The sequence below is a fragment of the Plecotus auritus genome (genome assembly GCF_963455305.1).
Source record: "Plecotus auritus genome assembly, chromosome: 8".
In the NCBI taxonomy this organism is placed as follows: domain Eukaryota; kingdom Metazoa; phylum Chordata; class Mammalia; order Chiroptera; family Vespertilionidae; genus Plecotus; species Plecotus auritus.
This window is the reverse complement of record NC_137782.1, coordinates 66,061,571-66,122,518: the sequence shown is the minus strand read 5'-3', so window position 1 is coordinate 66,122,518 and position 60,948 is coordinate 66,061,571. Positions and strand designations below refer to the sequence as shown.

Sequence of the window (60,948 nt, the reverse complement as noted above, 5' to 3'; positions counted from 1 at the left end):
AATCTGCATTCCCACCAGCAGTGAACTAGGGTTCCTATTTCTCCACATCCTCATCAGTATTTGTTTGTTGATTTACTGATGCGTAGCAGTTCTGATAGGTGAGAGGTGATACCTCATTGTTGTTTTAATTTGCATTTTTCTGAAGATTACTGCCATTAATCATTTTTTCCTATGTCCATTAGTCATCTGTATGTCCTCTTTAAAGAAGTGTCTGTGCAGGACCTTTGCTCAAATTTTTATTTGGGTTGTCTTCCTGGTGTTGTGTAAGTTCTTTATATATTTTGGAAATTAACCCCTTTTCAGATGTATCATTGAAGAATATGCTCTCCCATACAATGGGTTCCCTTTTCACTTTAATGGTTTATTTCGCTGTGCAGAAGCTTTTTAATTTGATACAGTCCCATTCATATATTTTTTCTTTGTTTCCCTAACCGAGGAGATGTATCAGCAAAAATACTGCTATGTGAGAGGTCTGAGATTTTGTGGCCTCTGTTCTTTTTTAGGATTTTTCTGCTTGTGTGGCTTACATTTAAATATTTTATTCATTTTCAGTTTATTCTTGTGTATGATATAATTTGATGTTCTAGTTTCTTTTCTTTTTTTTTTTTTGCACGTACCATCCAATTTTCCCAAAACCATTTATTGAAGAGACTGTCTCTACTCCCTGTATGCTCTTGCCTCATTAGTCAAATTAACTATATGGTGTGGTTATTTTCTGAGGTGTCTGTTCTTTTCCATTACTGTATATGCCTGTTCTTGTGCCAGTACCAGGCTTTTTTTATGACAATGGCTTTGTAGTATAGTTTGATATCCCATGTGGTGATCCCTCTAACTGTGTTCTATTTTCTCAAGATAGCTAAGGCTATATGGAGTCTTTTTTGGTTCCATATGAATTTTTGGAATTTGTTCCAGATCTATGAATGATGCCGTTTGTATGATACGTATTGTGTTGAATCTAGAGATTACTTTTGGGTAGTATGGACATTTTAATGATGTTAACTCCTAAAATCCATGAAACGGTATATGCTTCCACTTGTTTGTATCTTCCGCTATTTTTCAATGTCCTATAGTTTTCCAAATAGAGGCTTTTTAACTCCTTGGTTAAGATTATTCCTAGGTGCCGAAACCGGTTTGGCTCAGTGGATAGAGCGTCGGCCTGCGGACTGAAGGGTCCCGGGTTCGATTCCGGTCAAGGGCATGTACCTTGGTTGCGGGCACATCCCCAGTAGGGGGTGTGCAGGAGGCAGCTGATCGATGTTTCTCTCTCATCGATGTTTCTAACTCTCTATCCCTCTCCCTTCCTCTCTGTAAAATATCAATAAAATATATTAAAAAAAAAAAAAAGATTATTCCTAGGTACTTTTTTTTTTTGCAATGGTAAATGGGATTTTTTTTTTTTTTTTTTTTTTTTTTTTTTTAGTTTCTCTTTCTGAGAGTTCTTTATTGTTGTATAAAATGCCACATGCCTGTGGACCTGGACAAAACCCAGAAGGGATGGATATGGGCACCTGTGAAGCAGACAGTGGGTCCTCCACTTCCCTTCTTGCTTCTTTTTTTTTTTTTAAATATATTTTATTGATATTTTACAGAGAGGAAGGGAGAGGGAGAAAGAGATAGAAACATCGATGAGAGAGAAACATCGATCAGCTGCCTCCTGCACACCTCCTACTGGGGATGTGCCCGCAACCAAGGTACATGCCCTTGACCGGAATCGAACCCAGGACCCTTCAGTCTGCAGGCCAACGCTCTATCCACTGAGCCAAACCGGTTTCAGCCCCTTCTTGCTTCTTATTTTTAGCTTTGGCTTTCCTAGGCATGCACAAAATACTTAACTTTTATGGCTTGTATTATTTTATTCTGTTCAAGCTAATAGTGTATTTAAAATGTTTTAATATTTTCTTATCGATTTCAGAGAGAAAGGAAGAGGGAGAGAGAGATAGAAACATCAATGATGAGAGAGAATCATTGACTGGCTGCCTTCTGCACACCCCACACTGGGGATCAAGCCCGTAACCTGGGCATGTGCCCAGACCAGGAATCAAACTGTGAACTTTTGGGTTCATAGGTCCATGCTCAACCATTGAGCCATGCCAGTGTGGCACTAATAGTATATTTTAAAGCATAACATACAATTTCATGTATACACAGAGGGTTTTTTGAGACTATGGTATTTGAAACTATTTTGTATTTAACTACGTAAAAGAAATAGAAATATGAATACTACTACTAAAAATAAACACCTCTTCTGCCTGTTGATAGCCTTTCAAAAAGTGACATCAGATCTCCCATAATAGGAAAAGGAAATTGACCAAAAATAAGCCAGACTCCAGTGGACCACCTCTTCCTGGCACTGACCCCACAATCATGAATTCAACCATTTAGTCATTTGCTCTAGAGGGTAAGTTCCTGGACGGCAAGCACCATGAATGCTTCATTGCTTTTATAATGACCAGCTGAATAGAAAAAATTGATTTATCTGTCATTTGCATTGCTAGACCCCCTCAGAATTCCTCACCTTTATACCAGAAAAAGGAGCAACAACCATCTAGCTAAGATACTGTTCCTATGAATGTGTTCAGCCCTGTGCTTTGGGCTGTACAGAATAAAAATGGTGGAACAACTCCCCAGGTAGTAAGTTCTCAACACAAAACTGTAGGGAGTGGCTATAGGGTTAAGCCTTGGGCTGACCTGTTGGCAAAGTCACAAACAAGTCCCAGCTTAAAGGGCACAGCCCTCTTAGCATAATTAAGCTTGACCTTATGACACTCCCTAGATCCTATCTGGGTAGCTAATGGGCTGTGGGAGGTGCAGCAAGTGCTGCCAAAACAAGTGAAACTCACAAGAACATTGTAACTATGGTGATTATTACTTTGTTTACCTCTGGCTATAAAATAAAGGCTCAGCTTGCCGTCTGGATCTCTCTCTGTGGCCTCAGCCAGGCACAGGAGATCCACAGACCCAGCTTATTCTCTTTGTCTGTCTTTTCTCCAATCCTTCGCCAACTGCCCTCAGGCTTACCAAACCCTTGGCTGAGCTGGCCCAGCACACAAAACATGAGTATGATGCTGCGTACAGTAAGTATATAGCTATGTCAGGAAGTACAGAACAGTATCCAATATCTGTACTTTATGTGATATTTGTGTTGTTCTTTTGAGCCAACATATGCACATAAACTCTCATATTAACCAGCACATGCAAGATCCAGTACAGGACGCTGGGTTTTTACTATAAGCTCTGCCCAGCTAGAAATCCTGGCCGAAGGTGATGGACTGGAGGATACTCAATGGACATATGGTGCAAACAGACACACTTATGGCCATGCCGTGAACATACATAATAAGTTTGCACCCAAAATCATGAAGAAAATATTTCAAATCAAAAGCTACTGTGGTTTCTGGAATGCCTAGAAAGAATGATCAACAGCCCAGCTAGTATGGTTCAGTTGGTTGAGCATCATCCCATGCACCAAGAAGTCACAGGTTCGATACCTGGTCAGGGAGCATGCCCAGGTTGTGGGCTCGATTCCCAGTGTAGGCCGTGCAGGAGGCAGCTGATCAATGTGTCTCTTTCATTTCTGTTTCTGTCTCTCTATCCCTCTCCCTCTCTAAAAATCAATAAGACCACATACTTTTTTAAAAGCACGATCAACGGTTGGCTATATTCAGATGAATTTGTCTGGGTTCCACTGCAGTAAAGGAGATGATAATGATGTAACAGTAAATAAAAATTCTTTAGGATTCTAACAAATATTGAAACCAGGAAGATCATTCCCATTTTCAAATACACATATGCTACTCTGATGTTTTCCAGTATTCAGTATTCACATTCAGAAAGAAAGGCTTCATCATGAAATTATGAGTTGTGAGCTCTCTTTTTCATAAAACATACGAGAGGCCCAGTGCACGAATTTGTGCACGGGTGGGGTCTCTTGGCCTGGCCGGCGATTGGGGCTGATAGGGGCTGAGGAAGGTTGGCTGGGATCAGGGCTGTTGGGGCCGGCCAGTTTGGAGGAGGAACCGTGGGAGGTTGGGAGCACACTGACCACCAGGGGCCAGCTCCTGCATTGAGCATCTGCCCTTGGTGGTCAGTGCGTGTCATAGTGACCAGTTGTTCAGTCATTCGGTAGTTCAGTTGTTCAGTCATTTGGTCGCTTAGGCTTTTATATATATAGATAATCCAAAATTTTCAACACATTCTGATGCTTCTCACACCATTATATAAATTCTAAACTACTGATCAATACCTACAATGATTAGCAAGAATGATATGGGATGGGGAGAATAGTGAGATGGTACAGCCATAGCACTTCAAAGGACAATGGCTCTGAGGTCCATGTAGCTGAGAATAAAAAGAAATAAAGGTACTGGAAATAATTAAGAAATGAAAGAAATGCAATTTATCTTAATAATTTTAGAGCCAGTTTTGTAGCCTGGAAACAGGTATCCCCTCCACATGTTTAATTCATATTAATTTTTCATCCTGAATATTCTTACATCTACTTAAAACTACATCACTCCTATTGGAATATTTTCCTCCTAATTATGGAGTTATCTATTACACACCAAGTAGTGTCCTAAGTGCTTATTCCCTTCATATAGCTATATAAACAATACCATGATTTGGGACATTACCAAGTTTTCAACTAAACAAACTGGCAGAAAAGAGTGAATAACTTTGGTGACATCAATAAGTAAAAACAACTAAAGAAATGTTCACTTACATAGTTTCTCTTTAATAGAAAGAATGAAATAAAGTGTATTAAACAAACTACTAACTTCATATGCTCATTAATCCAATTATTACCATTTTTAGGATATTTCTGTACATCACTGAATTCAATGAAAGCCATTCTTAAAATCTCCAAGCATGACCTATAAGCAACATTTCATCCACTATGGAATAAGAAAAACATATGTTAGATCTTACATGAGACACAGAAATGTAAACAAACAGAACTGTAGTGGGAGATTCTCAGACCAAGAATCATCAGATTTGTGAGAAAGAAATTCACTGTAATGTATAGAAGATGATTCACATTATAAATCTGTAAGATTTCTAGCTTGCTAGTAAATCAACAAATATTTTTAAATTACTAATTTTGATCCTTTTTTCTAAAGATATGTGTACACACATATACACCCACTTCTTCCTCATTAATCCTCTTACTCCTAAATTACATCTTTGTTACTATACTTACATATTACATGCGGTGCATATCAAAACCATGCAAATCTGTTATATAGGCTCAGAAAAAGGAAGTGAAGAAAATATATAGAGGCTAAAATGTAATCATAATGCAGAATTCCAAAAATAGGGCTTCTAATCATACTTTTTTAGATTTTTTAAATTAGCATTTGTTAAGCAAAGCTCACTGGTACTGAATGGTAACCAGCAGTAACTCAGAGACCACAAGGTAAATTGGCAAAAACCAGTTTATAACTCATAGGGCTGGAGGAAATACACAATACACCTTCAGGGGCTACACAGGGAGGCCAAGACAGGATGCAGGCAGAGAGTGGCAGGACCCAGAGTGCATGCCTTTGTTAGGAACACCATGTGGAGTGCCCTGGGGTTCTCAACTGAGGTCCAGATTGTTCTATTCAAAGGAAAATCAGCAAGGTTTTGGTAAACTCTTCAGCAATCTTATATATGCAACATACAAAATAAAGACCCTGAGGTACACAAAACTCTATAGTGCTCAAGGGCTTCTTGAGAAGTTATATCGAAAACTTACACATTTACTTGTGACACTGTAAGTTGGTGTCTAGTGTGTGCACTAGAGGGAAAAGGGAGTCAAGTCAAGGCTCCTTAGCTACACAAGACAAATGCCAATGCAGAAACATCATAAAGTATTTTAGCTAAACTCTTACAAATACTCCCACTAGATCTTTACTGCAACTATCATAATGTCCCTGTAGGTACAAAAGAAAGAAGAAAACATAAATTCTGGGGAAACTCTACACATTATTTAAGGTTAAAGGTCCCTGGATAAAGGACTTCTAGTAATATCATTCCAGTGCATTACAAATTGTTACCCACAACAGTGAATGAGGTGGGAAACATTAACATTCAAGGCATGTTAACACCTCATTCATTACACATCACTGTTAATACACTTATGTTCATTCATTTTATCAATGAGAATATATTAAGTCCACACATAGTCTAAACAGAGCATTACAAACCCACTATATTACACTGGTCAAAATACATATGACAATCATTCATAGAATCATGAAATGAATTGAAATTTTAAACCAATTAATACTTTTGTTTCAAAAAATCACAAATACTGTCATAATAAAAAAAAAAAAGGATACAGTGTAAGCAATTACATTTATTCAAACATCCATACCCTTGGTATTTTGATTCCTACTAAAAAGCCACATAACTTTATTTACAGGGTTCTCTAAAATTAGTATTCGGATTTACTCATATTTGAAAAGTATTGACACTACTTTCAACTGTGAATTTTCTTATATTTTAGATTTAATTTTGATTAGCTACTTTCTTAGATTTTCTAAATCTTTAAAGTCACTTTAAAAGGTAAATTCTGTGGGGTTTTCTGAAGTGTGTATTTTGGATAAAAATCTTCTTCATTTATAACAAATATAGAATTTATCTTCAGTATGCATTCTCTGATATTGAGAAAGGCTGTAGGTCCTGCAAAAGGTTTTGCCATATTCTTCAAATTTTTAAGTTTCTCTCCAGTATGAATTCTCATTTATCAATTAAGATATAAATGCTAAATACAGGCATTGCTGCATTTTTTACATTTGCATGATTTCTCTCCACTATGAACTCTTTTAAGTTCAGTGAGGTTTGTTTAATGGTTAAAGATTTTGCCACATTCTTTATATTTGTATTGTTTCAGTCTAGCATGAATTATGTGATATAGACTAAGGTTCCAACACTGGGGGAAAGGCTTTTCCACATTCTCTACACTTCCCTCTGGTGTGAATTCTATATACTTAGTGAGATTTGGGCAATAGCTAAAGGTTTTTCCACAATATTTACATTTGCATTGCTTCTATCCAGTTTGGATTCCCCAAACTGAGTAAAGCTATAGCAGAGGTTAAAGGCTTTGTCACACCCTTTACATTTGTAAAGCTTTTCTCGGGTATGCATTCTCATATGTTTGGTAAGGTTAAAGCAGAGGATAAAGGATCTGCCACATTCTCAACATTTATAAGGTTTCTCTCTAGTAAGAGACCCCTGATATCTGGTAAGATTTGAACAGTGCTTAAAGGGTTTACTACATTCTCTACATTTATAAGGCCTTCCTCCAATGTGAATTCTCTGAAGTTAAGTAAGTTCTGAGCACTGGGTAAAGGCCTTGCCATATTTTCTACATTTATAAAACTTCTTTCCAGATGAATTCTCTGATGTTGAGTAAAGCTTGAATACCAGTTAAAGGCTTTGCCACATTCTCCACATTTATAAGGCTTCTCTCCAGTATGAATTCTATAATGATTGGTTAGGTCTGAACACCGGTAAAAAGCTTTGTCACATTCTCTACATTTATAAGGCTTCTCGCCCGTATGAGTTCTCTGATGTCGAGTCAGGCTTGAATACCAGTTAAAGGATTTGCCACATTCTTCACATTTATAAGCCTTATCTCTAGTATGGTTTCGCTCATGTTTCATAAGGCTTGAACAATCATTAAAAGTTCTGCCACATTCTCCACACTTATAAGGCCTCCCTACAGAATGAATTCTCTGATGTTCAGTAAGTTTTGAGCACCGGGTAAAGGCTTTGCCACATTCTCTACATTTATAAGGCTTCTCTCCAGTATGAATTCTCTGATGAAGGGTAAGGCTTGAACTCCGGATAAAGGCTTTGTCACATTCTCCACATTTATAAGGCTTCTCTCCAGTATGAAGTCTCTGATGAGTAGTAAGGTCTGAACACCGGTTAAAGGCTTTACCACATTCTCTGCATTCATAAGGTTTCTCTCCAGTATGAATTTTCTGATGTCGAGTAAGGCTTGAATACCAGTTAAAGGCTTTGCCACATTCTCTACATTTATAAGGCTTATCTCCAGTATGAATACTCTGATGTCGAATCAAGCTTGAAAACACGTTAAAGGTTTTGCCACATACTCTACATTTATAAGGCTTCTCTCCAGAATGAGTTCTCTGATGACTGGTAAGGCTCGAATACCACTTGTAGGCTTTGCCACATTCTCTGCATTTATAAGGCTTCTCTCCAGGATGAAGCCTCTGATATTCATTAAGTTTTAAGCACTTGTTAAAGGTTTTGCCACAATCTCTACATTTATAAAGCTTCTCTCCAGTATGAAGTGTCTGTTGTTCAATAACATGAGAATGCAACTTAAAAACCTTATCACATTCTTTACATTTGTAAGGCTTCTCTCTAGCACGGATTTTCTTATGTATATATACATTGGATAATTGACTAAGGACTCTCACACACTGATTACACCTGAAAGGCGCCTCCCCAATATCAGTATTTTTAAGTTCAGTAAGATTTAATGACTGATCGAAAGAGTTGGCATATTCACTACATTTGTCTGCCTTCTCTAAACTATGAATATTCTGAGGTATGACAATATTTGAGCTTTTATCAAAGACATTCAGACACTTATCATTTCTCTGTGGAAGCTGAGTTGTCTGATGGTTATCAGAATTTGACTCTTGTTTAATGTTTTCCCAAGATTCATTGCACTGGAGACTTCTCTCTTCATTATGTGTACTCTGGTAATCATTGAAGGATAGAAAGGCCTTTAGTGATGGCATTTATTATTGCAAATGTAAAGCTGTTTCCAATGACCTATTCTGCTATCTACTGAACCATGATGGTTGAATATAAACCCTAACACACTTATAAAAATTAAAGACTCTGGAATAAGAAAGAATATGTATCTGTGAAAGAATAATGCAAACTTGGTTAAGGGATTTACAGATACATAGTTATAATTTCTATCTTCATTTTTTCAATATCTGATTTTTTAGAAATATTTTACTTAATCAAATCCTACATTAAATCATCCAATGAATTATCTGCACAATGGACTAGTTTACTTCTCTGATATTGCAGATTTAACTTCAGAGAATATGTACTTTTTAAAAAATATCTTTGGACTTTATGTTCAGAAACACATTGTTGTGCCAATATAAGTGACTTAAAGTAGAAAATTTTAACATGTTTTATATTTAAAAAGTCTTTTGCCAACAAGATTTTTATATGGGTAATTGCTTCATTTGCTTACATCCCTCATAACATTCTTTTTTCTCTTCATATTCCCCTGCCCATTACAAAACTTTCATTAAGTGTAAATTCTCAAAGCCACACCTTCAGTATCTTACCTGGAACATTTTGTGGAATGAATCTTCTATGCCTGACTTTGGCAACAAGTCCTGGGTGACTTGAGAAGATATAGCTGAAATATACCAAATTAATTATCAAACACTACACTCAGGTAAATATTCTTTAAATTCTAATGTACAGAAAAGATTTCAGATAGAAGAATAGGAAGCACCAAAACATTCTTCCTCTATGGAAATTTTAAGTTACCAATAATTACTGAACCAATTACCTTCTAGAGTACTTAGGAAGCCAGCTCAAGACCACTACAACCCCCAGAAAGTACAAAATAAAAATATCATATCAAAGAGAGAAGAAAAGTTGCTTACATTTGCTCACCCTCCCTGGCACACTACAAAATGACTGTGGGATAACTCCCAATTCTCACTTTCTTCTCAGAAGAGAAATGAGTGTACTGTGAGTCTCATGGTCTTGTTTTTTTGCGACCGCCTGAAGAACTTGTTTCTATTTTGAATGATACAGATTACTAACGAAGTCCTGCTGCACAAGGTGACTCCTGCACAGCTAATCCTCCACAATGGTCACAGCAAATTTTTTCAACTGAGGAGCCTTGGTCTAAATCCCTCCCACTGAAATTCCAACAGCAATCAAGGCTCAACTACAACAGGAGGGTATACATAGCCCCTACGGTGGGGTGCACCTAGAATGCTCAGCTCAGGTAAACAGGAGGCTATGCCACTGGATGCTACAAGACATCTACTACATTAGGCCACTCTTCCAAGCCTGAAAGATGTAGCAGCTCGACCTAATACATGAAAACAAACACAGATATCTTTCCAAAATGAGGAGACAAAACATGTCCAAAATGAAAGAACAGAACTGCAGAAAAAAATTAAAACCAAAACAAGCAATCTACTAGATGCAGAGTTCAAAACTTATAGAGGAATGCTCAATGAACTTAGGGGAAGCGTAGATGAACATAGAACTTCCAAAGCTTAAAAAAAAGGTACATGAAAACCCAGAAAAAAAAAACAAAAAACACTCATAAAATGAAGAATAATTTACAAGGAAATTAATAGTACAGTAGATGAAACCAATAATCAAAACAGCGATTTGGAATATAAGGAAGCAAAAAACATCCAATCAAAACAGCATAAAGAAAAAATCATCGAAAAAAAATTATGACAGTGTAAGGTACCTCTGGGACACCTTCAAGCATATCAACATTCACATCATCTGGATGCCAAATTAATGAGAAAGCAGAACAGAAAGAGACTCATATATACTAATAACATTGTGATGGTTGAAAGTAGGGAAGCTGGTTTGGGGTTGGATTATAAAACTAAAGGAATTAAGAAGTACAAATTGGCCCTAACTGGTTTGGCTCAGTGGATAGAGCATCGGCCTGCGGACTGAAGGGTCCCAGGTTCGATTCCAGTCAAGGGCATGTACCTTGGTTGCAGGCACATCCCAGCAGGGGGTGTGCAGGAGGCAGCTGGTCAATGTTTCTCTCTCATCGATGTTTCTAACTCTCTATCCCTCTCCCTTCCTCTCTGTAAAAAATCAATAAAATATATTAAAAAAAAAAAAGAAGTACAAATTGGAAGTAACAGAACAGTCATGGGGATATAAAGTGCAGCACAGGGAATATAGTCAATAATATTCTAATAATTATGCATGGGTATGACATTTATTAGGATGATCACTTAAGTTTTATAAACACTAGAGTGAACACTTGAAACTAATATACTGTATGCCACCTGTATTTGAAAAAATCACACACACACACACACACACTGATTATCCTTTTCAGAATAGGTTTAACAGGCCATTAAAAATCTACCACAGCCCTAGCTGGTTTGGCTTAATGGTTAGAGTGTTGGCCTGCAGACTGAAGGGTCCCAGGTTCGATTTCAGTCAAGGGCACATGCCCAGGTTGCCGGCTCGATCCCCAGTAGGGGGCGTGCAGGGAGCAGCTGATCAATGATTCTCTCTCATCATTGATGTTGATCCCTTCCTCTCTCTGAAATCAATAAAAATATTTTTTAAAAATTTACCACAACTCATTGTTCTTTGTGTTCTCCTATACAAAGGAAGTTCATAAAGAAATGGATGGCATCTGCTTCTCATGACCTTAAATAGGAACAAAAGATCACAAGGCATACAAAGAAACAGAAAAACATAGTCCAACCAGAGGAACAAAGTAAGTCTCCATAAATTAGCCCTATGTTAATGAAGATCTATTAATTACCTGACAAAGAATTCAAAATAACCATCTTAAAGGGGCTCAATTGAAAAATAGCGAAAGAAAACATAGAAAACTAAGTATTACCACCAAAACTGTGCATGATAAAACTAAGAATGCATCTAAAAATATAAAAGAGACCCAAACAGACATTGGGAAATGAAGAATACAGTACCTGAATTTAAATAGAAACATCAGCAACAGACTTGATCAAGAAGAAGGAAGAATAAGATAACTTGGACACCTATCCCCCAGTGTTCCTGGGATGTGGGAACCAAATTCTAGTATCTCAACCACTTCCCTCACAAACTACCTACATGAGGCAGAAAACAGATATAAAAAATGGTTTAACATAGAATTCCTCAGCAAGATTCACAAAGTTTCCCAGGTTCCCCAACAAAACGCAAGAGCAGTCAGGTCATACCACCAGTCAGGTCACTTACTGAAATGAAGAATAATTTACAAGGAAATTATTCTGTTTGAAGAGGACTTTGGCTCTCATTGCAAATGTGATGGAAAACCAAAGAGCAGAAGGAGAATCCTTAGATGATGTCATCTAAGTGTTGGAGAGGATCTGTCCCTCTAACACAGAAACAGAAATAAACCACATCCTCTAAAAAATCATTTCCATTAAAACAGATCTTTCCAGACCATAGTTTAAGGTCTGATTTCCTCTGACTTTTGGCCTCCCGCCTGGGTCAGCTGCTTCCTTCATTCCCACCTACCTGGCTGGATGGATACAGTCTTTTCTTCCTTCAACTCCCAGGGCTCCTCCATTTGTTCCAAAAAAGTGAGGTCTGGCTTAGACACAGTAAGGCCTGTTTATGAGGAAAAAAGGAACATGAGTTTTAATGGAGATTCTCCAATTTCCAATCTGGTCCCTGTGCTCAAGTGACAGGATAGGACATTGTAGAATACCAGAATATCCTAGAAAATTATCCCCCAAATATTATTTTTTGACAGCACCTTTACCATATTAGAGACTATATTTAAAGTTTTCCGATCCTGATTTCCATTTTGCAAGTGCAACAACAAAACACCAATCTCTTTCTTTGAGAACACGGATCTGAAATTCTATCACAAAAAGCAGAAGCTACAAGCAGACAATGTGCTAATGAAGAAAATAAAACCCTGTGGGTGGAGTAGAAATTCTGGAAGGAAGTGGTCCTCACCCAGGAATACTAGGTTACTGTAGTTCTGCAACATCACATCCATGTACAGTTTCCGCTGAGCTGGGTCCAGGAACGCCCACTCCTCCTGAGAGAATTCTATGGCCACATCACTGAAGGTCAACTGTCCCTGAAATTAAAGAAAAAAAAAATTACTCAAGTGGCCATGAGTAGAGTTCATCATATGACCCAATATGAAAACAGAGTTAATGCAACCAGTTTTGACCTAAAAGTATTTTGACACTAACATGCTCTAACGCATTTTGAGAAAGGAGGATGACATATGATCCACAAAACCACTGTAGAAGCTTTACTTTTCTGGAAGATAAATTTTAAAAATAAAAACATCAACATAGGCATATCCACTATATTTAAATCCTAGAGGATAAGTATATATAATTCTTAGGTTGAAAATTCATTATGAGTGAAAACTAAATAGTACTTCTAAAATTTTAATATGTACAACAATAAAGTGGAGATGGAAACAAATGCGGATTCTTATTCAGAAGTTCTAGGGAGGGGCCTGAGTTTCCACAAGTTTAACCAGCTCACTTTTAACTATAGACGCCCATGTGTCTGAACCATGAACCGAGTAAGCAAACACAGGAAAAAAATTCGTACACAGGATTTTGACTGAAGAATTTTATGGAATTTACAGGTCTCATAAATTAGTAAGCCAACCAACCACAGTTCTTCTTTAAATTTTACTATGTACTAGATATTATTCTAACAGTTTTCTATATATTAATTAATAAAACTCATTAAGTCATCAGAGAACAATGATATTCTTCTTCCTTTTTCATGAGACTGTTTTGTAAAACATCCAGCAAATGAGAGAGGCTGGGTATTACTCCAAACTTTATCTAGTATGTGTCTATGATGCCTGTGGAATATAATAAAAGTTTACAGGTCTGAGGCCTGACTGATAAAAGCCTCCAACTGCGAAGCTTCTATCACCGGGTAAACAAAAATGAGAGCGTTTATTTTGCAATGCAACCTACAAGCAAAGAGAGGCTAAAAAGAAAAAAGAGTTTCCAGATGAAATGATTGTTTATGAACATTTTTCAAGATTTCTGCGAGGCCTGGCCAGTGTGGTTCATTGGTTGAACGTCTATCTATGAACCAGGAGGTCACAGTTCGATTCACGGTCGATTGCCGGGGTTGCGGGCTTGATCCCCATAAATCTTACAAATTTATGAGACCTGGGGGGCATGCAGGAGGCAGCCAATCAATGATTCTCTCTCATCATTGACGTTTCTATCGCTCTCTCTCCCTCTTCCTACCTCTCTGAAATCAATAAAAATATATTTTTAAAAAATATTTCTGTGAGACCCTTATTGGGATAAAGAAAAAATATTAACTCTATAATTCAAGAACCTGGCAGAAAACATCTGCATCAAGTGAAAGTCGGGTATAAAGGAAGTGACATCATGTAACTGAAGCACATGGAAGGACACATCATCACCAACATTAGTTTTATACAAATTTCAATCCACATATGCCTTCTATATTTTATAAATCTAACAGTACATTTAAAAAGTAAGACTTTCGCCCTAACCGGTTTGGCTCAGTGGATAGAGCGTCGGCCTGCGGACTGAAGGGTCCCAGGTTCAATTCCGGTCAAGGGCATGTACCTTGGTTGCGGGCACATCCCCAGTAGGGGGTGTGCAGGAGGCAGCTGATCGATGTCTCTCTCTCATCAATGTTTCTAGCTCTCTATCCCTCTCCCTTCCTCTCTGTAAAAAATCAATAAAATATATTAAAAAAAAAAAAAGTAAGACTTTCTTGCCAATGTAGTGAGCAAGTCTCTTCTAATTATTTTTCTTTTTCAGAACTTTCGGATCTACTCTGAGCCACTAAGGCCATCCTGATTAAATGTAGATTTTCTCAATCCTGTTCTACAGAGCTGATGTTGTAGCCATACGAAATCTAAAACATACATTTACCATCTTCACACCCCATCTCAATAGAAGTCTTGGATATCAATGCCTTCCCATGTCACAAAAAAAAAAATATTTTCAAAAGTTGAAAGTGTAGGGAGAAAAAAGTGGACATCTGTAATATTTTCAACAATCAAGATAAATTTTTTTTTAAGTTGAAGGTGTAGGGGTTCAGAACAAAGCACCCTAAATTATGCTTCAATGGTGTGTGGATTATTTTGACCTAAAGGCACCAAGACCCTGTGGGTTCAAAAGAAACTTCTGCTCTCCCCTTTAACTACCTAGAAGAATTTTAATTAGGAGCCTGGCCCGTGATACATGTTAAAACCAAAAATGACTATTTTCCTATCTAGGTGGTGATCTCCGGTCAAAGATCTTCTGAAGTCCCAAAGTGCATTACCTCACCCCAGGCTCAGAATGTCTCATATACCAAATTTCCCTTTCAGTCTCTGAACCTGTGAATGTAAGGTCTCCAACTCTCTCATGTATGTGGAGCTCCCATACATATTTTACGTGTTAAACTTCGATATTTTCCCTTGCAATCTGTTTCATGTCTATCTGATTAGACCAATCAAAAGAACCTTGAAGGTAGAAGTATCTTCCTCCCCCATAACGGTCATTAATTTATGGCAAGAGTTCATCATGCCCTATAGGGGACATGAATGGAGACAATGGACAGAAAACTGTGCGACAAAAGAAAAAAATATTGCCGAGCCGGTGTGGCTCAATAGTTGAACTTCAGCCTATGAGCCAGGAGGTCATAGTTCGATTCCCAGTCAGGGCATATGCCCGGGTTGTGGGCTCAATCCTCAGTGTGGGGCATGCAGGAGGCAGCCAATCAATGATTCTCACTCATCATTGATGTTTTTCTCTCTTCCTCTCTGAAATCAATAAAAATATTTTTTTTTTAAAGAGAAAAATAGCTCTGGCTGGTTTGGCTCAGTGGATAGAGTGTCCGCCTGTGGACTGAAGGGTCCCGGGTTCAATTCCAGTCAAGGGCACATGCCCTGGTTGCAGGCTCGATCCCCAGCAGGGGGCGTGCAGGAGACAGTCGATCAATTATTCTCTCATCATTGATGTTTCTATCTCTCTCTCTCTCCCCCTCTCCCGTCCTCTCTGAAATCAATAAAAATATATTTTTAAAAATAAAAATAAAATTTTAAATAAATAAGTAAAATAAAAAAGAGAAAAATATTCTTGAGACAGTATAGGAATGTCACCACCCCTCAAAAACCCAGAGGAAGCGGACAATATCTCCCTCCTAAAGGCCTGCTTTCTTACAGATGTTGAAACTGCTGATGCACATGAGCAGTTGATGAAGGCTTGACTGCTACATGACCTTCCTGGGGTGGCTCCAGTGGACTACACCATCATTATTTCCCCCACAGTGCAGGCACTAACAACTAGGCAACCCAGTTGGAAAAGGAAATCACCCCACCCTGAAATGGGAATTTCCACCAACAGGCCTTTTTCAAAAGGCACACTTTGTCCCAAGCTTATTAAAGCAGCCAATCAGAGCCATTCTTGAGTTGGTTCAGAGGATCTTCCTTTCTTCTGTGTGTTCTCCTTTATGCTCAGCATAAGCCTAATAAAATTTACCCAGAAGTTTCTCTGAAGGTTCCTCTTGATTTATATCTTGGGAAACTGAAAAATTTCAAATGCCAGTAGCATTTTAAAGAGGTAACTTAGACAATCATAAGAAAAACAAAGTAAGTAGTTGAAAACCACCTCACTAGGAAGGATCATCAAAGCAGAGAAGTAAAGGTTTGCGGCTTCTAAACCCACGAACTTTAGAAAGAAATGCCAACACAGAACTAACCTAAGACAGAGCGTTTACCTGAGAAGCAGCCATATTGTCCTCTTCCTCCTCCTGCTCTGGGCTGTTTTCTCAGGCGACTTTATGTTGAGGAATCACATCTGTATCTTGAGGATATGCTTTCAAAGGCCTAAGCACAGCCTCTTCCTCTGCTTCCACCACACTCACAGGCAGAAGGAACTTGAAATGATGAAAAATGTCACACTCCCTTGTCCTTTTGTCACAGGAGAGATTCAGAAACAATGAGATCCTACATGAAGACCAAACTGAGTTTTTTCTCTACTTTTTTCCTGTGCTCTACCCTTCAACACATGCACAGATTCTGACACTGCAATGACAATGTGGACTGTTCTCCTCCTCCCAAACCAAACAGAGCACCCTGTTGCCTCCCCTGAACCAAAGCCAGCTCTCCACAAATGCACTGGGGCAGAGGGCCCTTCTGCTAAACACTGGCCCCAATTTTGAATCACCTAGAGCACAACATTAAAACAATGATGTTCAGCCAGACTCCCGGCCACCTCTCCCCAGAATCCACAAGTCTGCACCTCCAACTGCACTTCAGCCACGGATATATTCAAATAGTTGGGACTCACAACACAGTGAACAAGATTTTTCACACTGTGGCTTTTGAATGTGTTTACAAACCAAAGCTTCACTCTGGAGAAGGGCCTGAGAGCTCCCAGGGAGAATGTCACAATGATTACTGATTGTGCCAGTGTGACTGAAGGAGTCAGTTGGAGCCGAAATGCCTTGCTGAACGGGGACACCAAGAATTATTATGATTGGGATTCTGGCTACACATGCCATCAGCTAAGAAGTGGGGCCATTGTGGTTCAGCTGGCACAGCCGTACGTGATTGGGTCAGTACGGTTATTATTTTGGCACTGTGACGATGGAAGCTACGGTTACACCAGACAGCAACAGTGGACCATGGTGGCCGACAGAACTAAAGTATCCTGCAAGTCCTGGCAGACGGTAACTTTTGAAAGACAGCCTGCCTCCTTCATCCGAATGGTTGGAACACACAACACAGCAAATGAGGTGTTCCACTGTGTCCACTTCAAGTGTCCGGAGCAGCAGAGCAGCCTGAAGGAGGAAAACAGCGAGGAGCCGGGGACAGGGGACACCAGCCCAGCCAGTTAGCCGCTTGAGCCCCAGGCCCTGCAGGCCCCCACGGCAGCTCACTGCCCTCCAGCCGGGACTCCAACTCTCGCTCATTCAGCCCGCAGCACCCATAAAGGGGCTCTGATGGGCAGTGACTTGGGGGCCCTGTGCGGCAGGACCATGTCCCCAGCAGGGCTTTGTCACTGCCCCGCCCCTTCCTGCGGGGAGCAGGTTTGCTCCCAAGGACAGGAAGGGGCCGCTTTTGCTCTCCTCAATTTGTTCCGATCAGGCTGGTCTCCAGCGGGAGAAAATGGTCTTCAGTCTTCATCAGCCCAGCGTTCACACCCTACCTCTCTCATCTAACCCAGGCCCAGAGCAGGCGCGCGTGGGCGGGCAGAGGAGACAGACAGGCCTCTCGGACCTGGGGCGCCCTTTGGGAAATGGGTTTCCTTCGTGTCTACTCATGAACACGTCACCCTGGCAACTGATTGGTTTTTCATTTCTTTTAGTTACTCCCCGTTTGCTGAATCCTAGGTGCTCGTGTTTTAACCTCTTTGACACTCATTGTCCTTCCTTAGTTTTGAACGGTTACGCGTGGGGTGGAACGAGAAGCATGCCGTCTCCCCAGGGCTGACAAGGACACTCCTCCGAGGAATTTCAGCAAAACACAGGCGCAGAGCAGCCTGGCACTGAGCAGCAGGCACTCAGTTGCTGGGTCTTGGACCGGTCCTTCTGGTGAATCCGCCTCGGGAGGTGACAGGAAGCATCCACTATGCGCCTGAGGATGTGGTCAGATGCCTGTGTGGAACCTGCACACCTCCCTTGGGCTGGGCCGCAAGCAGGAATGCAGGCCTGGGCGCGGCCCTGGTCATCCTCCATCCTCCAGTTCTGAGACGCTTCCTCCTCCTCACTGCGCCGTCGGTCTCGCGGCCTGCTCTCGCGGCCTGCTCGGCCCGCGCTGTTGTGTCTCAGTCATCTCCATTTGGATTCCCCTGTAACTCCATCAGATTCTTGTCGCTGTTTCCTCTCTGCAGCTCTCCCTTGGCTGGCTGGCTGGCTGCTCCCCGCGAAGCTCCCCCAGACGCAGAGTCTGCACACCCTGTGACAGCTAGGGGGCGCACTCAGGGGTCCTTTCTTTGGCGTCTTAAAGACGCGGTGGTTTGGGTGTACAAAGAGAGAGGCCGCTCACTGCTTTCTCCCTTAGCCGAGTCCCGAGTGACTAAGGGGACAGTGGGTTAGCGTCGGATAAGGGACTGTGGGAGCACGACGGGAGGAGCCGGGCTCCCAGTCTCCCTGCCCCTCGCGCTCCAATCTGCCCTCCTCCCCTGCGTGGGATGAGCGCGGTGCTGCTGTCCGCATCCAGCCCCAGGCCCCTGTGAGCGCAGTTCCTGCCCACCCCGCCAGCCACACACTCAGTGGGCAGCCGGAGGAGTCAGCAGGCGAGTGCAGATGCTTTCAAAGGCTCACCTGTCCAAGGGCCTTTTAGTAAACTCTGAAGTCACCTGTCCAGAGAAGAAGCCCACAGCATGGACCCGGGACATGGGGTGGGCCAGAAGGATCTGTTGGCCCCAATGCCCACACAGCACACCCGCGGCCAGGCCAGGGCTGCATGCCTGCATGCCGGGGTCGCTCAGCTTCCCCCCTGAAGGGGCACAGACTGTGTCAGAGCATTGGACGCAGCGGTCCCTTCCCACCAGGCTCCCCTCCTCCCTGCTATCTCCTGGAGACCCCTTTAGAGTGTGCACCTTCCAGACTTCTGCCCTAGGTCTGTCTTGAGAGAACAGAATCTGCACCCCCTCCCACCCTTACCCTCCCTCTCTGGCTCTTCAGCGGCTCCTACTATCGGAGGGAAAACGAGGCAGTCTGAAGGGGAAAACGAGGCAGTTTGACGACATGGTGGCAGGGAGGCAGCTGGCCTCGGCCACACCTATCTGGAGGCCTCACGGGCATGGATGCTGCTCTGCACCCTGATGAGCGCAGCAAATCCTGCACAGCTGCCCCCTGGGGCCAGGCAGGGGCTCTGCCCTCCTGATGGCCTCCTGACTGGGGAGCAGGGGGCTGCAGACCCCACTGAAGGCCTATTACAGCAGACAGGCCCAGACTGAGGCCTGCACCTCCAGGGAGTGAGGGGTGAGTCCCCAGACAACTGCCCGACTGCTGTTCTCCAGCGCAGGCTGGGCCTGCGGAGGACTTCTCCCCTGCGGCCACCTGGACCAAAACAGCTCTCAAACAGGAAGAGACCAAGGGAGCCTATTGGGGTGCAGGTGCAAGCTGGGCTGGCACTCAGCTGGAAGGGTTCCCAGACACCCGGTTAGAGGAAGGAGCCTGGGCCGGGCCATGGCAGGGCAAGGCTGGTGTGGGACCCTGCTCCCTAGATTCTATGAGGACATTGCCTGGGTGGTTGTCCGGGTTGAGGAAAGGTCAGGTGAGGCTAGACCCTCAGTGGAGGTGGACAGGGGTATTTGTGACCTCTGGCCCATTACTGTGACCCTTGTCAATTCCAAACTAAAACAATAGCTTTGTAACCACCCCCTGCCCTCCACCCCCACCCCCTGCTCAATTAGCGGCCCTGTGGGATTGAAAGGCCACTTTCACCAGGGCTGAGGGGGCTGTGCCTGGTGGGGCCCGTACCTGGTCAAGGTGCTATTCAAGCTGCTGACTTGAAGCAGGTGCAATAGTATAATACACAGCCATCTACACACATACACTTGTTTTCTGTATTCTCAGTGCTTTTTCTGTTCTGTTTCTGATATGAGCCCATGATGGATGCGGGACTCTTTTCAATTGCTCTTTAAATTGTCACTTTTAAAATCTTATTTAGCCCTAACCGGTTTGGCTCAGTGGATAGAGCATTGGCCTGTGGACTGAAGGGTCCCAGGTTTGATTCTGGTCAAGATCATGTACCTTGGTTGCTGGCACATCCCCAGTAGGAGGTGTGCAGGAGGCAGCTGATCGATGTTTCTCTCTCATTGATGTTTCTAACTCTCTATCCCTCTCTGTAAAAAATCAATAAATATATATTTTTAAAATCTTATTTAATGACAAATACATTAAAAGTGTTTTATTCCTAAAAAAACACACAAAAAACAATGATGTTCCACCCAAACCAGTTGTCCAATTCTGTGGGGGAGGGCACAGTAATGCTATTTCTTACAACTCATCAAGTGATCTAATGGAAGAAAACCATGTAGCTAAGCATTTTTTCTGAAGCTTTAATTCACATGCAGAACCCTTAGGAATCAGGGCCCTATCCGAAAAGTTTTGATTCTGTAGGTCTCCAGTGAGGCCCATGGAATGGCATCTCTAGTTCCCTGGTGGAGCTGACCTGCTTTAGGTAACAGTGGGCTACAGATACTAGACTCAAAACACCTGAGACCTGTGAGTTTTGTGAGAGACTGGACTAGGAATTTCTAGAAGGGCAGGATCCTCGTGCGGGGGATGTTCTGGAATGGCATGGCCAGGACCGTAGGTACTGTGTAGGTACAAGGGGGGCGGGGGAAATCACATGGTGGCAACAGAGTTGTGTGAGAGGCCTGCCCTCAGATTCCCTCCCAAACTACCTTGAGTACTCAGGTTTTCACTTCCTTCTGTCCCATGGGCCACATGGTTTACAGGACAATCCACTGCCCGATCCCCTGTCCAAAGGTAAGTGGAGTCTCAATCCTTAAAATATGAGGAGCAAAAAATGTTTACATCACAGCTTTATTAGAAAATGAACCAAAGAAGCATACTCCAGAAGCCTGTCAAAAGATGAGATTGTTCATACCCCATTCATTTTCACCTTCTGCAACTGACCCCCAAATGTATTTTTGTTGTTCCCATTATTGTTTAACTATAGTAAGAACACTTCACATGAGATCTAGCCATATTTTCATTAAAATTTTAAGTGCACAATACAAGAGTGTTAACAGGCACAATGATTTACAGTAGATCTCTGAAACTTATTAATCTTTGATAAATCAATATTTGTATCCGTGAATAGCAACTCCCATTTCCAGTCTCTCCAGCCTCGGGCAACACTAAACATTGTTCTAATCTTTATTCCTGTGAGTTTGACTATATTGTGGGAAATCTCAACCTGGATTTATACAGGGTTTATACATTAAAATTACTTACTATGACACATTAAGTTTAAAAATGTATATAGTCATATTATTATATTTAAAGGGAAGAAATATGATTAAATGAATACAGGTAAGTTCCCAAATTTGATAGAGTCTAAGAAACATAATTATTAGGAAAGAAATAGAAATTCCTGAAACATGGCAGAGTCACTATACTAAAACCTTAGAGCAGCCCTAAATCTTCATGGGGAAATTTATGCTTTTAACTGCAGATAAGCAGGTCAATAAGCCCCCAAGTCATTATTTCTATTGACATTGTTCTGGGGAATAAAAAATTAGTACCTTTTCCCTCTATGCACATCTCTGTATCCAGATTCCCCTGTTAAGAAGGACAACATTCATATCTGAGGAGGGCCCACTATTAATGTCCTTATTTTAAGTTGATTATCTCTTTAAGGATCCTATCTTTAAACAGGGTAATATTTCAAGATACTGGTTAAGATTTCCACTTGTGAATTTTGAGGGACACAATTGAACCCTTAAAGTGTATGTGTCTGTGTGTGTGTCTATAAAAGTGTTATCGCACATGTAGCTTTCTATAAATCAGGACCAAGTCAGGATCCTTAACTTGACTCTTTCTAACAACTCCCATCCCTAACCCAGGACAGCCATTAATCTGTTTACTATACTGATGGGATTGGATTTTAATTTTAATAACTTTATCATTTTCAAACAATCATTAATTTACAAATTTTATTTAACCCAATGTCTTTAAATAAATATATTTTTACACTAAACAGTTCTATTTCAAAAATAGTCAATATTTAAAGACAATTATTTGGTAAGCTTTTTCACATCCATTTACCCTTACTAAGTTCTGAAGCTTCCGGTGGGTATTTTCCACTGACAGCACATCTCAAGTGAGACTGGCCACAGCTCACAAGCGCAATGGCCACATGAGGAGACTGGCTTACTGGATGGGTCAGTATTCAAGTATCAACATGAAATTATTTTACTGCAACATGAGGGGAGACTATGCCCTGTGAAAATGCAACTTTTTTTCAGTGTATTAATACTTTCTTTGTGGCTAAGCATAACATCAGTTTTGTAAGTGAACATGTTCTTAGGAAAAGATTACTTTTTTGGTAGGATTGGAGTTGAATCTGTGTGTATATACACTCTTAACTTCATATCATGGTGTTATTGAGATTCTTTTTGTTTCTGCTGTATTTGTCTAAAGAGCTTTCAAGTTCTGAGAGGGGAATTTTAAAAAACTCTCTGGTATGTTTCTCACTTTCTCCACACATTTCCAATCATTATTCATTGTTAGCTTTATTTGTCATTTGTACTTACATTTATGACTACTCATTTACTCATCCAAGTTTTACTAACCATCTCCTTGGTGCCTGGCATTAAAGATAGAAAATAGCCTGGCAGTGTGGCTCACCAGGAGATCACCATTGGATACCCTGTCAGGGCACATACCTGGGTGGCAGGCTCCATCCCCAGTAGGGAGCATGCAGAAAGCAGGCAATCTATGATTATCTCTCATCGTTGATGCTTCTATCTCTCTCTCCCTCTCCCTTCCTCTTTCTGAAATCAATAAAAACTTTTTTTAAGACAAAAAATAAGACCAAGGCCTTACACATGTGGGGTAGACACCCTAATCAGGAGACAGACAATAAATAATGTCAACAAATAAATAAACAGAAAACTATCTGGGTCCAAGAAGCCCAATGCAGACAAGTTACAACAGCGTGGAAAACTCACTGAAAGTTGGGAACAAGGGAACAGCCATGGCAAAGGCCCTTAGGCAGAAACCTGCCTATGTGTTTAAGGAACAGTGAGGAGGCCCCTGTGCCTGCAGCTGATGCAGGGAGTGGGAGAGAGCAGGAGATGGAGTGTAGAAGGAGCAAAGGGGCCAGATGTTGTAGGGCCCTATGGGCCATCTTAGCTTCACAGACTACATGTTTTATTGTTTTACTATATATCCAGTCATTCATTAGAATACTCCATTTATTTAAATTAAGCTATTATAATATTATTTAATGAGCACTAAGTAGTAGGTTCTGGCAATGAATTACATAGATAAGGGTCCAGTCACCCATATGGATCTCATAAATAGAGAAAAAATAAATAAATAATTTGATAGAAAAGCAATAGAAACATATTTGTCTAATTACAAAATAAAATGCATACTTCCAATGTGCCAGACACTGTCCCAAGCTCTTTCTGTGCATGTGTTCATTTAATTCTTATGGCAATACTAGAGGCCCGATGCACGAGATTCGTGCACGGAGGGGTCCCTCAGCCCGGCCTGCGCCCTCTCGCAGTCTGGGACCCCTCACTCCTTACTGCCCACCTGCAGCGGCAGCGGGAGAGGCTCCTGCCACCACCTCTGCACTCACCAGCTGTGAGCCCAGCTTCTGGCTGAGCGGCATTCCCCCTGTGGGAGCACACTGACCACCAGGGGGCAGTTCCTGCATTGAGCATCTGCCCCCTGGTTGTCAGTGCGCATCATAGCGACCGGTTGTTTCGCTGTTCGGTTGATTTGCATAGTAGGCTTTTATTATACAGGATTACAAAGTAGATATAATGATTGTCCCCATTTGACAGATGAGAGCCAACAGCACTCCCAAGATCACAACCAGGACCAGGCCAGTCTTTCTTTCCTTCCCTGTCCCAGTACTACTTCCCAGTCAACACACTCCTCTTCTCCCTCCAACTCCTTCACACTACAGTGTTGCCCCAAAGACTCCCAGGGCCTGGGGAAAACAGTTTTTACAGCCCCTCGGGCCCCTCTGTTGCTGGTACCTGCTGGTGCCTGTACTGGTGAAGGGGCCACAAGCACCTAACCCTGCCTTACACCATGTCCCTTACCTCTAGTCCCTAGAACCTTCCGCTCCTGTGGTTTCTGGAGCACTGACTCATATTGGTGAGTTCTTCACTAAACTGAGGCCCATGGTCTTTGTTGAGCAGACAGATGGCATGAGAGGGGTGTAAGCAGAGGAGGGGTGGGTCAGTTCTGGGTGCAGGAAGGCCCCTCTGGGGCCATGAGAGGCGGACAGACTGGAGGCCAAATTGTGGCTCAATGAGGGCCTAGGGCAGAGGACAGAAGCTGAGCCAGCTGAGAACCATGGGGATGGAAAGGAGAGGATGGGTGGGTTCAGAGGTCAGGAAACAGTAAGAAAGGGGGCTGGAGACTGGGAAGCTTGGGGGTAGAGGAAGGTGTTGGCACAGAGAACCTTGGGTCTTGTCCAATGACTGAATAGACATAGGGGAAGCTGGGTAATGAGGAAGATGAAGGAAAGACAAAGAGCTCAGTGGGAACTGTGGGTGTGAAGGACTACGAGGGATGTATTTGGGCCCAACAGTGTATAAGCCAGGAGAGTGTGGCCTCATGGAACATGGGGAGGAGAACCCTATGCAAAGCCTTCCAAGAGTGAAATGCTCGGGGTGTTCCAGTAACTTGAGCCAGATTTAGATGGGTGTGGGTGAAGCCTTGAAAAATACTACAGAAAACTAAAGCCTCAAACACCAGGCAAGGGTGCTGGGACTTCCTGCCCAGGGCAGCAGCATCATGGGATGCCTGTGATGGAAGAAAGAACCTGGGAACAGGTATGGGGGCAGGAGGCAAGTGGGTTGAAGGGGGTAGAGGTAGGAAAATCCCAGTGAGTTCTTGATGAGCACAGAGAGATGTAACAAGAAACACGTTGTAGTGATCACTTGCATACATAGCACCTCAGTGACACAGGTCTTGTACTGGGCTTTCTACAAATTCACACACTTCATTGCCAAGCTGGAGCCTTTATTATCCCATTTCACAGACACTGAACCCAAGGCACAGACAGGTAAATAATTTGCCAAAGTCACACAGCTTGTGAGTCACAGAGCCAAGAATTGACTTGACTCTGGACCTTCTGCTACCAGCATCTGAGCCTTTCACTCTTCTGCCTCAATTTCCTGATCTGTCCAAAAGATACTGGTAATCATCCTTCTACCACAGAACTGTCTGTCCCCAGATCTATTAAAGAGACACAAGCATTCCCTGCATCTTTTCCTGGAATTCACAGTGAATTATCTAAAATATATAAAATGACGCACAGAGATTTTGGTGCTGAAAACTTTGAAATAAATGTTAGCTATGGAAATGTTGATCAAATTACTTCACCATTAGAAGATGAGCTCTGTAAAGCATCAAGACCATATAGTCCACCTTTCAACATCCTCAGACAATGGAGAAAAGGTATTTGAGGGGAACACTATTGTAGCTCAATTTAACAAATCATATAAAAGGAATAAAAGAGCTACTGAATATTAGACTAACTCACTAAAACTAGGTTCTGACTGTTAAGAACATAGACATCCTTACTAAGTGCACACTGAAATAGCCTAATATTTTTTAAAATATATTTTATTGATTTTTTACAGAGAGGAAGGGAGAGGGATAGAGAGTTAGAAACATCGATGAGAGAGAAACATCGATCAGCTGCCTCCTGCACACCTCCCACTGGAGATGTGCCCGCAACCAAGGTACGTGCCCCTGACCGGAATCCAAGGCCCACGCTCTATCCACCGAGCCAAACCAGTTTCGGCTGAAATAGCCTAATATTATTTACTATGTTGCAACAGACGTTTTCACATATGATAAAGAGTAGAAAGAACATAGGGTTTATCTACTAAACTAAACACAATATAGCTAAAAGGAAAAAAAATTGGGGATTTTAAAAAATATGATGACTTATTGGGTGTGTTTTTTTTTTATTTAAGCTACGTCATATTTTTAAAAAATAATAAGAGCTGTTATGAGCTGTCACCAATATTTATTTCAGAAGTTAATGACCTTTTACAAAAAAAGCAGAAATTCAATAAACAAAGATTTATTTCAATATGCTTTTAAAAACACAATGAAGTAAATGCGAGAGAGGTAGAAAGAAAAATGTAAATCTATTTCAAATAAATAAAAGACCAACACTTTTAATATTCTTTGAAAAAGCATCATGTAATAGGCTTGGTCATTTCTCATACCAGTTCACTGCTTTAATCTAGGAAATGAGAAGAGACCCAAGACAAGTCTCTCCCTTCTGGCTGAACAGGGGTTGCAAATGGAAGCTATCCAGGGATGCAAATAATTGTAAAATACACGGGCCTTTTGAACTGGAGTTCTGCAATTCTCATTCTCATCTGCATAACTGAAATAAATAATTAAGCAAATTTTAAAGTACACAGCTTATAAAGCCACAGGTCAACACATCACAACTTAATCATCCACATCCCATTAATTCTCCACTCATCCAGATCTGGGTTCCCTTCTTTCTCCATGATGGTGTATTTCTGCCTATAAATCTGTTTAGCTCTCTCCTCTGTTTCTCTCCACTGTTGTCCTTTCCTGTGTATCTCCTCTTTCCTCCCCTTTCTCTCTTTCCTTTCCTTATACCTGTTCCTTGAAACTCCTGAAACCTCTTTCACTTTTCCATAGCACTTTCTCCCTAATCTTTCTTTGTTCCCCATCTCCCTATATTTCAGCCTCTTTCTCCCCCATCCCTGGGTCCCCTCTGCTTCCGGTTACCTTGTCTTTCAGGTTACACACCCTCTGCCCCACTCACTGGCTTCCCCACCTGGCTAAGCTCTCAGTGCTGTTTCTGCCTCTCTTCTGCCTGCCATCCCTTCCTCCCTTTCCGTTCCTGCACTGGGCTCCTCCAACTCTTTTTCTCCATCTGAAGTGCCTTGGCCTTTGTGCCCCCACTTCTGCTAACCAAGGGCTCCCATTCCTCCAGGGTTCTCTTTTTTCTTTCAATGTCCATTTGCTACTTTTCCCAGTTACTCTTTCACACTTACCGTTGCGTTACAAGGCCCTCCCAGACCCTCAATTTTGCCGTCTCTTTGTGGACTGACCTCACTCCTCTATTATTTCTCAGTAGATCTTTCTTTTGGTCCTCCTCACCCCCGCATTGGGCCGCTTTCCTGGCCTCTCCGTCGCAGTCGCCGCTTGCACAAAGCCACTCCCTGCGAGGGGATAGGCGACCTCTTCTTGGGACACCCCGTGTTCTTCTGTCCTAAATCCCATCTCACTGAAAAGTGTACTCCTTTTGGCATCCGGCCTCTTACTTATTAAGTGGGAGGTGGCGGGAAGGGGTGTCTTCAAAGGGAAGGGGGGGTCTGCAGATTCCCAGGCCAGGGAGGAATCGGGCTCTACAGGCCGAGCACTGCGAGGCTGGGGAGGGGAGCAGAGGGTTTGAATTCATCCCCAAGACTTTAAATGGCCTGGGGTGGAGTGGCTCGCCAGTGAAAACTACGCGCGGGGTCGGTGTGCAGTGGCCCCAAGAAGGAAAGACCACAGGCAGGGCCGACTCAGAAAGAGTTTAACCAGAAACTAACGCGGACCCTCAACCCGGAAGCGAAGCCCTCAGGGCTCGGGAGGCGAGACTCACCGCCGTTGCAGACGCGGGTTTGGGGATTTCGAGGTCCGTCGAGACCCCAGGCTTCACAGGCGTAGGGCTGTGAGCTGAGATGCTCAGGCTTGCACAACAAAGGCCAAAAGTCGCAGACCCAGAGTGACCTTCCCCCTGCACAAGCCGCTTCCGGGTCCGGAAGAAACTGCGCGTGCGCGGTGCCGGCCAACGGGGGCGAAGCTCGGGGCGGCCTGGACTCCGCGGACAATGGGAGGGTGACCAGTGCCGCGCCAAAGCCAGTGGCGCAGACCGCGGGAGGGGAGGGCGAGTGTGTGCTTGGGCGGGGGTTGGGGCCTGGCGGAGGAAGGGGAGAGGCTGCGGAGGCGGGTGTGGAGGGCCTGCGAGAGAACGTGGTGGCCCCGCCGCTCGGAGGGGCGTTGACCTAGGGAGGGTGGAGCGGGCGCTTAGCAGGGTGGCTCGGTTCAGCGCAGGGATGGTCAGTGTCTAGACCCTGGCTCCCGTCCACCTGGCTCTGAGTTTGTATTTTCTGAGTTCGGAACCTGTTCAGTTTCTTTTGTGAAGCAGGGCTACTCCCTGCCCATTTTAAGTTGATGTTTCAAACAGTTTAATGTAAAATGTAGAGTCCTCTGGGCCACTTATGTTGAAAGCTAAAGTGTCTTTGTTTTAACAGCCTGAAAACAGATTTACTCAAAACTGGGAGTGGGAAATGAGTAGTGGACACGCCTGCTTGGCAGAGATGCCAGCTGAACTGAAGCTCTGGAGTCTGGGAAACTGTACTAACATTGCAAGTTGTGGAGGAGGTCTCCTGAATTAGCCTTTATTTTATTTATTTATTTTAATTTAAGCAATGAGATGAAGCAAGGAGTGCAGTTGTCTGTGCAGGGGATGCAATCTAGAATGTGAAATTCAAAATTCTTCCTTTGCAAAATATGCCATCACATCCCGACATATATCAGAACATTATTTCCATTCCTATTCCCCAATCACTCTGGGCTCAGTCTTGTGCTCAGGTTCAGAGAATTTTGTGTTATGGGTGGGGTGTCCTCCATGTCCTTACCTCTTGCTGGTGGAAGTGGAGCTCTTGAGGTGGGACTGGAACAAGAATTTCCTGAGGCCCGCACTGGAGGGTGAGGTATCATAGAAAGAATTATTGATGAGGTAACATTAAGGGAGTTCCCTTCCAAGGTCCGGTCTCCCTCTGTCCCACCATGGGAAAAGTCCCATCTTTGTCTTCAGTCAAAGCCACTACCCAGAGTTTCCATTTCATGTTAAAGCACAATCCAGTCCAGCCTCTGGCTAGCTTAGCTTGTGTTCCCAGCTGCAGTCTGTTGCACATGGGGTCCCCAAAGCCATGGGCCATGCAGCCTCTAGTGACACATGGCAGGGTAGTGCAAGTCACAGAGCAAGTGGGTGCAAAGGCAAGCAAGCAAGAGGAACAAGAGAATTCCTTTGTCTGGGGATTATGTATTCCCAGATGTTCTTGGGCTTGCATTGGGATCCACCCTCCTGGCCAATAATCTTTGTTCCCAGGCTAGACTGACAGGAAAGCACCTTCCCTAGTCATCTCGACTTCACTGCACATGCACAGATTTTCCCCTTTGTTCACCCAGTGATTTGCAGGGAATAAACCTGTAGTTCCCTGGGGAGAATGAACTCACAGCTTATTGGTGAGGTTCCCAAGATGACCATGCTTATAAAGTCTGGCCTTCCCTTTGCTTTCTTCCTATTTTTAATATTAATAAACTAGGTAACATAAGGACAAGAGCTGGAAAGGTGAAGCATGTGATAATTTAGGTCACCATCTATTTAATTTTTTTTAAAATAATCCTCCCCTAAGGATATTTTCCCATTGACTTTTTAGAGAGAGTGAAAGGGAGAAGGAGAGACAGAGAGAAACACCAACATGAGAGACACATCTATTGGTTGCCTCCCACATGTCCCCGACCAGGGACAGGAGCCTACAACCGAGGTATGTGCCCTTGACCGGAATGGAACCCAGGACCCTTCAGTCCGCAGGGCAATGCTCTATCCACTGGGCCAAACTGGGTAGGATTAGGTCACCGTCTATTTAAAATATATACAGCAATAACTATTACAAAATAAATGTAAGTTATATTGGTATTTATATATTCTACACTTGAGAATAATAAACTCAAAATACCTTTGTTGAGATAAACTTTTCTGCCATCGTAATTCATTTGTCATTAACTTCTGTATGTAATACAATTTCAAATTCACTTTATACAAGAGTAACTGGAGTGTTTTTATCTGTATACTTTTTATATTTTTTTGTTTTTTTTCTACTTTTAAGATTCTCTTAGTGTGGATAATAAACCCTGTAAAGTATATATACCCTTTGGAAAACACTTGAATTTGTTTTCACCTATCAAATACCTTTACAATATTTCTAAGGGCATTTGGTAGAGATTTCTATCCTCTTTTAGATGAACCCTAAAGAAAAAGCAATCATCAAATTTCCAAAGGTCTCATTTAAACCTTCAATAAAGTTTAAGGCAATATCCATGAGATAATATCCATCATGAAATACATGTTTCTTTCAAATCTGTACATGTGGAACATTTCTGTCCAGTAAGAATGAGATAAAGGCATTTTGGATAAAATGTCACTGCCATATTCTTTATGTGATGTTTCTGAAGTTTTAAGCATTGGTTATAGTCTTTCCATGTTCATTACATTTTACTTAATATTTTGTAATGCTCGAATATCATTACTCATAAAATTTATAAGATTTCATTCCAAACTTAATATGATGATCCCTGAAGTATTGAGATTTGGATAAGAACTTTGCCATGCATAATATATATTTAAGATTTTTTTTAATGTATATTTACTGACATTTGGTAATGTTTGACTTTTGGTAAAATACATTGCCTAATTCATTGTATTTTAAGACACCTTCCCCAGAAAGGAGTTTCTCATGCTTAGTGAAGATTAATCCCTCCTAAAGACCTTCCAAATTCATTATATTTTAATTTCACCCCTAATATATATAACTATATTTGTTTATTAATGAAGAATGGATATAACTTTCCCATCTTTATTGAAAATGTTGGTTTTATTACTAGGAGGGATTCTTTCAAGTTGCAAAACTAAGGAACCATTTTAATAGATTCTTAACTTGATTACATTTACAATATGCATCCTCAATATTGATCTCTACAAGTAACCCTGAGGTAACTAAAGCCAACCCCATCTTTTTTTTTTTTAATATACCTTATTGATTTTTTACAGAGAGGAAGGGAGAAGGATAGAGAGTTAGAAACATCGATGAGAGAGAAACATCAATCAGCTGCCTCCTGCACACCTCCTACTGGGGATGTGCCCGCAACCAAGGTACATGCCCTTGACCGGAATGGAACCTGGGACCCTTGAGTCTGTAGGCCGACGCTCTATCCACTGAGCCAAACCAGACAGGGCAACCCCATCTTTTTATGAAACCATTCCATGCATTTGTTTTCCTAAATACATTTTTAATACAGTGTTGAAATAGATGTGGGGATCTTGAGAAGGTAGATTATATAGGTAGAATGTATTACCTAATATTGCCCTCAGCCACACTGTAAAAAAAGAGCTTTATTTTCACATGCAAAAGGCTGTGAAATGTTCATCAAACTCAGAAATGTTGGGGGAAATCCAATTGCAGGTGAAAGTCAAGAATCCATTTTGTTCATGAGAAGTTATGTTGCTTGTAAAATTTTACAAGAGAGTGAAATGAGCATATTCTCAAGAAGAAAAACAGTATTTCCTCAATCGCTGAAGTTTTTGACATATGGCTCCGTGAAATATCATTATAAAACAGATGCAAACAATTAGGTTATTAAAAACTTAAAAATTATTGAAGCATTCAAAAAACTAGAGAACATAGGAATTAGTTTGACCTGATGAATTAAACTATGTATCACAAAATTAGGACTATATTTTTTAAGCATACATGGAACACATATTTAACACTGTCAAATAAAAAAAAATATGGATTTATATAAAGAGAGACTTTATACAAAAGATTATATCAGTAGTGAAAATGCTCTGACTGCAGGATCTAAAAGGGTCTCAAAAGTCCTAGCCAGTCTGGCTCTGTGGTTAAAGCATCCGCCCGCAGACAGAAGGGTCCCTGGTTCAATCCTGTTCAAGGGCAGGTACCTCACTTGTACCTCGGTGACAGGCTCTATCCCCTGCCTGTCTGGGAGCCTGCGGCAGGCAACCAATCTGTGTATCTCTCACGTTGATGTTTTTCCCTGTCTTTCCCCCTCCCTTCTACTCTGAAAATCAATAGAAAAAATATCCTCGGGAGAGAATTAACAAAAAATATAAATAAAATTCTAGCAAATCAGATCCAGCATTACATTAGAAAGATCATACACCATGACCAAATGGGATAAAACAATATCTGAAATCAATAAACATAATATATCACACAAACAAATTGAGGGAGAAAAATCACATAGTCATATCAATTGATGCAGGAAAAGCATTTGACAAATTCCAACACCCTTTTTTGATAAAAACCCTCAGCAAAGTGGGAATAGAGGGATCATACCTCAACATAATAAAAGCCTTATTATGACATACCTACAGCCAACATCATACTCAATGGGCAAAAACTAAAACCATTTCCCCTAAGAACAGGAACAAGACAGGAATGCCCACTCTTACCACTCCTATTTAACAGAGTACTAGAAGTGCTAGCCATTGCACTTAGACAAGAAGAAGAAATAAAAGGCATCCAAATTGGAAAAGAAGAAGTAAAACTGTCATTATTTGCAGGTGACATGATATTGAACATAGAAAGCCCTAAAGACTCAATCAAAAAACTAGTAGACTTAATAAATGAATTCGGCAATGTAGCAGGATACAAAATTAACAACCAGGATTCTATGGCTTTTTTATATACCAATAATGAACTTACAGAAAGAAATTTAAAAAACAATCTCATTTACCATTGCAACAAAAAAATTAAGATACCTAAGAATAAACTTAACTAAGGAGGTAAAAGACCTGTACTTGGAAAACTATAGGATGTTGAAAAAAGAGATAGAGGAAGACATAAACAAATGGAAGAATATACCGTGTTCATCGATGGGTAGAATCAACATCATTAAAATGTCCATACTACCCAAAGCAATCTATAGATTCAATGCAATCCCCATTAAAATACCAATGGCATATTTCACAGACCTAAAACAAACTCTCCAGAATTTCATCTGGAATAAAAAAAAGAACCGAATAGCCACAGCAATCCTGAGAAAGAAGAACAAAGTAGGAGGGATATCAATACCAGATATCAAGCTATATTACAAAGCCACTGTTCTCAAAACTGCCTGGTACTGGCACAAGAACAGACATATAGATCAATGGAACACAACAGAGAACCTAGAAGTCAACCCAAGCCATTATGCTCAATTAATAATTGACAAAGGAGGCAAGAGAATACAATGGAGTCAAGACAATCTCTTCAATAAATGGTATTGGGGAAATTGTACAGATACATGCAAAAGAAAATTAAACTAGATCACCAACTTACACCATACACAAAAATAAACTCAAAATGATAAAGGACTTAAACGTAAGATGTGAAACCATAAAAATCTTAGAGGAATCCACAGGCAGCAAAATATCAGACATATGTTGTAGCAATATCTATACCAATACAGCTCCTAGGACAATAGAAACTAAGGAGAAAATAAACAAGTGGGACTACATCAAAATAAAAAGCTTCTGCACAGCAAAAGAAACAATCAACAAAACAAGAAAGCCCACTGCATGAGAGAACATATTTGCCAATGTTATCTCCGATAAGGGTTTAATCTCCAAAATTTACAGGGAACTCATACAACTTAACAAAAGGAAGATAAACAATCCAATCAAAAAATGGGCAAAGGACCTAAATAGACACTTTTCAAAAGAGGACATACAGAAGGCCAAGAGCCATATAAAAAAACTAGAGGCCCGGTGCATGAAATTCGTGCACTGGTGTGGGGGGGGGGATGTCCCTCAGCTCAACCTGCACCCTCTCCAATCTGGGACCCCTTGGGGGATGTCCGACTGCCTGTTTAGGCCCGATACCCTAAACAGGCAGTCGGACATCCCTTTCACAATCCGGGACTGCTGGTTCCCAACTGCTTGCCTGCCTGCTTGATTGCCCCTAACCGCCTCTGCCTGCCACCCTGATCACCCCCTAACAACTCCCCTGCCAGCCTGATCGACGTCCACCTGTTCTCCTGCTGGCCCGATCATCCCCAACTGCCCTCCCCTGCATATTCCCTCTTTATTAGATAGGGTTTTTTCTTTAACATATTGGACAGTGTACCTGCCGTGGTCTTGACAAACCCATAAAAATGTAAACCCAAACTAAAAGTGTCATAAAATAAACTCCTTAAACAGGAATTTCATGAGACCTTGGAAAGGTGATATCATGTGGTTGTTTCTTCATTTCTTCCTTCTGTTTCTTTTTCTTAATGTTTCATCTTTTGTCCTTTCTTTCTTTTCTCCTTTTATTCCTTTTCTGTCCTCTCTTTCTCTTAACTTTTCCATTGGTAGAATCGTCAGTACTTGAATCTGCCTTGCTTCCAGAAGACGAAGAAGAGGGAAACACACTGTCATCTGACGAAAAAGATGATCTATGTTGGGATAGGTGGTGTTTCTGGTTTTTCTCTTTTCCCCGTTTGTCATTTCTGCCGGCCCCAGCATCTTCAGGACTTGTGCGTGGGCACTTCTTATTCATGTCTACAAAACCTCCCTGCCTTGGTGAAAACTGTAGGGGAAAAGGCCTTTCTGGGTGGGCTCCGCCACGGCCCTTGCAGAGCCAACCTCCGGACCACGGGGTACTCTCCAATAATGTAACTGCAATGTCCCCGTTTGCCTTCAGAAATGAGTTGTAAGTTACTTCCGATGTGAAACCCTACCTCAGACATTTCCTTTGTGGTTTCTAAAGATTTTAAACAAAATCCATTTACCTCCCTAACCTGGTCAGAAGTTTCTACCCAATGGGAGAGGTTTGCTGGGCAGCATTGCCCAGAAACCCCCCTCCCTCCATGTCCAATCACTCTGCTGGGGGCAAGGGAAGTTCCAAGACTATAGGTGTGTGTGGGGGGGATCACTCCATAGGGGTACAGGCTCTTTGGAGGCTGACACCCCAAGCTGCCGCTGGGAGGGGATCACTCTGGGGGGCACGGCTGCCTCCCAGACCTACACCCTTGGCTGCAGCTGGAGGGGGGGGCGCGGCCGCCTCTCAGGCCAACAGCCCAGGCTGTGGCTTTGAGCGGATAGTGCTGGGGGCATGCGGGCACCTCACAGGCTGACGGCCCAGGCAGGGACTGGGAGCGGATCGCGCGAGGCGGGGGGATGGGTTGGCACGGCCGCCTCCCAGGCCGACAGCCCAGGCCGCACACTGCCAGCTCTCATTGGCAGCCCTCCCTGGGACTGGGGGACTCCGGCAGGCCTGAGAGGACTGGGTGCCGCCATCTATGGGCGCTGCCATTTTGTCGTGGAGTGATGGTTAATTTGCATATTACTCTTTTATTAGATAGGATGCTCAAAGTCACTAATCATCTGAGAGAATCAAATCAAAATGACAATGAGGTACCATCTCACACCTGTCAGAATGTCTATCAACAAATCAACAAACAACTACTGCTGGTGAGGGTGTAGAGAAAAAGGAGCACTGCTGGTGGGAATGCAGATTGGTGCAGCCACTGTGGAAAACAGTATGGAGTTGCTTCAAAACATTAAAAATGGAACTCCCATTTGACCCAGTAATCCCACTTCTAGGACTATATCCCAAGAAATCATAAACATCAATCAGAAAGGATATATGCACCCCTATGTTCATAGCAGCACAACTTACAATAGCAAAGATTTGGAAACAGCCTAAGTGCCCATCAGCAGATGAGTGGATTAAAAAACTGTGGTACATCTACACAATGGAATACTAGGCTGCTGTAAAAAAGAAGGAACTCTTACCATTCACAACAGCACAGATGGACATCGAGAGCATTAGGGCTTAATCACAAGGAACAACCACAGCCTGTAATTATTGGAATCGAGAGTCTAGGTCAGTGGTCGGCAAACTCATTAGTCAACAGAGCGGCAAACGGCGGCTCGCGAGCCGCTTGTGGCTAGTGAGCCGCAGTTTGCCGACCACTGTGCTAAGCGAAATAAGCCAGTTGGAGAAAGATAAATATCACATGATCTCACTTATTTGTGGAATATAATGAACAACATAAACTGATGAACAAAAATAGATACAGAGACAGAAAAGCTTCAAACAGACCGTCAAAACTCAGAGGGAAGTCAGGGGAGAGGGGATGGGGGTGGGTAAGAGATCAACCAAAGGACTTGTATGCAAGCATATAAGCATAACCGATGGACACAGGAGGGGGGGGTGGTATGTGCTAGGGAGTGGGAGTGGCCGGGGAGAGGTCAATGGGGGAAAAAGGAGCCATATGTAATACTTTAATCAATAAAGAATTTAAAAATTTTTAAAAAGAGGTTAGCTCCAGAAAGAAAGTGCTTCTACTCTTGGGCAGGCAGGATAGCAGCAGGTGGACAGTTTGTCGATTTTGTTTATCTTTGCAAAAACCACCCCTTCCTTTCCTTGATTTTTGCTATGTCTTTTACCTGGTCTCTATTTCAGTGATTTCTACACTGATCTTTTATTATTTTCTCCTTCTACTAACTCGATCTCTTTTCCCCTTCTTTTGTAGTCCCTTGAGGGGTAATGTTAGGTTGTTTGAGATTCTTTTTCTCAATGTAGCTATTTATCATTGTCAACTTCCCTCTTACAACTGTTTTGCTGCATCCCATACATTTTAGCTTGATGTGTTTCCATTTTCATTGGTTAAAAATACTGATTTCTTTTTTTAAGAAAATATTTTTTTATTGATTTCAGAGAGGAAGGGAGAGGGAGAGATAGAAACATCAATGATGAGAGAGAATCACTGATTGGCTGCCTCCTGCATGCCCCCTACTGGGGATCGAGCCTGCAACCTGAGCATGTGCTCTTGACCTTAACTGGAATTGAGGTCAGTCCTCAAGCCTTCACTCTATCCACTGAGCCAAACCAGCGGGGGCTGTTTGGTTTCTCTTTTAACCTGTAAGTATTGAGGAGTGCGTTGTTTACTTTTCACATATTTGTCAATTTTTCATCTTTTATCCTGTAATTGTCCTCATTGTCTTATCACTGTGGTCACATGTGATTCAGGGTATTATTTCAATTTTTAAAATTTACTAAGATATGTTTTGTGACCTAATGTATGATCTATCCTGGAGATGTTCCCTGTGCACCTCAGAAGAATGTATTTTGTTGGATGGAGTGATTCAAGTCCAAAATTTTTGAGTTGATTTTCCATCCATTGTCAAAAGTTAGGTATTGAAGTTCTCTACTGTTATTGTATTGTGGTTTATTACTACCTTTAGTCTGATAGTGTTTGCTGAATATATTTAGGTGCTCCAATTTTGGGTGCCATATATATGGGAAATTGTTATATTTTTTTATTTTTAATATATTCTTATTGATTTCAGAGAGGAAGGGAGAGATAGAAACATCAATGATAAGAGAGAATCATTGATCGGCTGCCTCCTGCATGCCCCCTACTGGGGATCGAGCCTGCAACCTGGGCATGTGCTCTTGACCAGAATCAAACCCGGGTCCCTTCAGTCCACAGGCCAGACACTCTATCCACTGAGTCAAACCAGCTAAGGCTGTTATATTTTCTTGATGAAATGATCCTTTTATCATTATATAATGACCGTACTTTTTGGTCTCTTATTACAGCTTTTGAATAAAGTCTGTTTTGTGTGATTAATTATAGCTACTCCTGCTGAATTTTGGTATCTACATTCATAAGTTATTTTTTCCACCCTTCACTTTGAGTCTTTGTGCTCTTAAATCTGAAGTGTCTCTTGTAAGCAGCATATAGTTGTGCCCTGTGTTTTTTTTCCCCTTTAATCTATTCAGCCAATCAATGTCTTTTGATTAAAGAATTCAACTTGTTTGCATTGAGACTAGTTATTGACAGGTCAGGACTTCTTTAAGTTTTCTAGTTGTCCTGTACTTCCCTTGTTCCTTTCTTCCTCTATAGTGACCTTTTAGGAAGTAATGATTTTCTAGACTGTCATGCTTTGATTTCCTATTCATTTCTTGTGTATCTACTGTAGGTTTTTCCTTTGTGGTTACCATGAGGTAACCACTACAAAACTGTTTTATAGACATAATAGTGTATTTTACACTAACTTTGTTCCATCCTTCCATATCTCTGGTTCTATTCTATTCGTCAGTTTACTTTGTTCATTAGCTTCCTCACATAAGTGAGATCATGTGAGACTTGTCTTTCTCTAACTGGCTTATTTCACTTAGGACTAGAGGCCTGGTGCATGAAATTCATGCCGGGGGGTGGGGGGTTGGGGGGAGGTACCCTCAGCCCAGCCTGCACGCTCTCCAATCCGGGACCCCTTGGGGGATGTCCAACTGCCAATTTAGGCCCAATCCCGCAGGCAGTCGGACATCCCTCTCGCAATCTGGGACCACTGGCTCCTAACCGCTCACCTGCCTGCCTGCCTGATCGCCCCTAACCCCTCTGCCTTCCTGCCTGATCGCCCCTAACCATCTCTGCCTGCCGACCTGATCGCCCCTAACCGCCTCTGCCTGCGGGCCTGATTGCCCCTAACCACCCTCCCCTGGTGGCCTGATCGCCCCTAACTGCCTCTGCCTCGGCCCTGCCACTGTGGCTTTGTCCAGAAGGAGGACTGGACAATTGGAAGATGTCCAGTTGTCCTGGTCTAATTAGCATATTACCCTTTTATTAGTATAGATAATAATCTTCAGGTCCATCCATGTTGTCTCAAAGGGTAAGAGTTCCTTCTTTTTACAACTGCATAGTATTCCACTGTGTAAATGTACCACTAGCTATGTGCCAAGAAGGTGAAGCAACCTTGCTCCTGGTCTGCCTGACTGCAAAGCCCACATTCTTGGTTTCCAGTGGGTGGGGAAGGGTCATACAGGGCATCAGGAAGGGTCTCCAGCAGGGCAGAGGGCCACAGGGAGGTTGCAAAGGGAAAAGCCTGGTGAGGAGACAGAAGGAAAGTAGGAGATCACAACGAAGTCAGATAAATTCTAAAATCCAAGCTCGAAGGAAGGGTTGTAGGAGCCGAGGGGAGGTGCTAGAGAGAGGCCCACAGAAGCTAATGTCTGAGCTGAGTCCTGAAGGGCTCATGGGAATTAAACATTCATTCATTCACTCAACAAATATTTATGAAGCTCTGGTTTACACACTGAGGACTCAACCAACAATACAACAGGTACCACACACAACTCCTACGTGGAGACCAACAGGTTGAGTTTTCTACCCCGTTCTTCAGAATGTCCTTCCATCCTAGTGAATCCCCTACATTATGAGGCATTATGGGGGCCTGACTGACCTTCCCCTTAAGTACAGATCTGGCAGTCTCTTGTAGCAACTGCTGGCCACATGGTCACCAGGTCATCATGGGCAGTGTTTTTCCTTTCTCCAGGCTTGGAGTTTCCCAGTCATTCTCTTTCCCATTCTTGGGGCTTTAATTCTCAAACTGCCATCCTCTTCCTTTTCTTTCTTTCTTTCCTTTTTTTTTTTTTTTTTTACAATATATATTTATTGATTTCAGAGAGGAAGGGAGAGGGAGATAGAAACATCAATGATGAGAATCATGAATTGGCTGCCTCCTGCACGCCCCCTAGCCCCCTCCTTGGGATCAAGCCTGAAACCCGGGCATGTGCTTTGATCAGGAATTGAACCGTGACCTCCAGGTTCATAGGTTGATACTCAACCACTGAGCCACACCAAGTGCTGGGAATCTCCTTCCTTTTCTAAACTCCATTTCTAGAACCAAGTGCACTCTCCTAATTGGAGAGATATTTTTAATCAGAGCTGTAAAGTGCTCGACCCTCTTCTCAGTATTGCCTTGTGACTGTGTGTATTGATGCAGGCAGGAAAGTGTGTGGGCAAGGCCAGGAAGGAAGGGAGAGCCTGGATGTGGTACTGGCAGCTTTGTCCCATCTCACTCCTTCTCCAAAAAGATTTCAGGTAATCTTTTGTACACATGATCAAAAGAGATATCTCTTCATGGTTTTAATAACAATTATTTTAAAATGTAATTCCTGTTTTCTTAGAAATTCACATTAAACTCACAAATACAAAACTGAGAAGACTTAATGATTGGCCTGGGAAACATGAAAGACCAGTGATAGAAACAGCTCTGAGCAATTTGACCATCATGAGCAGAAGGGCTCAGCTGGAACAAAGTTCCACATTCATCCAGCCCAACCTTCAACATTAAGAAGAACATAGGGAGCTTGAGGGGAACATATAGCTTGTTGGAGACATGTATGGTTTCAACTGCACAGTCCACTATTTTAATAGAAAAAATAAAGGGAAAGAACCTGTGGAAAATTATACTACATGGTTAGACTTGGTTTTCACTACACACATAAAAAAAAAATCAACATTACTTGTGAACCAGCAGTAGGAATTAATAGTAAATGTAGAATATTGGATTATAGCTGACACAACCCATGTAGCAATTACCTTGTATTCCCATAGAGGACCCTCTGGCCATGAAGATGGATGTCAATTCCTTGAAATCGGCAGAATGGCCTCCAGGAATATGGCGATAGGAATGATCTTTTTATTACAACTACAGCTAGAATCCTGAGGGAATTTCTTCTCTACCATTTTACCTTCCTTCACTTCACTGGATGCAAGTTAAAGTCCACAGATTTCATTCTCCAACACCTAACCTTAGCCAAGTTCTTGGTTATTCTCTCAACAAAAGTCACCAATACCATGGCAGGTTTTGTGTGGACCTGTTTCCTCAGTGGCAAGTGTGTGCAAATGTGTTCTCCATGTGCACAGAGTGGGCAAGGGTATGTCCAGAGACTCCACCTGACTCTTGGGAACTTTCCAGTTTATCACAATCAGCCCCAGGTATTCCTGGTGGGCAGAGATTAAAGTAAAAGCTCCCAGGTTCATTGGCTTCCCAAAATGCGTTACTGGATTTCACACACACTGTGACAAACTGAGTTTCTCCTCTTTATAGAACTGGCAAATGGAGTAGCACAAAGAGACTTTGGATACTATTCTGTTGCATTTATGGGGGGAAAATCACAATCTCACTATTTACAACATTTCAATGATTTCCTGATATTTTATTTTTAGGGCCCATCCTCTGGGCCTGCAGCTTCTCTGTTTTCATATTGTACAGGCACAACACACTCATCAAACTAACATTTCCCTCAGATCCCCCCTCACATCAGAGCTACCCAAAGCATCCTTTTCCTGGTGTGTCTTTATGTCTTTTTCACCCTCTCTTCTGTCTTTCACATTTGTTCAGCCGTTTTCAATAACCCCAGTTGGTGACTAGTGAACATCTCTAATAATCACGGCTTTTTCCCAACTGCCAGGCCCTGGTTTGCACAGATAAAGAATACAAAATGCCCCTGCAATTATCACAAAAATGTAAATCCTAGATTTTCACAACATTCAGGTGTTTATTCAAACATCTCTCAGGAACATGAGCACTAATTTAAAGCAGCCACATCATAAGCTCAGTGGTGAGACCAAGACGCAATGTACTTTGGCCTCACTAATAAAATAAAAATTTACGATGACTGTGAATTAAATGTTATGTATTTGTTATAATTTAAATTTTCTTAATACTTACAGTAGAGAAGTTCAAAGTTTTGCTGCATAAAAGGGTATGTCCTAAAACAATCTAAGAAATATGGAGTAGAATTGGAGTGTGTAACTTTCTATCTGACAAAGTAAAAGTTCCAGATGGTACCAAAGCACAAGATTTTGAAAGACATTTTATCAGTAAGAATGAACGAGCCAGTAGAAAACTCATGCTCTGTACTAAACAAATACACAGCACACCAAGACACTCTTGTACAAAGATTCACCATACATTAAAATGCAAAAATGCATACCCTCACTCACACTATCACACACTCACACTCCTGCACACATCACATACACATTCATACTCACATTCATACATACTCATAATGAAATATGCCATGACAGAAGCTCACATGGGTGTACTCAGGTTTATAAAAATATCACGTTAACAGGCCCCATGAGTAAGCATATCTCAATAATACGCTCATGAATGGATACACAGTAGTAACTACAGTCCTCTGGGTGCCTAACAGGATGGCTATTTCCCTCATCCATGATCCTTCCTACACTGCAACAATGCACATGGAAATGGCTTCCAATGCTCAGAACTTTGAAAGTGCAGTGAGCATTGCCACTTTAGGTCAAAGACTATGGGGGGGAAACTTAGTGTGTGTGGACATGTGACAGTGTGTGGCTGGATAATGCAGCAGAGTGGAACGGGCTATGGAAAAAGGACATAAGGATAAACTGGAGCAGCAGAGTCTGGGTCCCAGGGGTCCCAGAGTGCAGGAGAAGAGAAAGTGTGAGGATCTGCACCAATTTCCCAGGGCTTAAAACTGTGGGAATATATTTTTGACAGTCCTGGAAGCAAAAGGTCTAAAATCACATTGAGGGCAGGGTCATGCTCTATCTATCTAGAAGTCTAGAGGGATAAGTCTTACGCCCTTGCTTCTGCCCCGTGGATGTCAGCACCTTTGGCGCTCTATGGCCTATATAGTCATCACTCTATCTGCTTTCATCATCAAAGGTGTTCTCTGTATCTGTGGGTCCAACTTCCCTTTTCTTTGAGGAACCCCAGACATTGTGTTAGGTCTCATTCTAGTCCAGTCTGACCTCATTTTAACCTGATTACATCTGCAAAGATCCTATTTCCAAATAATACTACATGTACAGGTACTGAATATCAGGCTTTGAACGTGCATTTGAGTCACACAATTCAACATTCAAAAGGACTGCAAGGTACAAGATAATTAAAGTAACTGAGGGCTGAATGTACACTTCAGGGTGCAAGGGTACAAAAAAGTGAACAAGGAAATGAAGACTACGTGTTGAGAGATAAGGAAGTCGCAGGAATAAAGAAAATAATGGAGATTGGGGGTAATTGGTAAAGGGGGTACAAGGCAAAAATGGGCAAAACATTCAGAAAATTTAACGCCTATGAAGGTTTAGAGAACACAGAGATTAAAGGTGGAGATTGGGTTATATATGGAGTCCTGGGGACACCTACTGTTCCAGACAGACATAACGAGCGGGTCATAATGGACACAAAAAGATGAAGAGGGTGGAGGACGATGAAGGGAGCCAAGGAGGATAGTGCGTACCATGGGCGTAACAGGACCAGGAGAAAATCAGAGATTTTAGAAATTGGGGCAATGGCTTCAGAGTTATGAGGAGGCTGTGGACAACTGACAACATAATGAGTGCATCTGAGGGTGGGAGAATCTCAGACAAAGAGTTATAAGATAGGGGAGAAATTCAATGTGATGTAATAGAAGATAATTTACATTAGAAATCTGTAAGGTTTCTAGTTTGCTATAAAATTATATATATTTCTAAATTACCCATTTAAATCCATTATTTCCCTTTTCTTCTGAAGATATGAGTACATACATACACATAAACTTCTTCCTCATTATTCCTCTTACTCCTAAGTTATATTTTTATATTACTGTATTTACATATTGCATTCAGTGCAAAATGAAACCAAGTATATCTATTTGCTATGTAGACTCAGAAAAAGGACATGCGATATATATACATATGTATATTATACACCAGAGGCCCAGTGCATGAGATTCGTACACTCGGCAGGGGGGTGGGGGGGGCCTCAGCCTGGCCTGTGCCCTCTTGCAGTCCAGGAGCCCTTGGGGGATGCCCAAGTGATGGCTTAGGCCCGCTCCCCAGGGAGTGGGCCTAAGCAGGTAGTCGGACATCCTTAGAGCTGCCGTGGAAGCGGGAGAGGCTCCCGCCACTGCTGCTGCGCTTGCCAGCTGTGAGCCTGGCTTCTGGGCTTCTGATTGAGTGGTGCTCACCCTGTGGGAACACACTGACCACCAGGGGGCAGCTCCTGCGTTGAGCGTCTGCCCCCTGGTGGTCAGTGCAAGTCATAGCAACTGGTTGTTCCAACATTCATCAATTTACATATTACCCTTTTATTATATAGAATATGATAAAATGTTATGAACATGCAGAAATTCAAAAATAAGGCTTCTAATCATACTTCTTTAGATTTTGTTAAATTAACATTTGTAAGGAAAGTCACTGGTACTGGATGGTGTCCAGCAGTTACTCAAAAGACCACAGGAAAATTGGAAATAAAAGTTTATAACTCACAAGCACAGAGGAAGTACACAGCACGCCTGCAAGGGCTAACACAGGCAGGGCAAGACAGAATGCAGGAAGAGAGTGGCAGTACACAGAGTGTAGGCCTGTATTAGGATCACTATGTGGAATTCCATGGGGTTCTCGAACTAGGTCCAGATTGTTCAACTCAAAGCAAAATCAGCAAGGTTTGGCTAGCTCTTCAGAAATCTTACATAAGGGCATACAAATTGAAGGCCCTGAGGTGCACAAAAGACTATTGTTCACAAGGATTGCTGGAGAAGTCATATCAGAAACTTACATTCACTTGTGACACTGTAAGCTGGTGTCTGTGTGCACTAGGGATTCATGGGAGTTCAGTTCTTTACGTAAGTATACACAAAATAAATGATAATGCTGAAACACCACAGACTTTTACATAAACCCACAACAATACTCCCACTAGATATTTTTTGTAACCATCATAATGTCCCAGCAGGTACAATGAATAAAAAGATAAATTATGGGTAAACTTTTTACACATTATTTAAGGTTTAAGGCCTGTGAGTAAATGATGACGCTCCACTGCATTACAAATTGCATATTTTAACATATTTCAAATACTTCGTCTTTATTAATGAACATATTAAGTCCACACATAGTCTAAATAAAGTACTGCAAACACACTGTATTGCCTTGGGTTGAAATACACATTATAAGCACTCAAAGAATCATGAAATGAATTGAGATATAAATCACATTATTACTTTTGTTTCAAAAAGCCACAAATAACTGTTATAACGCAAAAGGATTCAGTGGAGATAATTACATTTGTCCTAATATTCATCCCCTTGGTATTTTGATTTATACTAAAAAATCATGTAACTTTCCTTACTAGATTCTCTAAAATAAGTATTCTGATTTAAAGTCATATTTGAAGTGTTACTGACTTACTACTTTCTACTGTGAATTCTCTGATATTATACATTTAATTTTATTAAAGTCACTTTCAAGCACAAATTCTGTGTGGTTTTCTGAAATACGTATTTTGAGGAAAGATTTTTTATCATTTATTACAAAGGTAGAAATTCTCGCCCTAACAGGTTTGGCTCAGTGGATAGTGCATTGGCCTGAAGACTCAAGGGTCCCAGGTTTGGTTCCGGTCAGGGGCATGTGCCTTGGTTGTGGGCACATCCCCAGTAGGGGGTGTGCAGGAGGCAGCTGGGTGATGTTTCTCTCTCATCAATGTTTCTGACTCTCTATCCCTCTCCCTTCCTCTCTGTAAAAAATCAATAAAATATATATATATTTTTAAAAGTAGAATTTCTCATGAGTATGCATTCTCTGATATGCAGAAAGATTGTAGGTCCAGGTACAGGGTTTGCACATTCTTTAACAATTTTAAGTTTTTTTCCAGTAAGAATACTCATGTGGCAGTTAACATGTACCAGTAAATGCTGAAAACAATCTTTGCTGAACTTTTTATATTTGCACGGCTTCTCTCCACTATAAATTCTCTAAAGCAGCGGTTGCCAACTGGTGGTCCATGGACCACTGGTGGTCCATGAGGTCTGAAAGGTTGGCGACCGTGGCCCTAAAGTACATTGAGGCTTGAGCAATGATTAAAGGTTTTGCCACATTGTTTATATTTGTATTCTTTCAGTAAAGCATAAACTATGGATATTGATTAAGATTTCAATACTGGGTAAAGGTGTTATCAAATTCTCTGCATTGTAAGGCTTCTCTCTGGTATGATATTTAGTGAGGTTTGGGCAATGGTTGGAAGTTTTTCCATATTCTTTATATTTATAATAGAGGCCCAGTGCACAGAATTTGTGCACTGGAGTGGGGGTGAGGGTCCCAAAGCCCGGCCGGTGCTCTCTCGCAGTCTGGGACCCCTCAGGGGATGTGCGCCTGCTGGCTTAGGCCCGCTCTCCATGGGGAACAGGCCTAAGCCAGCAGCCGGACATCCCTCTTGCAGTCTGGGACCCCTCCCTGCTTACCGCCTGCCTGCTCGCTGCTCTTTACTGCTTGGCTCACTGCTCCTTAGGGCTGCCGCAGAGGCGGGAGTGTCTCCCACCACCACCACTGCACTTGCCAGCCATGAGCCCGGCTTCTGGCTGAGCAGCACATGCCCTGTGCGAGCACACTGACCACCAGAGGGCAACTCCTGTGTTGAGCGTCTGCCCCCTGGCAGTCAGTGAGCATCATAGCAGCCAGTCATTCTGGTTGTTCCGCCATAAGGGTCGCTTAGGCTTTTATTATATAGATTGCTTCTTTTCACTATGAATTTCCCAATATTGAGTACAGCTATAGCAGGGTTAAAGGCTTTGTCACACTCTTCACATTTGTAAAGTTTCTTTCAGGTATGCATTCTCACATATTTGGTAAGATTTGAGAGGTGGGTAAAGGCTTTGCCACATTTTGTGTTTGTAAGGCTTCTCTCTAGTTGAGTCCTCTGATGCTATAAAGGTTTGAACACGATGTGAAGGCATTGTGACATCTCCATATTTATAAGGGTTTCTGTCCTGTGTGAATTCTCTGATGTTTGGAAAAGGCTGAATACCAACTAAAGACTTTGCCACATTCTGTACATTTATAAGGTTTCTCTCCAGAATGAATATTCTGATGTTGAGTAAGATGTGAGCCCCGGGTAAAGGCTTTGCCACATTCTCTACATTTATAGGGCTTCTCTCCACAATGAATTTTCTGATGTTTAACAAGTTGTGAGCCCTCGATAAAGGCTTTGCCGCATTCTCTACATGTATAAGGCTTCTCTCCAGAATGAATTCTCTGATGTTGAGTAAGATTTGAGCTCCGGATAAAGGTTTTGCCACATTCTCTACATTCATAAGGCTTCTCTCCAGTATGAATTCTCTGATGTTTGGAAAAGGCTGAATACCAGCTAAAGGCTTTGCCACATTCTCCACATTTATATGGCTTCTCTCCAGAATGAATATTCTGATGTTGAGTAAGATGTGAGCCCCGGGTAAAGGCTTTGCCACATTCTCCACATTTATATGGCTTCTCTCCAGAATGAATTTTCTGATGTTTAGCAAGTTGTGAGCCCTGGGTAAAGGCTTTGCCACATTCTCTACATGTATAAGGCTTCTCTCCAGAATGAATCCTCTGATGTTTAGTAAGATTTGAGCTCCGGATAAAGGTTTTACCACATTCTCTACATTTATAAGGCTTTAGTCCAGTATGAATTCTCTGATGATGGCTAAGGTTTGAACAGTGGCTAAAAGCTTTGCCACATTCGGTACATTTATAAGGCTTCTCTCCAGAATGAATTATCTGATGTCGAGCAAGATGTGAGCTCTGGATAAAAGTCTTGCCACATTCTCTGCATTTATAAGGCTTCTCCCCAGAATGAATGATCTGATGCCGAGTAAGATGTGAGCTCTGGATAAAAGCTTTGCCACATTCTCTACATTTATAAGGCTTCTCTCCAGTATGAATTCTCTGATGTAAAATAACATTTGCCTGCCACCTAAAGGCTTTATCACATTCTTTGCATTTGTAAGGCTTCTCTGCAGTATGGATTTCCTTATGTATATTTAACTTAGAGGACTGACTAGACACTTTCACATAGTGATTACACCAAAAAGACTCCTCCCCAATATGAGTATTTTTATGTTCAGTAAGATTTGATGATTGGTTGAAAGACTTGGCACATTCACTAAAACTTTCTGTCTTTTCTACAGTATGAATACTCTGAGGTATAAAAATATTTGAGCTTTTTTCAAAGACTTTAGGACATTTATACTTGTTCTGTGGAAGCTGAGTTCTTTGATGGTTATTAGAATTTGACCCTTGATTAAAGTTTTTCCGAGATTCATTGCATTGGTGACTTCTCTCTTCATTATATGTACTCTGATAATAATTTAAGAGAGAAAAACTTTTAGTGAGGGCTCTAATATCATTGCACATGCACAACTGTTCCCAATTACCTATTCTGATACCATGATGGTTATATATATATCCTACCACATTTATGAAAATTATAGACTCTGGAAAAAGAAATATTTTTTCATGAAACAATAGAACAAAATTGGTTAAGGGGTTTACAAATTCATTTATAACTTATATCTTCATTTTTAAAATATCTCATTTTTAGAAATATCTGACTGTTTAATCAAATGCTACATTAAATAATTCAAAAATCATTTGCATAATGGACTAGGTCAGTGGTCAGCAAACTGTGGCTCGCGAGCCGCATGTGCCGTGGTTTGCCGTTCTGTTGACTAATGAGTTTGCCGACCACTGACCTAGACTTTCGATTCCAGTAATTACAGGCTGTTGTTGTTCCTTGTGATTAAGCCCCTATCCCAGTGGTCGGCAAACTCATTAGTCAACAGAGCGGCAAACCGTGGCTCACGAGCCTCATGAGGCTCGCAAGCCGCAGTTTGCCGACCACTGGACTAGGTGACTTCTCTGATATTACAAATTTTACTTCAAAGAATATGTATTCATGTATTTATTTTAATTCTCACATAAGGACATATTTATTGATTTTTAGAGAGAAAGAAAAGGGAAGAGGGAGAGAGAGAGATAAAGAGAAATTGATGTGAGAGGGAAAGATCGATCAGTTGCCTCCTGCCTACACCTGGACCAGAGACTGGATCCTAAATCTTCATGTGCCCAACCAGCATCGAACCCACAACATTTCAGGGTGACACTTCAACCAACTGAGCCACAGCAGCCAGAGCAGAGAATATATACTTTTAAAATTTTTTCTTTAGTTTTTTTTTGTTCAGAAACACATTGTTTTGTCAATGTAACTGATGTCAAGTAGAGGGTAATTGTCCCACTTTGGCCATATCCATCATGACTAACAAGATTTTTTCTCTTAATAGTCCCCTGCACATTACAAAATTTTCATTCAGTGTAAATTCTCAATGCCACATCTGCTATATCTTACCTGTAACATTTTCTGGAATGACACTTCTACACCTGACTTTGGCAACAAACCCTGGGTGACTTGAGAAGATATAGCTGAAATATAACAAATTAATTATAAAATACACTCAGGTAAACATTCTTTAAATTTTAATGTACAGAATTAATACCTGTAAGAAGACTTCAGTGAGATAGAAGTACAAAAACATTCTTCCTCCATGGAGATGTTAACTTACCAACAATTACTGACCCAATTACCCTCTAAAGTACTTCAGAAGCCAGTTCAAAGACCACAATATCAACCAGAAAGCACAAAATAAAAAAGTCATATCAAAGAGAGAAATAAGTTATGTACATTTGCCCACAATACCTACTCACCCTTTCTGACACAGGAATGGGAAAATATCATGAGCTCTAAATAATAAAAGCAAAGTATGTTTTAAACTGGGAAGTTACACAAACCTCACATATACAGGTTTCTGGTCAAGAGGGAGGTGTAGGTAATTGTGGCACTGGCAACCTCCCACAACCACATAAAAAATACAACTAAACTACAGGAAAACCATCTTTCAGAACTGACTGAAACCTAACTGAATGAAGTTGTAAAACTAAGGACATAAAGAAGGCTTATCCAGACTGGTAGGAGGTGCAATGTCACAGAATGGACTGGGCCCACGTGGTGGATAAAAATCACCAGTGACATATCGGCTGCAGAGGTCACATTTGAGGAGTAAAGGGTCACCACCCCACAGAAGGCCCGCCAGCCCAGGGTTCCAATGCCAAGAAGAGATGTTCCCATTACTCTGGCTGTAAAAACTAGCAAGGATTGTGGCTGAGTGAGACGGAGAGCTGATGTAGTCATAGGCAGTTCCTCTTAAAGGGCTCATGCTCTGACTTATTCAGATTCATGCCCTGTGAGTTCCAGCGCTGTGGCAGCAGCTTGAATGGCACCAGGAACATAAAGGTTGGACCTGAAGGATGAGAGCTGGAGAAGGAGCTTTCTCCCAGGCATAAGTCTTGGTAGAAGCCATCGTTCCTTTTCTGAGCCTTTCACCCACATAGCTGGCAAATAGGAGCCACAGCTGAGTCTCCATCAACTTGGCTCACACTTTTTACCACACCCTGAATATTTCCTGACACCATACCCCATCAACATGTGGGACCACCAAAGCTGTTTCCAGTGGCTTTTCCATACAAACAACCTAAATTGGTTTATGCTTCAGTCTTTACAACAATTTCTCAAACAATCAGGATCTCGCCCCAGTGTACCCCCTGCCATAACTCTGGCTAAGTGGCCCCAGCACAGAAACTATGTAATGTCTAATTATTGGGGTGTACACCTGAAACTAATATAATATTATATTGGCAACCTCAACTGAAAAATTTTTAAGTGAGTTAAACACAGACACACACACACACATACTCACCAATTACACTTTCCAGAATAGGTGTGACAGGCCATTAAAAACCTACCACAGCTATAGTTATTTTTGTTCTCCTGTACAAAGCAAGTTTATAAAGAATGGGATAGCAACAAAAGATCACAAGGCTTATGAAGAAACAGAAAAACAATCCAAACAGAGGAACAAAATAAATCTCCATAAGTTGGCCCTAAGTTAATGAATATATGTTAATTAGCTGACATAAATATGAAAAAAAAAACACCTTAAAAGGGCTCAATTGGAAAAAACATAAAAAACTAATTATTGCCATCAAAATTAGGCATGACAATAATAAAAATGCAAACAGACAGAAAGTATAAGAAAGAAGCAAATAGATATTGGGAATTGAAGAATATAGTTAGTACCTGAATTGAAATATACAATAGAAACATCAGCAAAAGACTTGAATTAGCAAAAGGAAGAATAAGACAACTTGGACACTGACTCAAAGTGTTCTTGGGATGTGGGGACCAAATTCCAGTATCTCAACCACTTTCCTCCCAAATTACTTGAATGAGGCAGAAAACGGAACTTTAAAATTAGTTTAACTTAAAATTCCTCAGCAACGTGCACAGACTTCCCCAGGTTCACCAAGAAATGCAAGAGTAGCCAGGTCATGCCACCCTTACACTGTTACAGGAGGACTTTGGCTCTCACTGCAAATGTGATGGAAGCAGAAAGAGAATCCTTAGATGATGATGGAAAGTAAGTATTGGAGAGGATCTGTCTGTCCCTCGAAGACAGACACAGAAATAAACATGATCCTCTCAAAAATCAGTTCCATTGAAGCAGATGTTTCCAAACCATAACATAATATCTGATCTTCGGCCTCTCACCTGTATCATCTGCTTCCTTGATTCCCACCTACCTGGCTGGATGGGTATTGTCTTTTTTCTCTTCAACTCCCAGGGTTCCTTCATGTGCTCCAAAAAGGTGAGTAGGTCTGGCTTAGACACACCTGTTTATTAGAAAAAGAAACATGGTCCATAGCCAGTTTGGCTCATTGGGTAGAGTGTCAGCCTGGGGTCCCTGGTTTGATTCCGGTCAAGGGCACATGCCTGGGATGCAGGCTCGATCCCCATAAGGGATGTGCAGGAGGCAGCCAATCAATGATTCTCTCTCATCATTGATATTCTACCTCTCTCTCCCTCTCCCTTCCTCTCTGAAATCAAATAAAAATATATTAAAAACAACAACAACCAAAAACTTATTTAAAAAAGACAAAGGAATATGGGTTCAATGGAGAAACTCCAATTTCCAACCCAGCCCTGTGCTCAAGTAAGAAGATAGGACATTGTAGAATATCAGAATATTCTTAAAAATTATTTCCCAAAATATTATTTTCTGACAGAACCTTTAACAATACTGGAGACAACATTTAAAGTTTTCAAATCTTGAGTTCCACTTTCAAATACATCAGGAAGCCTTTCTTTCCTGCACCAGCAAAACCCCAATTGCTTTCCTTAATAACATGGATTTGAAACTCTATCATAAAAAGCAGAAGCTACAAGAAGACACTGTACTAATGAAGAAAACAAAACCCTGCGGGTGGAGGAGAAATTCTGGAAGGAAGTGGTCCTCACCCAGGAATACCAGGTTCCTGTAGTTCTGCAACATCACGTCCATATACAGTTTCCGCTGAGCTGGGTCCAGGCACGCCCATTCCTCCTGAGAGAATTCTATGGCCACATCACTGAAGGTCAACTGTCCCTGAAATTAAAAGGAAATTAAAAGAAAAGCATTACTCAAGTGACCATGGGCAGAGGTCATAAAGTCACCCAAAATGAAAAGTTAATAGAACCAGTTTAGACTTGGGACAGTATCCTGAGTTATCCAACAGCATCACTTTGACATTAATATACTCTAATGTATTTTTAGAAAGGAAGATGTCATATGAGCCACAAAACCACAGTAAAAGTTTTACTTTTCTGAAAGATAAATTTTAAAAATACAGTCATCAACACAAGCATATTCATTTTTTAGTGCTATATTTGAATCATAGAGGATCAACTGTACATATTTCTTAATTGGAGAAGTCATTTTGAGTGAGCACAGTGTAGCACTTTTAAAATTTTAATGAGTTCTGTGTGGGGCTTTAATTTCTATATGTTTAACCAGCTCACTTATAACTATGGATGCCAATGTGCTGGTACATGTGCCGTACCTTTGGATACCACAGAAGAAGAAAACACAGGGAAAAAAATTCATATACAAGATTTTGATTGAACAATTTTATGGAATTTACAGGTCTCATAGATTAGTAAGCCTATCAACCACAGTTGTTTTAACGGTTATTTATATATTAATAAATCTCAAAAGTATTCAAAGAACAATAACATTGTTCATTTTTTTAAAAATGTTTTTATTGATTTTTAGAAAGAGAGAAAGGGGAAAGACAAAGAAACAGAAATGTCGATGGGATAGAAACATCAATGAGCGGACTCCTGCACACCCTCTACCAAGGATTGAGCACTGAACCCAGGCATGTGCCCTAACGGGGAATTGAACCAATGATTTCTCAGTGCATAGGTCAACGCTCAACCAAGTGAGCCATGGCTATTCATCCTTTTTTATGAAAATATTTTGTACAATATCCATAAAATGGTAGAGCCTGGGTGTTATTACAAACTTTTCCTCGAATTTGTCAAAAAGATCACAGACCAGTACACAGACACAACCCTCATGAATATACACAGCTGTTGTAACTGTAAAGAATAGAAACAAGAAGGTAAGAAGAGGTCAAATAATGTTAACGTTTTCTCAAGGAGGCAAACATAAAAATGAAAACCATGTACACATTAAATGCGACACAAAATAAAATGTTCATGTCAATAAAATTACTCTGAAATAAAATCAACATTAATGTCAATGTCACAAATCTCTTTATGAATGATTGTCTTTGTATTTTATAAACACAAAAGGGAGGTAAACACACCATGATAAAAAAATATTAGCACTATTATTTCTTAGCCTTTTATTTATTTGACAAAAGTTATATTTGGTGCTGATCTATATTTTATAAATTTAACACACTTGAACATCTATTACTATAATACTTTTAACATTTTTGAAAATACAAAGCAGTGATAAAGAAGAGTGTGTCTGTGACAAGTCGGTGAAATACAATAAAAATTTACAGGTCTGGGGCAAAGCAAGTATCTCCAGTGAACAACAACAAAGAACCTTGAAGGCAGAAGAAAGTATCTTCCTCCCACACAATGGCCATTAACTTATAGTGAGAGTTCTTCATGTCCTTTAGTGTACCTGGATGGACACAATGGACAGAAAGCTGTGGACAAAAACACAGAGGTAGCTGACTAAAGGTCTGGTTCCTTGCAGATGTTGAAACTGCTGATGCACATGAGCAGTTGATGAAGGCTTGACTGCTACATGAACTTCCTGGGGTGGCTCTAGTAAACTACACTGCCATCTTTCCCCTACAGCGCAGGCGCTAACAACCAGGCAACCCAGTTGGTAAAGGAAGTAATTGCACCCTAAAATTGAAATCTCCACCAGCAGGCCTTTTTCAAACCACCCTCCTATGTGTCCCAAGCTTGTTAGAGCCGCCAAGCAGCGCCAGCCCGAGTCAGCTCAGAGGACCTTCCTTTCTTCTGTATTGTCTCCCTTATGATCAAGCATAAGCCTATGAAAATTTCCCAAGATATATCTCTAGAGGTTCCTCTTGATTTCTATCTTGGGGAACCCAAAAAACCCCAAGTGACAGTAACATTTTAAAGAGGGAACTTATAGCATCACAAGGGAAAAAAGTAAGCAGTTGAAAACAATTTCGTGTTGCAGGATCATCAGAAATAGAGAAGCAAAGGTCTACCTCCATGAACTGTAGAACGAAAAGCAGACACATAACTGAGCCAAGACAGAGCGTTTACCTGAGAAGCAGCCATATTGTCCTCTTCCTCCTCCTGCTCTGGGTTGTTTTCTCAGGTGACTTTATGTGGACCAATCACACCTGCATCTTGAGAATATGCCGTGCTTCCACCACACTCACAGGCAGAAGGACTTGGAATGATGAAAAATGTCACACTCCCCTGCCCTTTGTCACAGGAGAGATTAAGAAGCAATGAGATGATACATGAAGACCAAACTGTAAGTTTTTCTCTCCTGTCTTCCCTTGCTCTCCCCTCCGACAGACATACCCAAATTCAAACCCAGCAATGAGAAAGTGGGCTGCACTTCTGTTCCTCCCAAACCCAAGAGAGGACCTTGGACCAAAGCCCATTGTCAACTCACACAAATGCACTGGGGTAGGGAGCCCTTCTGCTAAACACTGGCTCCACTTTTGAATCACCTGGAGCACCACACTAAAATGACAACGATGTTCTACCCAGACCAGTTGTTCAACTCTGAGGGGGAAGGCACAGGCACTATTATTTCTTACAACTCGTCAAGTGGTCTAATGGAAGGGGTCCATCTAGCTAAGCATTTCTTCTACAGCTTTAACGTGATACAAAACTGCTGGGGATGAAGGTTTCACTCTAAAAAGTTATGATTCTGTAGGTGGGCAGTGAGGGCCACGAAATAGCATCTTTACTTAGTGCTCTGGTGCAGGTGACCTGCTTTAGGTAGCAGTGGGCTAGAGATACTACACCCAACACACCTGAGCCCTGTGGGTAGTGTGAGGGGTTGGGGTAGGAACTTCTAGAGGGCAGTCTCCCAGGGTGGATCCCTAGAGATGGGGTTGTCCTGGAATGGATTTGGCCAGGCCTGTAGCTGTTGTGCAGATGCAACAGGGTTCTGTGAGAATCCTGCCCTCAAAATCCTTCCAAAATGCCACTCAGTCCCCAATTCTTTGCCCACACCCCTCCCATGGAACACGTGGTATAACAGGACAATCTCCCTCATCCCCTGTCCATAGATGAATGGAGCCTCAAATCCCTAAGGGACAAGGGACAGAAAAGTGTTTCCATCACAGCTGTATTTGCAAATAAAGTAAAGGAGCATACTCTAGAAGCCTGTCAAGACATGAGCTTGTTTATATCACATTCATGTTCACTTTCTCTAACTGTACCCCCAAACACATTTTAATCATTGCTCTTGTTAATGTAAGAACACTTCACATGAGATCTACTGTTTCAATTTTTTAATATATATTTTTATTGATTTCAGAGAGGAAGGGACAGGGAGAAAGAGATAAAAACATCAATGATAAGAGAGGCTCCCTCCTGTAGGTCGACACTGGGGATTGAGCTGGCAACCTGGGCATGTGCTCTGACTGGGAATTGAACCATGATCTCCTGGTTCATAGGTCGACACACAACTACTAAGCAACACTGGCCAGGCTTAATAAAATTTTAAGTGCACAATACAATAGTGTTAACAGGCAAAATGTTGTACAGTGGATCTCTGAAACTTATTCATCTTTGATAAATCAAAATTTGTATCCATGAATAGCAACTCCCCTTTCCACTTTCCTCTGCCTGTGGCAACGCTAATCTTTCCTCTAATCTTTGTTCCTATGGGTTTGACTCTATTGTGAGAATTCTGAACCTGTATTTATACTGGATTTATACATTAAAAGTACTTACTATGACACATAAGTTCAAAACCTATAAGGTTAGTAGTCATATTCTTAAATTTGAGGAAGAAACTATGATTAAATTAAAATAAACTCTAAATTTTATAGTTTAACGAACATAATTATTATGAAGGAAATAGAAAACAAATTCCTGAAACACAGAAGATAGACTATAATAAACCCTTAAAGCAGCCCTACATCTTCATGTGGAAATTTATGCTTTTAACTGCAGAGAAGCAAGTCAATAGGCCCAAGTCATTATTTCTCATTAACATTGTTTTGGGGAATAAAAACTTAGTACCTTTTCCCTCTATGCATATCTCTGTGACCAGATTTTCCCTGTTAATAAGGACAACAGGAATATTGGAGGAGGGCCCACTGTTAATGTCCTTAATTTAAGTTGATTGGTTTTTTTTTAAGGATCCTTTCTTTAAATAGGGTAATATCCCAAGGCAGTGAATAAGATTTCAACATATGATTTTTGAGAGACCCAACGGAACCCTTACATGGTAAATGTACGTGGGTGGGTGTCTAAGTGTGTGTGTGTGTATATATATATATCTATGAAATTTTATCACACAGGTAGGTTTGCTTAAATCAGGGACCACAAACCAGATCCTTAACTTGACACCCTTCCTGAAAACTCCCATCCCTAACCCAGTGCAACCATTAATCTGTTCTCTATACTGATCTGGTTGGATTTAATTTTGATAACTTTATAATTTTCAAACAATTAATCATTAAATCACAAATTTGAATTAACCCAATCTTTTATTTAACTGAATATTTATTTACTATAAATAGTTCTATTTCAACAAATAGTCAATATTTAAAGAAACTTATGTAAGGTATTTCACATCCTTTTCCCCCTACTGTGTTTTGAAGCATCAATAGGTATCTTCCACTGACAGCACATCTCAACTGAGACTGGCCACAGTTCACAAGCTCAACAGCCACAGGAGGAGACTGGCTGCCATATTGGATGGTCCAGCACTACAGTATCAACATGAAAGTATTTTATGCAATATGAGGGCACACTGTGCCCTGTAATATTCAACCTTTTCATTTCTTTCATGCTTTCTTTGTGGTTAAGTATAAAATCACCTTTGTAACTGAGCGTGGTCTTAGGAAAAGAATTTTTTTTTGTAGGATCAGAGTCAAGTGGTGTGTATATACACTCTCAACCTTATATCATGGTGTTATTCAGTCTTTTTGTCCTTGTTGTATTTGTCTAAAGATCTGCCAAGTTCTGAGAGAGGAATTAAAAAAAATTCTAACTTTCACTAGATATATGTTTCTCAATTTCTCCCTACATTTCCAATCATTATGTCATTCATCTTTAGCTTTGTCTCTAGTACTTACATTTATGACTACTACGCATTTACTCATTGAAGTTTTATTAACCATCTCCTTGGTGCCTGGCATTGGAGACACAGAACAGAACAAGACCAAGGCCTTGCACATGTGGGACCTTAATAAGGAGACACCTTAATCAGGAGACAAACAATAAATATATAAACAAATAAATAAACAGAAAAATATCTTGAGTCTAGAGAAGCCCAATGAATAAAAGTTAAAACAGCGTGGAAAACTCACTGAAAGTTGGGAACAATGTAATAGCCATGGCAAAGGCCCTAAAGCAGAAAGCTTCCTATATGTTTAAGGAACAGTGAGGAGGCCCCTGTGCCTGCAGCTGATCCATGGAGTGGGAGAGAGCAGGAGATGGAGTGTAGAAGGAGCAAAGGGAGCCTAATCTTGTGGGTTCCAATGGGCTATCTTAGATACATACACTGCATGTTTTATTATCTATCCACTCATTGAAATATTTCATTTATTGAAACTATTATAATATTACTTAGTGAGCTCTAACTAATAGGTTCTGGCAATGAATTAGACAGATAAGGTTCTTGTCATATATAAAATTCTCACAGAATATTAGAAAAAGAAGAGGAATAAACAAGTTAATAGAAAAGCAACAGAAACACATTTTTCCAATTACAAAATAAAATGCAACCATCCTAAGGGCCAGGCTCAGCTCTAAGCTCTTTCTGCAGAGTCATTAATTCTTGTGACATTTCGTGATAATGATTATGCCCATTTTACCAATGTGGAGCCTAAGCCACAGTGCACCAGGAGTACCCCCGAGGTAACACAACCAGCACCAGGCAGGCCTTTCTTTCCTTCCCTGTCCTAGCACTTCTCCTCAGTCACCACCTACCTCTCTCCTCTCAGACTCCTCCTCCCTAAGACATCCCCTCCCCCACAAAACAAACAAAACAAACAAACAAAAAAAACAGGGTCTGGGGGAACACAGCCCTTACAATCCTTCAGGCCCCTCTGCTGCTGCTGCTGCTAGTACCTGCTTGGTGCCTGCACTGGTGAAGGAAGAGGTGAAGGAAGAGGTAGAGGGGCCCCAGGCACCCAATGCTGCCTTATGGCTCATTGGCACTAACTTGTCTTGGTGGGTTCTTCATTAAACTGAGGATCTTGGACACTGTTGAAGGAACAGGTGGAATGAGAGGGCTGTAAGCAGGGGAGGGTAGGTCAGCTCTGGATACGGGAAGACCCTTGTAGGGCTATGGGAGGGGGACAGACTGGATGACAGAAACTGGAGACTAAAGAGGAGGCTTGAAGAAGGCTGAGGGACAGAGGACAGAAGCTGAAACCATGGAGATGGAAAGGAGAGAAATGGTCAATTCAGGGGTCTGAAACCAGGAGAAAGAGGGATAGAGAATGGGGGTGGGGCACTTGTTGGCACAGAGGACCCTGGGTCTTGTCCAGTGACTGAGTGGACAGAGGGCAAGCTGGGGAAAGAGGAAGATTAGGAAAAGACAGTGAGCTCAGTGGAACTGTGGGTGCGAAGGGCCACCAGGGAGCTATTTGGGTCCAACAGTGTATAAGCCAGGAGAGTGTGGCCTCATGGAGCATGGGGAAAGGAACCCTATGCAAAGCTCTCCAAGAGTGAAAATGCTCAGGGTGTTCTAGTAACTTCGGCCAGCCTGGGATGGGTGTGGGAGAAGCTTTGAAAAATGCCACAGGAAAACCAAGGTTTCAAACACTAGGCAAGAGTGTCAGGACTTCCTTCTCAGGGCAGCAGCATCATGGGACACCTGTGATGGAAGAAAGAACCTGGGAACAGGTGTGGGAGCAGGAGGCAGGTGGATTGGAGGGAGTGGGGATAGGAAAGTTCCAATGGGTTATGATGAGCACAGAGAGCTCTAACAAGAAACACGTTGTAGTGATCACTTGCACACATAGCACAGGTCTTGTGCTGGGCTTTCTACGAATTCACACACTTAATTGCAAAGCTGGAGCCATTATTATCCCATTTCACAGATGCTGACCCCAAGGTAAATAATTTGCCAAAACTCACACAGCTTGTGAGTCACAGAGTCAAGATTTGACTTAACTCATGGCTTTCTGCTTCCAGCATCCGAGCCTTTCATTCTACTGCCTCAATTTCCTGATCTGTATGTCCAAAAGGCACTAATAATACTCCCTCTACCTTAATAGAACTGTCTGTCCGCAGGTCTATTAAAGAGACACAAGCATTTCCTGCATCTTTTCCAGGTATTCACAGTGAATTATTTATAATACATAAAATGATGCACTTAGGTTTTGGCGCTGAAAACTTTGAGCTCTCTTGGAACAAAATTTCATGTCCATCCTTCAACATTTTCAGAGAATGGAGAAAGGGGATTTAGAGGAATATCATTGTAGCTTACAGATCACTAATTTAACAAATCATATAAATGGAATTTTAAAAACTGAATATTATACTAACTCACTAAAACTAGGTTCTCTCAAGAACATAGCCATCTTTACTAAGTGTACACTGAAATAGCCTAATATCATTTATGTATACCAATGGATGTTCCCAGATATTTTAAAGGAGAGAAAGAATGCAAAGCAACACATGATCTAAACTAGATACAATATATTTAGAAGGGAAAACAATTCAAATTTTTGAAAATATAATGACTTACAGGGTTAATTTTATTTTTTAATTTAAGCTGCCCTATATTTAGAAAAGAATGGTTAAGAACTGGTTATGAGATGTCAACAATGCTTATTTCAGAAGTAAATGAAAATTTACAAAAAAGTGGAAATTCATCAAAAATTTATTTCAATATACTATTTTTTAAAATATATTTTTATTGATTTTTTTACAGAGAGGAAGGGAGAGGGATGGAGAGTTAGAAACATCGATCAGCTGCCTCCTGCACACCCCCTACTGGGGATGTGCCCGCAACTGAGGTAAGTGCCGTTGACCAGAATAGAACATGGGACCCTTCAGTCCACTGAGCCAAACCAGTTAGGGCTACTTCAATATACTTTTTAAAAAACAGTTACATAAATGTAACAGCAGTAGAAAGGAAAAGTAAATCCATTTCAAAAAAATAAAAACCCAACACTTTTAATATTCCTTGAAAAAGCATCATGTGTTGATAGACTTGATCATTCTTGTCCCAGTTCACCTCACTAATCCCATCCCAGGAAATGGGAAGAGACCCAGGACTGACTGAGACAAGATTCTCCCCTCTGGCTGAATAAGGGTTGCAAATGAAAGCTATCTCCTGACGCAAATAATCATTTTATAATTTATAAAATGAGCAAGCCTTATAAACTGGACTTGTGCAATTCTCATTTTCATCTGTATAACTGAAATACAAATATTAAAATAAATGGGTTATAAAGCCACAAGTCAACACATCACACCTTAATCACCCACATCCCATCAATTTTCCCCTCACCCAGAACTGGGTTCCCTTCTTCCTTCAT

General features: G+C 41.4%; 2 protein-coding genes across 2 annotated transcripts in view; both read right to left on the bottom strand.

The window, feature by feature from the left end:
- Window positions 1–1,781: 1,781 nt before the first annotated feature.
- On the bottom strand, window positions 1,782–28,221 carry LOC308256222 (uncharacterized protein). The gene is made up of 6 exons (XM_080684312.1): window positions 28,058–28,221; window positions 16,480–16,672; window positions 12,706–12,832; window positions 12,259–12,351; window positions 9,330–9,403; window positions 1,782–8,717 (listed from the first exon to the last, which is right to left on the bottom strand). Exons 2-6 carry the CDS (start codon window positions 16,492–16,494, stop codon window positions 7,131–7,133), a joined length of 1,896 nt encoding a protein of 631 aa, XP_080540438.1. The 5' UTR covers window positions 16,495–16,672; window positions 28,058–28,221; the 3' UTR covers window positions 1,782–7,130.
- A 16,554-nt stretch (window positions 28,222–44,775) lies between these two features.
- Window positions 44,776–60,948, bottom strand: part of LOC308256223 (uncharacterized protein) — a 17,481-nt gene continuing 1,308 nt past the window's right edge. Inside the window, exons 2-6 of the mRNA XM_080684313.1 lie at window positions 54,521–54,684; window positions 52,217–52,343; window positions 51,502–51,591; window positions 49,214–49,287; window positions 44,776–48,165 (exon numbers count right to left, since the gene is read on the bottom strand). Of these exons, the coding sequence (XP_080540439.1) occupies window positions 46,801–48,165; window positions 49,214–49,287; window positions 51,502–51,591; window positions 52,217–52,343; window positions 54,521–54,535 (1,671 nt within the window). The 5' untranslated portion in view covers window positions 54,536–54,684 and the 3' untranslated portion in view covers window positions 44,776–46,800. The remainder of the gene's footprint in view (window positions 48,166–49,213; window positions 49,288–51,501; window positions 51,592–52,216; window positions 52,344–54,520; window positions 54,685–60,948) is intronic.

Bases quoted from the DNA above. Each gene is read 5' to 3' on its own strand.
- LOC308256222 (XM_080684312.1), bottom strand. The intron at 12,352-12,705 runs GTGAGGACCACT...CCTCATAAACAG, and splicing joins CAGTAACCTAGTATTCCTGG to GCCTTACTGTGTCTAAGCCA. The intron at 9,404-12,258 runs GTAGGTGGGAAT...GGTATATTTCAG, and splicing joins GACTGTATCCATCCAGCCAG to CTATATCTTCTCAAGTCACC.